The sequence below is a fragment of the Capricornis sumatraensis genome, chromosome 17, assembly GCF_032405125.1.
Source record: "Capricornis sumatraensis isolate serow.1 chromosome 17, serow.2, whole genome shotgun sequence".
Taxonomy (NCBI): domain Eukaryota; kingdom Metazoa; phylum Chordata; class Mammalia; order Artiodactyla; family Bovidae; genus Capricornis; species Capricornis sumatraensis.
The window spans coordinates 30,593,517-30,665,605 of NC_091085.1; positions in this window are offsets into that span (position 1 = coordinate 30,593,517).

The window sequence follows — 72,089 nt, forward strand, 5'->3', positions numbered from 1 at the left end:
ATGAGGAAGAATTCTATATTGCTAAGTCTGCCTTCCAGTGAGTCTGCTTCTGGGCTATGAACTTCACAGGTATTCTGTAGTATTGTTATTTTCATCTTCATGTATGGTGTAGGATTGCTAGAGGGGGCTAGAATTGAGTATTTCCTTTCTCTCACTTGGAAGGTTCAGTTCGGTTCAGTTCAGTTCAGTCGCTCAGTCGTGTCTGACTCTTGGCAAACCCATGAATCGCAGCACGCCAGGCCTGTCTGTCCATCACCAACTCCCAGAGTTCACTCAAACTCACGTCCATCCAGTCAGTGATGTCATCCAGCCATCTCATCCTCTGTCGTCCCTTTCTCCTCCTGCCCCCAATCCCTCCCAGCATCAGAGTCTTTTCCAATGAGTCAACTCTTCTCATGAGGTGGCCAAAGTACTGGAGTTTCAGCTTTAGCATCATTCCTTCCAAAGAAATCCCAGGACTGATCTCCTTTAGAATGGACTGGTTGGATCTCCTTGCAGTCCAAGGGACTCTCAAGAGTCTTTTCCAACACCACAGTTCAAAAGCATCAATTCTTTGGCACTCAGCTTTCTTCACAGTCCAACTTTCACATCCATACATGACCACTGGAAAAACCATAGCCTTGACTAGACGGACCTTAGTCGGCAAAATAATGTCTCTGCTTTTGAATATGCTATCTAGGTTGGTCATAATTTCCTTCCAAAGAGCAAGCATCTTTTAATTTCATGGGTGCAGTCACCATCTGCAGTGATTTTGGAGCCCCAAAAAACGAAGTCCGATACTGTTTCCACTGTTTCCCCATCTATAAGTTAGAGTGGACTAAAATTAACTACTTCTTTTCCATCAGGCCAGTTCAGATTTGATAAAATTACAGTAAGTTACAGTCTGTTAAAATAATATCTCCTGAAAGGAGATTTTGTTACGAAGAGCATAATATTCTGGTGAATTTCAAAATGGTTATTTTTCCCCTCCCTCTGCTGGAAGACCAAAGAAATTTTTCTCTGATGTTGACTATGAGAACTTGGTAGAGTTCATGGAGGAGATAATCATAAAAGTGAATCTCCCTGAAGCATGTATCCTTCAGACTTGCTCACAGTGAGCCTCCAGCTATTGATCAAGTACATTTCAGGGTTTCTTACCAGGGCATCGGTTCCAGTCAAAGTGGGATTCTGCTCTGGTAAATTGAATTTTCTCTATCTACCTTTTTGTCTAACCAAATTTGTTTGTCCTGGGACCTCATTTCTCTAGAAGATGTAAGAAGAATTGTTAGTTTTTCTTTTTCTTTCTTTCCTTATTTCTTTCTTTCTTTTTTTTTTTTTTATGTTTTTTAGCACTCTATGCTGCTTGTTATTAGCCTGGAGCTATTTCCCCTCAGCACTTTACATGCTGAAATAGAAACCAAACTCCTTGAGATCAGTTTGCCCCAAATTGTGTCCCATTCCTACTGAATGCCACTCACTATATCTATTCAGTCCATATCAAAATTCTAATTCTTCCTTTCTCGAACACAATATAATTTTCCACTCTCCCTTATCTTAGCACTTGCTGCCCTTTCTGTTGGATTTGTAACTGCCTTGGACTTCCCTGGTGGCTCAGACAATAATCATCTGTCTACAGCGTGAGAGACCTGAGTTCGATCCCTGGGTTGGGAAGATTCCCTGGAGAAGGAAATGGCAATCCACTCCAGTACTTCTTGCTTTGAAAATCCCATGTACAGAGGAGCTTGGTGCAGGCTACTATGCATGGAGTTGCAAAGAGTTGGGCACAACTGACAGACTTCACTTCACTATATTATTAATGCATTCTTAAAGACCTGGAGTTATGTTCCCTCCCTTGAAAAGTCCCCTGATTCCATTTTACTGAGACTCTTCCATTCATGTGCTCCCAGTAAACATAGTATAGATGTTTATATTTATTTGAAATTTATTTATTGTTTGTGCAAATATATTCCCACTTTCTTAGAATAATACTTTAAGGTTGAGTCAGTGTATTTCTTGTTAGTTGTTTGCTTTTTTAAAATTAAAAGTATATTGTATTTTACTGTGCCTGTTATAGGCACTCAATTAAGCCTTCTTAAAAATATCAACATTATGTTATCTTGTGCATACTTCCCGCAAATAGATAAAAATGAGAGTAAAAGCATTTAGGAAAATGAATCAATCATTATCTTGTAAGAGCGGTCCTGTTGTTTACTAAAAGGTTCTGCATATAAGATATGTCTCTTTGGGGACAGAAAGAATTCACATTAAGTTTTCTAAGTGTGACTATTCAGCTAAAATGACACTGTCCTTAACTGTGTACATACCAGAGTACAATTAATTGGCTTTGATCCATGAAGAATTTTTATTTTTTTTTCATTTTAAAGGTTTAAGAAAGAAAAGAATCCAACAGCTATGAAATTCACGAAATTGATTGCTAGATGGCTACCAACACAACTGATATGTTAAAAAACTTTAAAATATGTTCTTACTTTGAAACAAATTTGGAAGTATCCATGGTCTTTACATTATTAAAAATGAGTACAGTTTTTATCTAGAGGTTGTTTGGGGTTACAATTGATAATATTTCTTTTTAAAATTTATTTTTAATTGGAAGATAATTGCTTTACAATGGTGTGTTGGTTTCTGCTCTACAGTAAGGTGAATTAGCTATATGTCTACATATATACCCTCCCTCATGAGGCTCCCTCCCATCCACTCCCATCCCACCCCCCTCTCAATTGTCACAGCACCCAGCTGGGCTCCCTGTGTTATACAGTAACCTCTCACTAGCTATCTATTTTACATATGGTAGTATATATATGTTAATGCTTGTCTCTCCATTTGTCTCACCCTCTCCTTCCTTCACTGTGTGCCTAAGTCTGTTCTCTATGTCTGTGTCTCTATTCTTTCCATGCAAACAGTTTCATCACTACCAAAAAATTATAATCTTTGTGATGATTAATTTCTTACTAGGTGATTCTTCCCAAAATGATTACATTTGATGGATCATTTTATTTAATGATCATACCAATCTTCTGAAATAGACAACTATCATTGTCTCCATGTTACAGATGTTATATATGAGCATCAAGAGAGGTTAAGAACTTGCCTAAGACAATGCTTCTGCTATACTATAAACTATTAAAAAAAACTCTCTAAAAAAATAAATAAAAAGAAACTCTCTGATTAATAAGTGTTTATTCTTTATGAGGGGCTTCCCTGGTGGCTCAGATGGTAAAGAATCCACCTGCAATGTGGGAGACCTGGGTTCGATCCCTGGGTTGGGATGATCCCCTGAAGGAGGGAATAACAACCCACTCCAGTATTCTGGTCTGGAGAATCCCCATGGAGAGAGTAGTGTGGTGTGCTATGGTCCATGGGGTTGCAAAGAGTTGCAGCATATTCTTTACCAGACTGCATATTACCCGAACAACAAAATTTCAAAAGGCAATGGAAGTTAAAGAAATAGGTTATTGTTTTACCTGTGTAATTGTGTAAAGTATGTTTGGTTTGTATTACATGTGAAGTAAAATTTCCAAATTGCATTTTTACTTAGAAATTCTGAACATTTTAGTGGTAATAAGATAGGATTTGTAGTTCCATTTTTTTTCCTTTAAGATTTCACTCTCTCTTCTCCATCACATTTTCATTTTTGTCTATTGTAAGGTGAAGAAAACATTTATATTAGGAAATCTGAATCCTTTTATTTGTTTGAACAGATACTGTAAAACTGGCAAAAATTTTTCAGTGATTGCTGTGAGGCTGTGCATTTTCCACATTTCTAAGCTGATGCCATTTTTATATTTATGAAGTTAATTATTGACATTGTGGTAAGTAAAATAATGATCTCTCCAATATACATTATAATCTTCAGAATTTGGGAGCATGTTAGGATCCATGGCAAAGGAGTATTAAGATTACTGGTTAGTTAATCTTAAAATAGGAAGATTGTTCTCGATTATCTGGATAGAAATAATATCATCGCAAGAGCTCTTAAAAATGGCAGAAGGAAGTGGTGGGGAGAGAGGTTACTATGATAGAAGGGTACTGAAAGATGCAGCTTTGCTGGATTTCTGCATGGAAGCAGGAGGCTATAACCCAAGGAATGTGGGCATCCTCTAGAAGCTGGAAATAGTGAAACAAAACACAACAAAGGAACAGATGCTCTCCTAGAGCCACCAGAAGGGAGTGCAGAGTTGCTAAGACCTTCATTTGCCTATTGTGACCCTTGTCAGACACCTGACTTGAATTTATTATCTATAAGATAATACATTTGAAGTCTTTGAATCCTTTAAGTTTTCAGAAACTAGTTATAGTAGCAATAGAAAACTGGCAGTTATAATCTACTTGACTTAAAGTAAACACAGGGAAATACTTAGCTTTGTTATTTTACTTCCTATTTTAAAAAATGAGATGAATATCAATAAAGTGCCTTGAGCTAAGTTCCTGAGATGCTATTGCAGTTTGTAAACGTGTGTACTGTGCTAGTATACATTATATATGCAAGTATAGATCTAAAAATACAGTAGGGAATATATCAAATCTTACAGCAATAGGAGGAGTAGGTCACTAGAATGTGTCAGTAGGGGGTGCTCATGTATAGGGTACCACTGTGACTCCCACAAACATTATCTGACTGGGGGAAGGGCACACCAGAAGCACCAATTCTGAGAAATACATGTTTGAAGAAAAATTCAGAACCTATTACTGAAAATATGCCAAACAGAAGAATCATTATTCTTCAGTTATTCTTGTATATGTATTCCATATATGAATACATAATTCTTAAAGACTAATTTTAATTTATCAAGTTTATTTTTGCCATATTTTTTCCTCGGTAGTATTTAATGAAACGCTTACATTGTGATCATACCGACTTTGAAAGTAAAAGAAAACATTGTAGCTTGTTTGCTATAAATTTTGGGTACAATTCTGGATATTTATGGAATGATTGTACAGCACAGAAGTGTTTTATCAGAGTTACTAGAATTTGTTGTCAAGCAAACTTTCCATTTTGGTAACTGCTTCTATATTTCATGATCATGTAGTCATTTATGTAACATTTTTTAACTTTTCTTTTGGAATTTCAATAAGCAATAGTTCATGAATATTCCCCAAATATTAAGCTTACATTTTTCATTTATCTTGTTCTGTTGTATCACCTACCTGTTTCTTTAATATTCTTGTATTTTTATTTTCTCACAATAAAAGTTACTTTAGTTTATTATTCATAATGTTAATGGAAACTTTTTGCTTCAAAAATTGAATTTACTTACATGACATATAAAGTTTTGTCCTAATCTAGCATATTTAATCAATGAATTGAAGTTGTATAAAGCAGTTCTAAGAGACATACAAAGGTAAAGAGTTCTACCATAAATGAAACAAACAATCCTTCTGTGCTAGAAGCTTGCCTTGATGCCTGACACAACCTCTATATACTACATGAGTGAGGCGGCATAAACCACATCAAAGGTCCAAACCTAAGTTAGCCCCAGGGACCAAATGAATCAAATGATTTATTTGTCTTCTGTTCTTATCACAGATTTAAAGTTGCTCCAAAAGTCCCATACAGCAAGAAATACATTTCGTCCTTGTAACCAACTGTCTGAGATATACCTGTGGTTTAATAACTTGTTTTTTACTTCTTCCCACACTTCAGTTTGTCCATCTTGCCCTCTATCTAATCACTCTGTCTAGGACAAAGTTGTCTTTTTAAAACATGGTCCCAACTCTTAATAAAGTCATGTCCTTTAACTGTCACTCGCTCATATAGATTTAAGTAACCTACAACTACATGCTGTTTTTAATATTTTCATTATCCAAGAAAAAAATGGTAACCTATAGCTAGAAGGCTGATGTTAATAGCTTGCTGTTCTAGACAACCTTGCATTTGCTTGCTGCTGAAACCCCTCCTGCCAAAGAGAACAATTTTCTTGAACAGGCCCATCTAAGGTCAATCTTGCTTCTCTGTAAACTGAATCCCAAGGTCACTTTTATTAGAGAATCTTGCATTTATTTGATTGTGTTTATGTTTCTTTTTTAATATAAATTTATTTATTTTAATTGGAGGTTAATTAGTTTACAATACTGTATTGGTTTCGCCATACATCAATATGAATCCACCACAGGTGTACACATGTTCCTTATCCTGAAGCCCCTCCCTCCTTCCTGCCCATACCATCCCTCTGGGTCGTCCCAGTGCACCAGCCCCAAGCATCCAGTATCATGCATCGAACCTGGGCTGGCGATTCCTTTCATATATGATACTATACATGTTTCAATGCCATTCTCCCAATACAGTATACTAACACATATATATGGAATTTAGAAAGATGGTAATGATAACCCTGTATGTGTTTATGTTTCTTAAACAAAAGAGAGGACACAAGTATTATCTGTAGCCATTTAAAGTGGATTCTGTGGAGACTTTAAAAGCAGGATATTTATATATAGCACAGCTATTTGCAGAAAAGTGTATCAGCTCATTCAAACTCATCAGGGCATTGGCTAATGTTTAGATAAGCAGAAAAACAAATTAACACTCAGTCAAATCTAGTTTTATTATTGTCAAGCACTGGGAACTTGTTTTTAATGAGTTAATAATTCTTAAAATGTCTCCCAAGTACATACTAATAGGCTGCGTTTTTTTCATTTGTTCTGCTTATCACAAGTGTAGCTAACTTCATATTTGGTTCAATGATGGGATTCTTTCAGAGTGTTTTGACCTTTTAGTCAATTTGGAATGCTTTTTACTGCTTTGCCACAGTTAGGAAAGATTGATCAGTTACTATATAAGCCTTCTACATTCTAGAAAGCTCCTTTACACATCTGGGTCAAGACAGTTCACAAACAGCTGAACACAGATTTTTATTGGTTTAATATTGCAGGTGGTTATATCACTCTCATAAAAGAGCTTTTACTTTCTTTAATTTCAATGTAGAATCTGGCAACTGAACTGATAATCAATCACATTTGTTCTGTTGCTTTTTAAAAGCTTAAATGCCTCATAGTAAAAAGATGCTACTGAGCAGACACAGTGGGATTTCATAAGAGTTTTTATTAGACAGACCCTATGCTAGCTTAAAAAAAAATGATTTAATTTGCAGTGTGCATATACCACAGATATTACCTTTGCTGAAGAACCTATGGGGTATGAAATATCAATCTACATTTTTTAAAGATCCAATCATTTTTAATAGGTGTTGTGTCTGTGGGCCAATTCACAAGGGAGATAGGAAATGGAATGATGAAACAACAAGCAGGTGCAGCAAGTGAATTCATCTTTACTGGATATTTGAAATCATGAAATTCAAGTAGCATTTACTGTTCTCTTTTATTCTTACAGCTGCAAGATGTAATGGAAAGTGAACCTCACTGGGACCTGGGAGTCTTGGATTCTGTACATGGTTCTGTGCCTAAAGAGTTAGGAACTAAATTAGGTTCTCAAATACTAAGTGAGTGTAGATGAGATGATCACAATGAAAATGACTCCACTAATATAAAGGATTCAGCAGGAGTTTCGGGTTGCCCCCCAAATATCCTGAGGCAATCCTCTCTGTAATTGGTAAGATCTGACAATAGTATCTCTTTCTGAGGGATAGCATTAGTTTTTTAGTTGACAGGATATATGGCAGGCATTCAATAAATACTCACTTTTTTTATGTTTACATATTTTGTTGTTCGTTTTAATTGGTGGACTGTCAATTTAGATTGCCATCCTTGAATCTCTTCTCAAATATTTCCTGCTTCTTTTACTTTCTTATACAGTGGAGGATAAGAGGAGTGTAGGAGGTAGCCCTTAGCTGATCTGAGCAAGTTCATCATTATGATACTGAAAACTGATAATATTCACTTGGTATCTACTTTCTTCTGAGAACTGTCATTGAAACATTATTATTTTAAGCTTCAAAACAGCTCTGAGATGTAAACAATATATAGCTATAAAGGCGTTTAGAGGATCTAAGTAGATTCATTAAGTACACATAAGCGATGATCAGTGGAACCTGGATTCAAACAATTCTTTGTCCATTTACAATGTGCTTAAATGTAAGCACTTCAGTAATTAATCCTAAACTGGACCTGGCAAGATTTGCTTTCATTCTTCATATTTTAAGAAACCCAACAACATTAGTTCTCAATAAAATGGATTAAAATATTAAAGAATATATATTTTACTAAAAATTCAAAATATTAGCAAACAATTATAGCATATATTTACTATAGCTCTACTAAATGTACAAGCTAGTTTATGTATCCCCTAATTAAATCAATGTTCATATTTGTATCTTTAATCAAAATCTGAGTAAGATTTTGATCTCTCTCAGGCATATAGAGAAAGTAACTGCTAATAGGAACACTGACTGGTTTAATGACAGCTTCTCACATTAGCAATGTAAAGTCCTAAAGGACTTGAAAAGGTTGGGAAAAGATGACCCATGAGGATTTACATATATGACTGGTGACTCATACGTCAGAATGAAGTTAAGTATTTCTATCTCGAGGCCCTTCTTATTGAGATATATGCAGACACACAAAAGGCATTGTTAAAAAAAAATGAAAGCAGGCAAATAAACACAAAATCAATTAATGGAATCAATGGTCCATTAACTGCATTCTTTTTCACGTAGAAACATCATTTTAGAACACTTTGCAAGTAAGTATTTCTGAAGAATAAGGCTTTCAGACTAAAGGACAGAAAGCAATCAAGCTACATGGATAAGGCCAAACTATTAAGTCTTTTTCACCATTATGGAGAAATGAGCTAGAAGTAGAACTACAGACTAAGCAAAGCTAACTCCATAATTCTCAATACAGATGGTGTTTTAGAATCACCAGTGAGGCTGGGGTCCACTCCTAGATATGTTCCTTTGCCTGGTGTGGCCTCAGATCACCTAAAACTGTTATAACAATTGGTTGTTTCAAAGTGTTCAGGCAGAGTAGAGAACTATTTCTCTGGTAAACAACTTAAAGGAAAAAAAAAATAAAAGTCCTCCAAATTGTATTGACTTAAAGCAGCAATGATTTATTACTTCTTGCCAGTTCTTTGTGAAGTCAAAGAAGTTCTACCGGGTTGTTCTGTTATAGATGTCATTGACTGAGGTCCCCCAATCTGTTGACTTCCACAGGCAGAAGAGACTGGTCCAAATTTTCACTCATATAACCAGGCGTTTGGAATCTCTTCATGGCCTTTCCATTTTCACATAATGACTGATCATTTATGAGTGTAATCTTTGCTTCTCTATAGTATGAAGGTTGCCTTCCCTGGAGAGAAAAGAAATAAAAACTGTCAGTTTGCTTTAACACCTGGCCTTGAAATTTCCAAGACATCATGTCTGTCACATTGTATTGCTCAAAGTGAGTATCAAAGGCAAGGACTTTTGACTATACCTTTCCCCATGGGAAATGGTGAACCCTTTATATCCACCTCTAATCCACTGCAAGCTAACTCTCCCTTAGCTACCTATTCTGTGGCCTTCAGGGAAAAGTGTCTGTACAGTAGAGCAAGGTTTCAGGTAAGGACAAGAAGGAAAGTGAAAAAGAAAGAAGGAAACTTTTATGGCAATGCCGATATGCAGAGGTTGTAGAAGAGTGTATACGTTATATAATCAGGGTGTCAGAGAGGAATCTAGGGGAGAGCTTTAGAGAAAAGGTAAGAGAGAGTATAAAACCAGGGCAGAGAAAACCCAGAATGTCATTGAGGTGACCTGAATGTGAGTAGTGTGTGAAGAACAGGAAAACTGAGTTTAGGAAGCTTCAGTTTCCAAAAGTCTTCTCAGACTGAGGGTCTCCCTGGCAGTCATTATAACCATTCATCAAATAATTTCACTCTGTTGCCTTCTGGGTACTTGGCAGTTTTGAAGTTACCTACCCCATGGATCATGGTATCCGGTCCCATCACTTCATGGGAAATAGATGGGGAAACAGTGGAAACAGTGTCAGACTTTATTTTTTTGGGCTCCAAAATCACTGCAGATGGTGACTGCAGCCATGGAATTAAAAGACGCTTACTCCTTGGAAGAAAAGTTATGACCAACATAGACAGTATGTTCAAAAGCAGAGACATTACTTTGCCGACTAAAGTCCATCTAGTCAAGGCTATGGTTTTTCAGTAGTCATGTAAGGATGTGAGAGTTGGACTGTGAAGAAGGCTGAGTGCTGAAGAATTGATGCTTTTGAACTGTGGTGTTGGAGAAGACTCTTGAGTCCCTTGGCCTGCAAGGAGATCCAACCAGTCCATTCTGAAGGAGATCAACCCTGGGATTTCTTTGGAAGGAATGATGCTAAAGCTGAAACTCCAGTACTTTGGCCATCTCATGTGAAGAGTTGACTCTTTGGAAAAGACTTTGATGCTGGGAGGGACTGGGGGCAGGAGGAGAAAGGGACGACAGGGGATGAGATGGCTGGATGGCATCACTGACTGACTCGAGGGACATGAGTCTGAGTGAACTCCAGGAGTTGGTGATGGACAGGCAGTCCTGGCGTGCTGCAATTCATGGAGTCGCAAAGAGTTGGACACGACTGAGCGACTGAACTGAACTGAACCCCATGGATATTATGCATGATTTGCTTCAGGCAATGAAATGTTAGATGTGGAACGATGAGTCACTATATATCCTCTAATATGGATACTTAAATAACTAGGATTATCAAAGTCTCTCCTGTTGATAGCTTTGGTTTGAAGTCACTGACATTTTGGATATTTCTTTGGTTTGCTCTGCAGTATAATCTACCATCCAGGTGGTGCAATGTTGCCATGGATAGATAGGGAGTGCTCCTTTTCCTAATTTTTAAAATAATTTCATACTGGCACTAGAGATTTACTGTTTCTGGTGGTCTGTCAGTTTAGACAGAGGTGAGTTGAAGTAAGTTTATAGTGAGATTCATGGCATAGCACACAAATCAGCCTTCAAATGCTCTCTTAAAATGTCCTGGCACTTGAATCTTTTTGTTCATATTTTGTAATTTTATATCTTCTCTATTTATTGGTTTTTGGCCTGAATGGATGAGGCTCGCAGTGAATTATTTATTCAACTTCCCTGACCTAAAGTCACTAGCAAGGAAGGCTTTACTGCTGAAAGTGCCATGTTTATAAATGTGGCACATGGAGATGTGTTGCAAAAGGAAAACATGCAGAATTCCATATCAGATAAATGTAAGACTTTCTTTTTTTGTTTGTTTTTAGGGAAGTTAGTAGTACATTAGCACCTACTTTGGGCTTAGAGGTAAGGAATCTACATCTTCAACTGGTTACCTGAATATCAGAGTAAATAGACTAGGGTGGTGGGCTTAATGTTTTTATATAGGTAAAGTATCCATATTAATTTAGTTGTGTCTGTGAAATATTCATTGTGTTCAGATGCTTTTGCTGCTTTCATCTTGTTGATGCTTCAGATAGGGTTTCTAATTGGCTGTTTTTTCAGTAGTTATGGCAGTGTTGTGGTGGCTTATTAGAGCAAATTCTACCCTACACTTTTTCTTTTATTAATTAGATTTTTCAGTAGTTTTAGGTTCACAACAAAACTGAGAATAACATAGACCAAACTCTATATGCCCTGGTGGTGTGTAAGCATGCATGTGTGCACTTGGGTGTGCACGTATATGCCTAAATGCACACACGTGCACACACACACACACACACAGAGCCTCTATGAATATCAACATCCCCCACCAGAGTGGTGAGTTTGTTGTATTGATAAGCCTACATCAGCACATCATAGACACCCAAAACACATAGGTTATACTAGGGTTCACTCTGACTGTTACACATTCTATAGCTTTTAGACAAATGTATAATCACATGCTGTTGTTGTTGTCCAGTCACTCAGTTGTGTCCCACCCTTGGCAACCCCATGGGGTTGCCTACAGCATGCCAGGCTTCACTGTTCTTCACTGTCTCCCAGAGATTGCTCAAACTCATGTCCATTGAACCAGTCATGCCATCTCACCATTTCATCCTTTGTCGTCCCCTTCTCCTCTTGCCTTCAACTTTTCCCATCATCAGGGTATTTTCTAATGAGTCAGCTCTTCCCATCAGGTGACCAAAGTATTGAAGCTTCAGCTTCAGCATCGGTCCTTCCATTGATATTCAGGGCCAATTTCTTTTGCAAATGACTGGCTTGATCTCCTTGCAGTCCAAGGCACTTTCAAGAGTCTTCTCCAACACCACAGTTCAAAAGGATCAATTCCACGCTCAAACTTTCTTTATAGTCCAATTCTCATATCAGTATATGACTACTGGAAAAACCATAGCTTTCACTATATGGATCATTTTGGCAAAGTGATATCTCTGCTTTTTAATATACTGTTTAGGTTTGTCACAGCTTTTCTTCCAAGGGGCAAGTGTCTTAATTTCATGATTGAAGTCACCATCAGCAGTGATTTTGGAGGCCAAGAAAATAGTCTGTTACTGTTTTCATTATTTTCCCATCTATTTGCCATGAAGTGATGGGACTGGATACCATGATCTTAGTTTTCTGAATGTTGAGTTTCAAGCCATTTTTTTTTTACTCTCCTCTTTCACCTTCATAAGGAGACCCTTTAATTCTTCATTGCTTTGTGCCATTTAGGTGGTGTCATCTGTATATCTGAGGTTATTGATATTTCTCCCTGCGGTCTTGGTTCCACCTTCAGCTTCATCCAGTCTGGCATCTTGCATGATGTAATCTTCATATAAGCTAAATAAGCAGGATGATAATATACATCCTTGATGTACTCCTTTCCCAATTTTAAATCAGTCTATTGTTCCATGTCCGGTTCTAACTGTTGCTTCTTGACCTGCATACAGGTTTCTTAGGAGGCAAGTAAGATGGTCTGGTATTCCCATCTCTTGAATAATTTTCCACAGTTTGCTGTGATACACACAGTAAAAAGCTTTAGCATAGTCAATGAAGCAGATGTTCTTCTGGAATTCTCTTGCTTTTTCTATGATCCAACAGATGTTGTTAATTTGCTCTCTGCCTTTTCTACATCTGGCTTGTACATCTGGAAGTTCTTGGTTCACAAAATGGCATGCTATCACACTTATAGAATAGAATCACTATCCTAAAAATCTTCTACATCCTGCCTCTTCATGCTTCTTTTCTTCCTAACACCTGAAAATCACTAATTATTTTACTATCTACAGTTTTACCTTTTCTAGAATGCTATAGAATTAGCATCATATAGTACATAGACATTTCTGATGGCTTATTTCATTTAGTAATATATTTTGAAGGTCCTCCATATCTTTTCATGGCTTGATAACACATTTCTTTTTAAATTTAATAATTTTGTTCATTTTTAGCACCAAATAATACTCCACATTCTCTCCAGCATATATTGTTTATAGAGTTTTTGTTGATGGACATTCTGACTGATGTGAGGTGATACCTCATAGTAGTTTTGATTTGCATTTCTCTAATAATGAACAACAGGACTGGAAAAGGTCAGTTTTCATTTCAATCCCAAAGAAAGACAATGACAATGAATGCTCAAACTACCGCAAAATTGCACTTATCACACATGCTTCCAAAGTGATGATCAAATTCTCCAAGCCAGGCTTCAGCAGTATGTGAACTGTGCACTTCCAGAAGTTCAAGCTGGTTTTAGAAAAGGCAGAGGCACCAGAGACCAAATTGCCAACATTCAATGGATCATCAAAAAAGCAAGAGAGTTCCAGAAAAATATCCACTTCTCTTTTATTGACAAGGCCAAAGTCTTTGACTGTGTGGATCACAAAAAACTGTGGAAAATTCTTAAAGAGATGGGAGTACCAGACCACCTGATCTGCTTCCTGAGAAATTTATATTCAAGTCAAGAAGCAACAGTTAGAACTGGACATGGAACAACAGACTGGTTCCAAATAGGGAAAGAATACGTGTATTGTCACCCTGTTTATTTAACTTATATGCAGAGTACATCATGAGAAATGCTGGGCTGAATGAAACAAAAGCTGGAATCAAAATCACCAGGAGAAATATCAATAACCTCAGATATGCAGATGACACCACACTTATGGAAGAAAGCAAAGAAGAATTAAAGAGCATCTTGATGAAAGTGAAAAAAGAAGAGTGAAAAAGCTGGCTTAAAACTTAACATTCAGAAAACTAAGATTATGGCATCTTGTCCCATCACTTCATAGCAAATAGATCAGGAAACAGTGACAGACTTTATTTTGGGGGGCTCCAAAATCACTACAGATGGTGACTGCAGCCATGAAATTAAAAGACACTTGCTCCTTGGAAGAAAAGTTATGAACCAACCTATACAACATATTAAAAAGCAGAGACATTACTTTTCCAGCAAAGGTCCATCTAGTCGAAGCTATGGTGTTTCCAGTAGTCATGTATGGATGTGAGAGTTGGACTATGAAGAAAGCTGAGTGCCAAAGAATTGATGCTTTTGAACTGTGGTGTTGGAGAATTGTTGAGAGTCCCTTGGACAGCAAGGAGATACAACCAATCCATCCTAAAGAAAATCAGTCCTGAATATTCATTGGAAGGACTGATGCTGAAGCTGAAACTCCTGAAGCGAAGAACTGACTCATATGAAAAGACCCTGATGCTGGAAAAGATTGAAGGTGGGAGGAGAAGGGGAAGACAGAGGATGAGATGGTTGGATGGCATCATGGACTAAATGGGCATGAGTTTGAGTAAACTCTGGGGGTTGCTGATGGACAGGGATGCCTGGAATGCTGCAGTCCATGGAGTTGCAAAGAGTTGGAAATGACTGAGTGACTGAACTGAATTTAATATTCCATTGTCTGGATTTCTGACAGTTATTAATATGTAGTCTTTTCTCTACTGAAGAACATCTTTGTTGCATCCCAATTTTGGCAATTATGAATAAAACTTCTATAAATATCTGTGTGCAAGCTTTTTTGGTAGACCTAAATTTTCCACTCATTTGGGTAAATTCCAAGTATGATTGCCGAAAAATATGACAGTTTCTGTTGCTTCATATCCTTACCAACGTATAGTTCTTGTCATTTTGGCCATTATAATAGGTGTGTAGTGGTATCTCCTTGTTGTTTGAATTTGTATTTCCCTCATGATATCTATGTTGAACATCCTTTCATGTGCTTCTTTGCTGTCTACATAGCTTCTTCGATGAGGTGTCTATTCAAGTCTTTTGTCCATTTTTGAGAGTTTTTGTGTATATATTTGTTGTGTGTTCTTTCCATGTTTTGGATAAGAGCTATTTATGTCTTTTGGGAACATTTTCTCCCAATCTGTGGCCTGTTTTTTCATTCTCTGAGCAGTGTCTTTTGTAGAGCTGAAGCTTTTAATTTTCATAAAGTTCAACTAATTAATTATTTCTTTCATGAATCATGCCTTTGCTGTTGTATCTAGAATGTCATTATCATATCCAAAGTCACCCAGATTTTCTCCTATATTATTTCTAGGAGTTTATCATGTACATTTCTCTTCATTAGTCTGATGAATAAACAGAGCTACTTTTTATGACATTAAATTATTAATTAATGAAATGAATACAGAAAAATTGGGCATATGACCAAGCTCTGCCTGTTATTTCACTTACTTTCATTAAACAACTGTTTATTTGATGAGAGAAAAATATACACTTTTTCAGGTAATACCTTATTCCACTTTTTTTTTTTTTTCAGGAGAAATAAAAAGAAATCCTTATGAGCCTGAAGTGACAAGTAAAAATATATTGTCTAAAGTAAAATAATCAATGGGAATAAAATCAAATACATAAATATCCTGAATATATTTTTTTCTGTAAGGGTATGCAAAGGAAATAGCTGACATAAGTATAGAATTTTATTTATTTAATAGGATACCCCAAGTTAGACCCTCATTCTCTTTCCCCAGAGTAAGTGTTTATTGTTGGCCTCCTTTCTTTTGCCTGCTTGCTATGTAATTTAAGACCGATGCCTCCCTGTGGGAAATAAAACCTGATCAGAGAACAGGTTGCATTGCTTCCTAAAGGAATTATGCCTTAGTGAATGCTGATATCGGCTTTGTCATAATGGAAATGCATAATTAATGCCTTTGCTTCAACAGTTTTGGAAACAGAATCATCTGAAACTGATTCAAAAAGAAGGATTTAATATTGAGCTCTCTCTGCATCTAACCACTAATGCATTGGATTGTAGGGACCACAGCATACTAAAATGGCATGATTGGATTTGTGACACCTGGATTGGTTATAGTGGCTACTGTACTGAACAATGGAAATCTGCCATGTAAAATCACACAGAATAAAAAGTCAATTTCATACAGGTGAAGTTCTGTAAGTTGAGAAACATCAAGTTATTTTTAATTTTCCTCTTATAATGTTTTAAGTTTAATACATTTTGAAATTTCAGAGCTGCATTTGCTTATATGATAAAAGTTCTGACATGTATTTTCAGAATGTAGGCTGACCTCAATTTTTCCAATTAGCAATTTTTTTGTTGTTTTTGAATTCACAGTAGAGGCTGAACATCTGGTAATATGATTTGAATGTCCTCCATCTTCTCACCCCTGAGATTCAATACAACTATCTGCTATTTATATTTTGATTTAAATTTTTTTAATGCCTACTTTACTCTTCTACAATATGTACTAAGGGATTTGAAATAGATGAATCTAATACATCCTTCAAGATATAGTTCTCCCAACCCTGAAATGCTAGTGCTAAGTAGAGCAACCCTTTTCAAACGAAAGGAAAATGTGTAACTGAATGCCTTTGTTAATCAAGAATTATTTTAATTTATAGATAAATGAAATCTAATAAATGATAATTAAACTGAAAAAACTACTTTAGTAACTATAATAATCAGGGATGACAACTGGTTACAAAGGAAAAGTGAGTATGTTAGAAGGACATATCCACAATAAATAATTAGATATGTATTTTGTTAATCATTACAATTTGAGAATGGTACTTAAACCCTTTACCAGAATCTGGACCCATCAAGCATGGACAGTTTGTCTGACTTTGTAGCCTTGACCCACCACTTTTAGCTAGACAAATCTAAATCTTTTTCTTGAGACTTTTTTGATATAGACAATTTTTAAAATCTTTATTGAATTTGTTACAATATTGTTTCTGTTTTCTGTTTTGTTTTTTTGGCCAGAAGGTATGTGGACTCTTAGCTCCCTGACCTTGGATTGAATCCATACCCTCCGCATTGCAAGGTGAAGACTTAACCACTAGATCAACAAGGAAGTCTCCATCCTAGGTTATCTAAGTGTACTTTTTATAGCAGAGTACTGCCCTTGATTGGTATCAGATTGTGTGAGTTAACTGTAAAATATATGGAATTTTGTCAGCCAGTTGATATCACATCTGTAGCCCAAAATCAACTATGGTGGGAATGCTTTGTACTGTAGAAATTGGAAAACTCTACAAATAGAGCCTTCCCCTGCTGCAACATACTTGTTGTTAAACATTTAGCAGCATACAACTCTCTCTCTATTTTTTTTTTTAAATTTCTAAAGCAATAATAATAACTGTATCATTTTGTCACTGTATAACTGTATCAATAACCTCCAACATTTTACAACTTTAATTACATAAATTGATTTTGTACTGAGGTATAGTCGACCAATAATATGTATGAGTTTCAGGTGTACAACATAGTAATTCAATATTTTTGTAGATTATACTTCATTTAAAGTTATAAAAGACTAGCTATTAATATATTGGAAGTCACTCAATCAGAACAACAAAAAGAAAAGGGGACTAAAAACATGAGAATAGTTTCAGGGCCCTTTGAGACAACAGAAAGTATACCAACATTCATCTCATAGGAGTCCCAGAAGAGCGAGAAGCGGCAGTCCAAAATGTATACAATGAAATTATGACTGTGAAGTTCCCAAACCTGAAGAAGAAAACAGATATCCAGCTACAGGAAGAACAGAGTGTCCCAAACAAGATAATCCCAAGCAGACCTACACCAAGATATATCATAATGAAAGTGTCAAAAATTAAAAGATACATTATACAGCATAAATTGACATTTGGAAGTATAGTATAGTGACAGTCTTCCCAGGTGGTGCTGGTGATAAAGAAGTTACCTACCAGTGCAAGGAGATATAAGAGGCACAAGGTGGGTTTGATCTTTGGGTTGGGAAAATTTCCTGGTGAAGGTCATGGCAACCCACTCCAGTATTGTTCCCTGGAGAATCCCATGAGCAGAGGAGCCTGGCAGGCTGCAATTCATAGGGTCACAGAGAGTGGGCCACGACTGAAGCAACTTAGCACAAACAGATGCAGCACAGTGACAGATATACAGTATACCTTATATAAGCACTCTTATCTAGAAAACAAACTCAAAAAATTTGGATGCAACCTATAAGTACTTGTTGAGTACCTCATAATGAATGCAAGGCCCTCTTTTAGGCCCTTGGCTTAAATCTGCGACAGAACAAATCTATGTTCTTTCAGAGCTTCCATTCAAGCTGAGAAGTAGACATATAACACTTTATTACATAATCTAACCTAGAAATTTCAAAGGTGGTACCTATTATTAAAAAGAACGAGGCGGGGTGGCGGTCAGGACATGGAAACAACCTAGATGTCCATCAGCAGATGAATGGATAAGAAAGCTGTGGTACATACACACAATGGAATATTACTCAGCCATTAAAAATTGAGTGAGTCAATTCTAATGAGATGGATGAAACTGGAGCTGATTATACAGAGTGAAGTAAGCCACAAAGAAGAACACCAATACAGTATACTAACACATATATATGGAATTTAGAAAGATGGTAATGATAACCCTGTATGTGAGACAGCAAAAGAGACACAGATATATAGAACAGAATTTTGGACCTTGAGGGAGAGGGAGAGGGTGGGATGATTTGGGAGAATGGCACTGAAACATGTGTACTATCATGTAAGAAACGAATTGCCAGTCTATGTTCGATGCAGGATACAGGATGCTTGGGGCTGGTGTACTGGGATGACCCAGAGAGATGATATGGGGTGGGAGGTGGGAGGGCGTTTCAGGATGGGGAACTCATGTACACCTGTGGCTGATTCATGTCAATATATGGCAAAACCAATACAGTATTGTAAAGTAAAATAAAGTAAAAATAAAAATTTAAAAAATAAATAAATACATAAAAAGAACGAGAGGATAAGAAAATGAAAGAAACTAAATAGTGGGATCAGAGTAGATATAATGTGAGAACTATACAAATTAGCTGTGGAAAATATGCAAAGATGGTCACAAACTCCTTACTGAACTTTATCTAAAATTTGCTTTTCTAAAGCCTTTTAATAATTAAAATAATTATTAAACAGAATAATTCTGACTCTGTGTCTAATGCCTTAAACTAATCCCATTTCTGCCAGTCTGATCTCCACTTGGCCAATGGATTTTAACCCAATTTTTGGACAACCATCTTTGAAACATCCAGTCCTAAACCAGGGAGGGTTTGAATACAATATTAAATATTCTAAATAATATAAAGACATTAATTACCAGTGAATACTAGAGTTACATAGAAGGAAATGGCAAGCCACTCCAGTATTCTTGCCTGGAAAATCCCATGGACAGAGGAGCCTGGCAAGCTACAGTCCATGGGGTCGCAAAGAGTCGGGCACGACTAAGCGACTTCACTTCACTTCACTTCTTTGACCTGCCAGTAGGGAGCACCCATTGGCAATGAAACAAGTTTCCAGTAGCTAAATTAAATGCCTAGGGAATGCAGTGTAAATATGCTGTGAGACTTGTTGCTATCTCCCTTCTCATTAATATTCCCAGTTCACTGTTAGCTGCTATGCAACTGATTAAACAGCAGTAGTAGAAACTGTTATCATAGCTAAAAATTCGTAAGAAGGAATGCCCTTTCCTTCTAAGCCACAAAAAGATACCCATTTCATGTGTCTTACATTCAAATAATAGCTTCATTTTTTAATGTAGTGCAAGGCTGGGGAGGATGGATTTGCAAGAAGAAAGACTAAGCTAGAAGGAAGGAAACTGACAGGGAAATACTGTCCATAAAATTATTTTAGAATTTCTCTAGAGGAGTAAAGGGTATGTATTTTGAATGGGGCTACTAAGCCACACAAAGGACAGAATTCAGTCATTGTGTAAGACCTATTCGGATTTTACAGAAAGAGTAATAGGATGAAATCTTAAACATTTAAAAATTTATATAATTTCCTTCAATAGTGAGAGGAGCCTACCTGGTTACATACCCTGAGCCTATTCTTTGATTTAACTTCTCTACTTCAAAATAACAGAAATAAAAACTTAGACTTTAAAATCCTTCCTTTCTTATTAACATATTTAGTAGGTATTGCTTTTCTGTAATAGATTCTTATCTAAGCAAGTTCTACTTAAATGTTTTAAAAGAAAGATGCAGCATTTTATATAGTAAAATGTGCACATAAATAAAGCTTTGAATAAAATAAAATCATGTTGTCTCTGGTAGTAAAAATGGTCTCAGAAAATATGAGGAGATGTAACTTTGCTTCATGTATCTTATCAGATACGATTCACTGACCATAATTGTAACTTCTGAATATGGCTTGCATTGTTTTAGATCAGGACCCTTGTAGTAGAAGATTCAGTTCTATTGTTTTCTTTATTGTGCATGTGTTGGTGTTTTGCAGTTTTTTTGATATATTTGATTTGCATTTTACTTTCCAGAGCCCTATTAAGACCTCTGGAGAAATTAGAACAGTTAATTCAGTTAAGAGTAAATAATTTAATTCTAATATACACATACTGAATAAATATTTTCTGTATTAAAAATGTAAAATTAGATATTCTCCTAGCTTCTTTCCAAGGAATGATATGCCTAAGGATATAGATATCATGTTTTGGATACTGACTCAAGAGTTCTACAGGTACATCGATACATATGAAGTTCCTCAACTGCGTAAAGTAGGTCAAATAGTAAAGTAAGTGTGGGTTGTCTACTATTGTCATTAGCAGTGTTTTTATGGGCTGTATATTCAGTAAGCCACAGAAACATTCAAACTGAATGGCAAAAAGTCAACTAAGTTTTTTGATATATCTGCTAACTGTAAATACACCTTAGTGCCTATATTTGTTTAGACTCTTTTTATGACAACTTTTGTTTACTAATCTAACCTAAAGAGAATAAAAATGAGTCTCTCAAACACTTTAGCTCAGGCACACCACGTGCAATAATTCCTTTGAGATTATCTTAGTGCAGTAAACAGATTTCCCTATATTCACTTGCCTCACAAACAGCTATTTTTAATCATCTCCTTAGTTTTAAGGCACTGGGGGAATAATTTAATTTTAATTGCTTTGTTTTCAGGTCTGATGAGTGCAGATTTAAAGTCAGAACTCTTCATGCCTGTGTACATGAAGCCGTTCTGAAATGATGCACAACTCAGTGAGATGTAATGAAAAATAATTCTGGCCTCTTTACTTAAAATGTGAATGTGCTGAACAAATTTAAAATCATAGTTCAATAAGTCATAAAATATGAAAGTACTTTACCAGACATCAGTGATCTTAAGATATAGGTCCTATAAGCCAGTAGTGCATGTGTATGTGTGTGTGTGTGTATATATATATATATCTCAAAGCCATGGGATGATGAAAACACAAGAAGGAAGCATTATAGTACATTTATCATTTATGGTGCTTGTGAAGTTAAGACCTTTAGCTTTTTTATGATGGTTCCACTTGAGTGGTGTAGGAATAAATGTATCTCAGTGCTCCTTCGCCTTCACAGTTACACATAACACAGTAACAGGTTTTCCAGGGAGAGACACTTTTCATAGGGGCTGAAATAAAATATATGGGACATAATAACACTGTGCCTCTTACATAATGTTTCCTTAAACTATGCACAGTGTACAGGTGATCCTTTATATAATATATAAATAATCACTCCATATGCTTGCAGAGGTACAACTTATCTCATTAATATTTGTAGAAACTCTCCAGCTGACTTTACCAAATACATCAAAATAAAGTCAGGGAGCATTCAGTATGACTGCTGTATTTGGGAATTATTATGAGCTATTAGCAATGATTTAGAGGCCTTAAATGTGGTCAAAGAAGACATAGGAAACAAGTAAGCATTTTTCTTTGAGAACTCCTGCTAGAATTTCAATTGTTTTTCCATTTTGGATATATGCTGCTGATTCCTTCTGGTCTTCCCCAGCCAGTCCTTCCACAGAAGCCCCAGGGGTCAAAGGGAACCCTTGCACAGAATGCCTACCTCAGGTTGCTAAGGGCACTTTCCATTTCACAATTCCCCTAAGAAAGGGGGTCCCCACACTGTAGTTTATTAGGGAGTTTCTCCATAGAAGGTGCATCCTCATTACATTTACCATCTCTTGATATCTGTGTTATAATTTCCATCTGGTTCAAGAGAAATAGGTGTGTAAATATCATTCCTATTGTTGCTGTGGGAGTTGCAAAATAGATACTTCATTAATTATTTGAAATGTGTGCCTCATTTAAAGGTATAGATGAGAATAGAAAAACAAGATGTAATCTGGGGAAAATGACTTTTCATAAGCAGAGTCTTCTAAAAAGGACCAAAGATATTTTTATTCTGTTATAATTATGGGGTTCTGGGGGAAGGGAATCTCAGGATTTTAAACACATCATCAAGACATTATTAGGACACTGTCAGGAAACCAGGGAAATCCGGTTCAACTTACTGATCTTAATGATACAGCAGAAAAAAATTCCTTTATTTTACAAGTATGAATTTACATATTTTTTTTCTTATTTGTTTTCACAATTGTAGATAAACGTCTGTACCATAAAGCATTCGCGGTATGTTTTGATATCCTTAAGCTGTACTATGCACATGACCTTTTGTGAAAATATTTAACAATAAAATTTACTTTGGCTATTTTAAAGAATTTTAACTCATTAACCCTTTAGCTTTCTCTCCTCTTTCATTTACATGTAATGAGATCCATAAGGATTATATCCAAGAATATCATATGAATGCCATACACCATCCATAATGACAGTACATTCAACATAAGTCTCCTGATAATATTTACAAATTTTCTGTTATTTATTGGTAATAGACTTTTCTTGAGCTATCTGAAATTGGGAGTAATTTCAAGTAAATGTTTATTTATGATCACTTGAAATTTTTATATACTCAAAATGTTAAATCATAGGGTAGTAAATATATGATCTTTGACAAAAATGCTACCTAATGAAGTTTATTCCCTTAAAAGGATTCTACTTCAGAGAGTTGTTTCAGTAAAAAATGTGTGAAATTAGTTGACAGAAATGTATTCATGTAACTGACTTAGATCTTTTATAATGTCAATCCATCGTTCCATTTTATCTTTTGGTACATTTGATATATGCTTACAGTTTAACAGGTACTTAAGAATTATCCATGTTCCTGAAAGTGAACTAGAATATATTAAATATAAAACCTTGATACTAGGAAAGATTGAGGGCAAGAGGAGAAGAGGGTAACAGAAGATGAGATGATTGGATGTCATCACTGACTCAATGGACGTGTGTTTGAGCAAACTCTGGGAGATAGTGAAGGACAGAGAAGCCTGGCGTGCTGCAGTCAATGGGGTCACAAAGAAGTGGACACAACTTAGCAACTGAATTACAACAAGTGGGCAATGTTGAAAAAAACATGAAAGTATACCTCAGTGGTGGCTAACAGCTATTTGCTCTTAACGATTTATTAAACTGTATATGCATGTGTTGTGCACTTTCAGATATGTGTGTTTCATTTCATAGTAATAATGTCAAAATTTGATACAAGGATAATAATTTTTTTTTTTCAAACTTGTCCAGGTCATCCTCATATTTAACCCCTAATGTAATTGCATCCTATCTTGTCTAGCCATCCTGAGTCTGGCACACACTTTCCTTTTAATTTTCATCAATTCACTTTATAAATTTTGTTTTATTATTTTCTATACACCAGCATTGGAAATACATGCAGAAAGTGACAATTAACATTGATGTGGTCTTATCCTAATAAGCAGGACCACATTCTGGTATCTTTGTGACATGTCTAAATCTTATGGAAATAACTTTTAAAATTCTTTACTGATAATAGACTAAAGCCCTTTGTGGGAAACTGGCTAATAAAGAATTATTATGTTCTACATTATATTCAGATAATTTTAAAATCTTTCCAGAATTTTAACATGACAAATGTGAATATGAAATCATAGACATGATTTCTTTACACTATTATTCTTTTTTAAATTTCTGAACCATCTAAGCCTTTACCCAATGCTAAGATTTTTCCTTATTAGTTCAAATGCTAATGTGCCTTCCACCATGACATTTTTTGTTAGGCCAATCAGCCCATTGCCCTGGAGATTCCCCACTGGCTTCCTGACTATGTTCACTTTTTTTTTTTTTTTTTCATTTTGCTTCTAATCTCACTAAAATCCTCACAATATGTCAAGAAAAACTTACACCAAACAAGTTAAACAGGTAAGTAAGATTTTACTCAGAACAATGCCAATAAGGTTTAAAATAACTCCACTGAAACAAAAGGCAGGAGAGTTTTTAACACTAGAGTTAGCTACTAGAAAAGCATTCAAAGATGTTTTCTGGGAAGTTCATCAGTAAAATCATTTATATTTGCTAACTAGTGGTTGCCCAGCCTTCCAAAGAGACTGGGAAATATAACACTTTATTTATTTTCATTTATTTTCCTTTTTAAGGAAAATAAGTTATAGTTAATGTACAATAGTGAAGTAGTGAAGTATAGTTAATGTACAATGGTACATTAATTTCAAGTGTACAAAATAGTGATCCAGTATTTTTATAGATTGCACAACATACAAAGCTATTATAACATACTGACTGCATTCCCTATGAATTATTTATAATAATTTTGTTTGTTGCTCTTAATCTCCTGCACCTATTTTGCTTCTTCCCCAGCTCCCTCATTTCTGCTAATTACAAGTTTGTTTTCTGTATCTGTGAGTTTACTTCTATTTTGCTGTATTTGTTCGTTTGGTTTTAGATTTCACACATAAGTAAATATATAGTATTTGCTTTTCTCTATTTGACTTACTTCACTAAGTACATAGCTTCAGGCTCATCTACACTGTCACAAATGGGAAGATTTAATTATTTCTGTGAATGAGTAATATTCCTCTGTGTGTGTGTGTGTGTGTGTGTGTGTAAAATGCTGCTATGAACACTGGGTCACATATATCTTCAAATTAGAGTCTCTGTTTTTTCATATAAATACCTAGAGTGGAATTTTTGAATCATATGATAGTTTTCCTCTTAATTTTTTGAGATACTATCTTTCTTAATGATTATATTTCTAAAGGATGGCTGCTAGATTCTTGAGAAAGACATTCCTGGGTTATAAAACTGGCTAGAGGCTGGGAGGAGATTTGCATCTCAGAGCATCAGAGAAAATATTTAAAATTTCAAGTTTTCTATAGTAAATGCACTGAAGATCAGGGGTCTAAAATCCGGAAAATACTCATCAAAGTGTAGTCAAGCCAAGAGGAACCTTAAGGCAATTTCAGTCAGATCCCAAATGGTTTATATTATGATTGTAGAATCATCCTTTCCCAATGGTTAAGTATCACTTTTGTCCTCAACCCCAGCAACCCTCTGTCTGATTTTGAGAGTTAGAGAATGTTCAGATCAGAATTAAAATTTTTAAATATATTCTAATGAGGTGGATGAAACTGGAGCCTATTATACAGAGTGAAGTAAGCCAAAAAGAAAAACACAAATACAGTACACTAACGCATATATATGGAATTTAGAAAGATGGTAACGATAACCCTGTATGCGAGACAGCAAAAGAGACCCAGATGTATAGAACAGTCTTTTGGACTCTGTGGGAGAGGGAGAGGGTGGGATGATCTGGGAGAATGGTATTGAAACATGTATAATATCACATAAAAAATTTAAAATAAAGAAAAAAAATCAATGTGTCAAAGTCAATACCAATTGATGTATGTATAATTGACTCAGTTTGTCGTTAGTAGAAATTAACAAATTTTAAATAAATAATTGAAAATCAACTATTAAAAAATAAATTTAAAAAAGAGATATCATTTGATTATTCCTATTTGAAATAATCTTCTCACAGATAGTAATAATTATGAAGGAACTATTAACTACTCATTAATTCTACTTCTTGATTAAAAACTGAGTGTGGTATTCCTTTTACACTGTAGCATGACATTTGACAATAGAAAGTATGCTGCTGTTGCTGGGTTGCTTCAGTCGTGTCTGACTCTGTGCGACCCCATAGACGGCAGCCCACCAGGCTCCCCCTTCCCTAGGATTCTCCAGGCAAGAACACTGGAGTGGGTTGCCAGTTCCTTCATCAATACATGAAAGTGAAAAGTGAAAGTGAAGTCGCTCAGTCGTGTCCGATTCCTAGCGACCCCATGGACTGTAGCCTACCAGGCTCCTCCTTCCATGGGATTTTCCAGGCAAGAGCACTGGAGTGGGATGCCATTGCTTTCTCCGAATAGAAAGTATAATATGAATCAATTTTTTTTTCTTTTTCTGGGAAAAATAATTATTAAATATCATCTTTATGTCTGAAGATTTAAGTGAAATAAGTTTCAATCTACCTATATAGGTCATCAGAATTAGAATGTCAGTCAGAGGGTATTTTAAAAATAAAAGATTCAAAATCCAGTGAAGATGGAGCAAGATATCTAATAAAAGAAACATAGGTTATCAGAAAAAAAAAATGTGTCCACTGAATTTGGAAGGCAAGAAATTAGTACTTATTATACTGGGAAACTTGAAGCTAACTCTATATCTCCACAGCAACTAGGCCGGTAATGAACAAATAATACATATTGAATACCGGTTGATTTTCTTTCTCACTGGAATAATACAAGGCTAACTGAGTTAGTAAAGACAAATGTTCACATGTAATTATTTGGGGAAAAAAATCAGTTCCTATGATTGCAATATGGCACACAAATAGCTAACTATTATAAGTAGAAAGGGTTTCCCAGGTGGTGCTAGTGGTAAAGAATTCATCTGCCACTGCAGGAGACATAAGAGATAATGGTTCTATCCCTGGGTTGGGAAGAGTCCCTGGAGGAGCAAGTGGCAACCCACTCTTGTATTCTTGCCTGGAGAATTCCATGGACAGAGGAGCTTGGTGGGCTACAGTCCATAGGGTTGCAAAGAATGGAACCCAAATGAAGCAACTTAGCACCGAAGACACATGCACACACGTAGTGGAATATCACCTTAATGTTGCTCACACATTTGTATTAGGTATATATATATATTTATAATCATATAAGGTCAAGAAAATAAATTCTATGTTTTTGGTACTGTGTTAAGTAAATAATTCCCTTAAATCTTACAACAGAGAATCATAACATAAATTCATTGATGAGGTAACTGAGGTATTAAGGAGACTAACTTATTAGTTAGTGTCCTCAATACTTTGCAGACTAAGGTCCATCTAGTCAAGGCTATGATTTTTCCTGTGGTCATGTATGGATATGAGAGTTGGACTGTGAAGAAGGCTGAGCGCCAAAGAATTGATGTTTTTGAACTGTAGTGTTGGAGAAGACTCTTGAGAGTCCCTTGGACTGCAAGGAGATCCAACCAGTCCATTCTGAAGGAGATCAGTCCTGGGATTTCTTTGGAAGGAATGATGCTAAAGCTGAAACACCGGTACTTTGGCCACCTCATGCGAAGAGTTGACTCAATGGAAAAGACTCTCATGCTTGGAGGGATTGAGGGCAGGAGGAGAAGGGGACGACAGAGGATGGGATGGCTGGATGGCATCACTGATTCAATGGACATGAGTCTGAATGACCTCCAGGACTTGGTGATGGACAGGGAGGCCTGGCGTGCTGCGATTCATAGGATCGCAGAGTCGGAAATGACTGAGTGACTGAACTGAACTGAACTGAACTTATTAGTAGTCATAACACTAGTATATTTATATTAGTTATCAAAAGTTTAAATGAACTCAGGCTATGACACTGAATACATTGCTTTGAATTCCTGCATGTGGAACATTAATCTTAAGGATAGAACAAACCTGGATAGTGTTAAAATTTGACAGTGAAGCCTATCTCTTGTACAACAAGCATTTTATTCTTTATTTAAATTTTCTCTTGAACCTATAGCCAAAATACATTCAAATTATAAATTACTTTGCACTCCCTGTTCTGCTACCAAACTGTTCAGACCACAATCACCTCATACCTAGATGAGCATCTTTGTTTCTCCCCTGCTTCTAAGGTTGGCTACATTATTTGGGGGGCCTGTTGCAAAATGAAAATATTTTTTAAAAGGAGGGAGAAAGCTACTTCAGTTTCCCCAGATCAGCCAGCTCCCAGTTAATGATACAGTCGCAGCAAGGAATTCAGGCAATATCAGAAGAATGGCACACAAATTTATGATAAATAATACATTCTCATTGTTATAACATTAAGTTTCTGATGTGTGTCTATTTTTTATTATTTATTTATTTTTGGTTTTCCATATTTTTATTTTTTTAATTATTCATTTTTCAATTGGTGGAAAATGTGTGTTGGTTTCTGCTGTACAACAATGAAATCAGTCGTAAGTATATCTATCTATCTATCTATCTATCTATCTATCTATCTATATAAATCACTTCTGTCCCTCTCCTCTCTCTGCTCTCCCAATCCCACCTCTCTAGGTCATCACAGAGTGCCAGGCTAGGCCCCCTTTTATATAGCAACTTCCCACTAGCGATCCATTTTATACATGATAGTACACATATGTGAATGATAGTTTCTCAATCTGCTTCACCCTCACCTTCCCCTGCTGCACGCACAAGTCTATTTTCTAAACACCTCATCAGTGCCATTTTTCTAGATTTCTGATGTGTGCATTAATATATGATACTTGCTTTTCTCTTTCTGACTTACTTTACTCTGTATAAGAGGCTCTAGGTTCATCCACCTCACTACAGCTGACGCAAATCCATGCCTTGGATGTGTGTTTTTATGCACCAATTGACAAGAAAGAAAAATTGTGTTTTTTCGATTACAACAGGTTTTTTCCAAGAGAGACTTTTTAAAATACCTCTCATAAAAGAAATTTTCTTATAATATTTTTTTAATTTTTATTTTCCTACATTATATATTTTCTAATAAATTACAAATATTAAAAGAAAATTGGTAAGAAGAATTGTACAGTAACTGTGTAAAACCCAATGTTTTCTGTTTTGTCTTATTTCTACCACTCTGAAAAAAGTTTCAAAGCAACACTTATATGGCTCAGAATGTCTCCTTTCTTTTGATCTCCTCTAGCTGAGTCTATTGAGAACTGAAATTTGAATTCAATTATTTCATTATCTATGAGGATTGTCTCTGTCTGCTTCAGGGAAAAATTTTGAGATACAAAATTCTGAGCCTAAGAAGTTGTTTTCTCAAACGGCCTGTATCTCTTCTAAAGTAAACAACTTGATCTACATTCAGAAAGAAAACTTAACAAGGTTTTTAAAAAGTGTATTAATTGATTTTACTGCAAACATATTTTCCCTAATTTGAAAGAGAATCAGTTGGTGACTGTTATCATCAGCTGTAGGCAGAACTCCTTTTTGTTCTTTGATTTCCAAGATAATTGACAGCTGCTATAGAAAGTTGGATGAATCCTCCCTTAAAAATCACTTCAAATGCTAAAAGGAGGAGTTATTTGGGGAAAAAAGGTTATGACATTTCTTTCAAACAGACTGGAAAACAACAGTTAACTCTACTTGGAACATTTGCTACCATTTATTTCATTTTCACTTAAAAATAGTTCCTTAATATATTAGAAATATTTTTTCATTTACTAGTAGTGATAATGTTTATTATGCATAGTACGCTTACATTTGGCAGTAGTTTTCAATTTATAATTCATAAAGTACTGTGAACATAAACATAAAACTGATGAATATGTCCAAAAATACCTTCAGTAAGATGTGTGGCAAGAATACACGGAAGAACTGTACAAAAAAGATCCTCACGACTCAGATAATCATGATGATGTGATCACTAATCTAGAGACAGACATCTTGGAATGTGAAGTCAAGTGGGCCTTAGAAAGCATCAGTATGAACAAAGCTAGTGGAGGTGATAGAATTCCAGTTGAGCGGTTTCAAATTCTGAAAGATGATGCTGTGATAGTGCTGCACTCAATATGCCAGTAAATTTGGAAAACTCAGCAGTGGCCACAGGACTGGAAAAGGTCAGTTTTCATTCCAATTCCAAAGAAAGGCAATGCCAAAGAATACTCAAACTACCGCAAAATTGCTCTCATCTCACAAGCTAGTAAAGGAATGCTCAAACTTCTCCAAGCCAGGCTTCAGCAATACGTGAACCGTGAACTCCCTGATGTTCAAGCTGGTTTTCGAAAAGGCAGAGGAGCCAGAGATCACATTGCCAACATCTGCTGGATCATGGGAAAAGCAAGAGAGTTCCAGAAGAACATCTATTTCTGCTTTATTGACTATGCCAAAGCCTAGTCTGTGTGGATCACAATAAACCGTGGAAAATCCTGAAAGAGATGGGAATACCAGACCACCTAACCTGCCTCTTGAGAAACCTGTATGGAGGTCAGGAACCAACAGTTAGAACTGGACATGGAACAACAGACTGGTTCCAAATAGGAAAAGGAGTACATCAAGGCTGTATATTGTCACCCTGCTTATTTAACTTCTATGCAGAGTACATCATGAGAAACGCTGGACTGGAAGAAGCACAAGCTGGAATCAAGATTGCTGGGAGAAATATCAATAACCTTAGATAGGCAGATGACACCACCTTTATGGCAGAAAGTGAAGAGGAACTACAAAGCCTCTTGATAAAAGTGAAAGAGGAGAGCAAAAAAGTTGGCTTGAAGCTCAACATTCAGAAAATGAAGATCATGGCATCTGGTCCCATCACTTCATGGGAAATAGATGGGGAAACAGTGGAAACAGTGTCAGACTTTGATTTTTGGGCTCCAAAATCCCTGCAGATGGTGATTGCAGCCATGAAATTAAAAGACGCTTACTCCTTGGAAGAGGAGTTATGACCAACCTAGATAGCATATTCAAAAGCATAGACATTACTTTGCCAACTAAGGTCTGTATAGTCAAGGCTATGATTTTTCCTGTGGTCGTGTATGGATGTGAGAGTTGGACTGTGAAGAAGGCTGAGCGCCGAAGAATTGATGCTTTTGAACTGTGGTGTTGGAGAAGACTCTTGAGAGTCCCTTCGACTGCAGGGAGATCCAACCAGTCCATTCTGAAGGAGATCAACCCTGGGATTTCTTTGGAAGGAATGATGCTAAAGCTGAAACTCCAGCACTCTGGCCACCTCATGCGAAGAGTTGACTCATGGGAAAAGACTTTGATGCTGGGAGGGATTGGGGGCAGGAGGAGAAGGGGATGACCAAGGATGAGATGGCTGGATGGCATCACGAACTCGGTGGATGTGAGTCTGAGTGAACTCCGGGAGTTGGTGATGGACAGGGAGGCCTGGCGTGCTGCGATTCATGGGGTTGCAAAAAGTCGGACACGACTGAGCGACTGAACTGAACTGAACTGAACTGAAGATGTGTGTACTTTACCTTAGATAAAAGAAAGAATTTTAATTAAAAAATATAGGTAATAGGCATATAAAGATTGTTTACACATTACAGCAGACATTCTCTTACTTGCAAGATGAATGTTGTACTAAAAAGTGTAGGCTGATGTCAGAAAGGTGAGTTTGAGAGATGGCTTGGCTACTAACAAATTGTATAAGATGAACAAAATTACTTTTCTCTGGATAACAATTTTCTAATCTTTAAGTGAAGGTATATATAATGAGTTTCTTGGTGATCAAATTAACTGAAAGTTTGTTAGGAAGCTTTTAAAAATAAATTGAGGGCAAGAGAGTTTTCCTCACATAGCTTCTCTTTAAACAGGGAGTTACTATAGGCAGTCCTCTCCTAAACACAGTGAAGTGCAGGTGGCTGGAGCTATGGACACAAATGCCTTAGACAGGAAGTATTCTTTCTGTACTAAGAAAGCAGAAGTGGTACGTATAATGTCCAAGGTGGCTACTGAATGCTAAAAGAATTCACAGATGTCCTTGCAGATGTAGGCAGATGAAGTGTAAGAAGATCAAGCCATTAAGAGTAGTCTGTATCCTACTGTTCCATTTTATGATCTGTCCTCTGTACAGCTGAGAACCAATTGTGAGTCAATTGAAGTCTGGAGGATTCTAGATAATGATATTTTCTGGCTTTGCTTCCTCCTCTTCATAGTCCTTCACCTGCTTAAATCATGTATGGCAGGCAATTCATGTAATTTGGGTTAAACCTAAGGTACCTGTGCTGCTCCAGAAAGTGTTGGCTTGAGAGGAGAAATGGAGCCAGGGATAATTTTCAGTGTGTAAATGGAACTTGGTCAAGTTTCTGTGACTAATGAGAGAGGAAGGAATCATTGCTTCAAGTGAACAGATGCAAGTGCTTGCCGTGACAATTGGACTTTTGTAGGTGTTGGCTTGCATCATTCCTGCTGATAATACATTGGCACCTTTAGACTAATCCTGGGCAGTAAGATATGTCATAATGTGTTTTCTAATTTTCCACAGACTGAGGATTTTACACTTGGGTAACACAACCACCTGAGTGGGGTCATCTGCCAATACGGTGAACTCCAAATACTGTTGTTGAAACAAACCTTGATCTGTTGAAATTAAAGGGATAAAATATGGTCCAGAGTCTCCCATAAGACTGACAAACAGTAAAAATCGGAATATTCTTTATTTTTTTATAGGATAGTTTTAAAATTGATATTTTTCATGGCCCAGTTCACATATAATTAATGAATCTTAGTGACAGTACAATGATGGCTTATAACACTTATTTTTAGTACAAAAAAGAAAGTTACACATTAATACTTTTTATATTATTAAATAATGTGATATACCAATGCATATTCATAAAATTTAAATATTGAGTAATGTTATCATTGTCTTAATCTGCCCTTGAACACTAATGTTTAATTATGGAAGCATTACTAACTTTGTCAGAGGGCTAATTAGCACTTTTCTGTGAAGTCCTACTAGGACCCATATAGCCATTGCTCAGAGAGATAGAAGGAAATTTAAGTGAGAAAGGTATTTGATATTCAGATTTTAGTGCCTCCCCCGACTTTATGTCCTTAAATTCAGTACAGAGGAAACAGGGATATGGGCTTCTATACAGCTATGTTGTGTAATGTATTGCTGCTGCTGCTGCTAAGCCACTTCAGTCGTGTCCGACTCTGCAACCCCATAGACGGCAGCCCACCAGGCTCCCCCTTCCCTAGGATTCTCCAGGCAAGAACACTGGAGTGGGTTGCCAGTTCCTTCTCCAGTGCATGAAAGTGAAAAGTGAAAGTGAAGTTGCTCAGTCGTGTCCGACTCTTAGCGACCCCATGGACTGCAGCCTACTAAGCTCCTCCATCCATGGGATTTCCCAGGCAAGAGTAGTGGAGTGGGGTGCCATTGCCTTCTCCATAATGTATTGCAAGTAAGTTTAAATAATGAATGGAAGGAGCCTAAATCTAAGTGATATATATATACTCTGAATTTAAGCAAAAATACATGGAAATAAAATTGTAGTGCCTCCTCATTTTCAAAAATATGTAATAATATACTCTTTATGCATGTATATAACATTTTATATGTGATATTTTTATGTTCATGACTAAAGGTTGGAGAGAACCAAGAAAAAGTGTAAATAGATAATTTCTAGACAGTTTAAAATAACTATTCTTCTAAAACACTATGAAGAACACAGAACAATATGTACCAAAGTATACTTGAAAGTAATAAATCCTATTACCATAAATTTTGAAATATAGTATACTCTGTCAGTAATAGAGGCCTCATAGGATGAGCATGAAATGTGGCAGAGAGAGATTTATTCTCTTAGAATTTGATTAGTATCTTTTAGTAGTAATTTAAAATTGTAGGATTTATTTTTTCCTGCTGCTTTTTGTTTGCCTGTTTGTTTTTAACTGTGGATGTTTCTCTCTTCCTTACTCCCTTAAAAGAAATACAAGAGTTGCACCTTAAAGTTCTCAGCTATGTACACCTAGATCCAAACCTTTTTTCAAGTTTTAATAGGACAGTCTCAGTCGCGTGAGGGCAGCAAAGAGCAGAAAAAAGAAAAGATGTCTCTCTCCCTTGGACAGAGTAACTAGGGAGCTTTTTGAGGCAGGACAAAGTTTGACATGGGTCAACAGCTCAGAGCAGGGATAGGTGGGGCAATGGATCATGCCCAGGTTTACATCTCGTGAGAATTTTGTGCCACAAGCAAACTTTTCAGAAGAATGAAGTGAGTGACAACATACAGATTGAGAGAAGCATGAACGTTACTGGACACAGAGTTTTCAAGCATAAGAACCAAGACCAGATAAGCAAGACAAGTTTTACAAGGCACTGAGACACTGAATTTACTTCCAAGAGCTAGCTTAATGTATTTGTTGTTCTTCAGAGTCAATCAATTCTCACAGATAGTTAAGTCTAGCTATAGCAAAGTCCTGTGCAATCACAGGAAAGAAAAATGAATATCAAATAGTACCCCACCATCTTAGCTTTCAATACAGCGCCCCCTTACGGACAGCCACACACATTGCCTTTGAGAGTTTCAGACAGTATGAATTGTTCTCAGATCCACAGAAAACAGAAAGGAGAGGTACTTACTTAGCAGTCTAATATATATATATATGTATGTATGTATGTATGTATGTATGTATGTATGTATTCTTTGTTGTTCCTCTCTGGAGGAAACAGAAAGGAACAATTAGAAATTTTGTGTGGCACTAATGTTTGGTAATGTAGTATGTTTGCTAATGTTTGGTAGTGTTGATAGCTTTCACAGAGAAAACTAATAAATTGCCGAAGGTATATCTAGGGTTTTTTCAAGTGATTATTTTATATTTGTGAATAATAGTTATTCCTTTATGGGGATATGTTTTAATAACTTTAATATACCCAACTTTACTTTTTAAAGCAATTCTGACAACTGTGGGGTGATATCTCATTATGGTTTTGCTTAACATTTCCCCAATAATTAGTAACTTTGAGTATTTTTTCATATATCCATTGGCATTTATATAAGTCTTCTTTAGAGAAATGTCTATTCAAGTCTTTAGCCCAGTTTTAAATTGACCTATTAGTTTTCTCACTATTGAATATTGGGAAGTCCTTGCATATTTCATGATTAATTCCTTATTAGATGTATGTTTTACAAATATCTTCTCCTATTTTGTACTTTTTCTTTTCACTTTGTTTATCGCTTCTTTTGCTGTGAAGAAATCATTTTCTTTGATGCTGTTCTACTTGTTTATTTTGTTTTTTATTGCCAGTACTTTTGGTGTTAAATCCATAAAATCTTTGCCCAAACCAATTCAATGAAGTTTTCCCCTGTGTTTTGTTCTAGGAATTTTACAGTTCCATGCTATTTTGTTTACCAACATGTTCCCCTTCAGCTTTAATATGATTTCACACCACATTTATATATATTAACAAATAATCATGTGACTATGAACAAGTGTTCATATGTACAAAGAAAAATGAAAATAATGGTTTCTACGTATTTATTCTCTTTCTGTACATCAAGTAACCATGTAAATCTTTTTGCTATCCATTCTCTATTCTTCTTTCAGAGCATGAGTTCTATATACATATTTTCATTTACAGATTAGTAAACCCACTCCAGTATTCTTGTCTGGAGAATCCCATGGACAGAGGTGCTCGCAGGCTACAGTTCATGGAGTTGCAAGAGTCAGACATGACTTAGCGACCAAACCACAACCAAAAACCGAGATAGTAAGATGTTAAAAGCTTGATCCATGAAACCTGGAAGTTAGTGATGTAATCAAGGTTTTTATCTAACTCCTTCACATCAAAATCAAGGATAGTGAACCAATATAAGCAATATTTTAGATCAATATATTAGTGATTCATTCAGATTACTCAGAAATGAGAAAGCATACAATGCTGAGAAAGCAACAAACTGGAAAATTCTTAAAGAGATAGGAATACCAGACCATCTTACCTGTCTCCTGAGAAATCTTTATGCAGATCAAGAAGCAACAGTTAGAACTGGACATGGAAAAACAGACTGGTTACAAATTGGGAAAGGAGTACATCAAGGCTGTATATTGTCACCCTGCTTATATAACTTATATGCAGAGTACATCATGCGAAATGCTGGGCAGGATGAAGCACAGGCTTAAATCAAGATTGCCAGGAGAAATATAAAAAAATGTCAGATATGAAGATGACACCACCCTTATGGCAGAAAGCAAAGAAGAACTAAAGAGCCCCTTGATGAAAGTGAAAGAGGAGAGTGAAGAAGTTGGCTTAAAATTCAACATCCAGAAAACTAAGATCATGGCATCTGGTCCCATCACTTCATGGCAAATAAATGGGCAAACAATGGAAATAGTGAGAGACTTCATATTTTTGTGTTCCAAAATCACTGCAGATGGTGACTGCAGCCATGAAATTAAAAGATGCTTACTCCTTGAAAGGAAGTTATGACCAACCTAGAAAGCATATTAAAAAGCACAGACATTATTTTGCCAACAAAGGCCCGTCTGGTCAAGGCTATGGTTTTTCCAGTGTTCATGTATGGATGTGAGAGTTGGACTGCAAAGAAAGCTGAGCACCGAAGAATTGAAGGTTTTGAACTGTGGTGTTGGAGAAGACTCTTGAGAGTCCCTTGGACTGCAAGGAGATCCAACCAGTCCATTCTAAAGGAGGTCAGTCCTGAGTGTTCATTGGAAGGACTGATGCTGAAATTGAAACTTCAATACTTTGGCCACCTGATGCAAAGAACTGACTCATTAGAAAAGACCCCAATGTTGGGAAAGATTGAAGGCAGGAAAAGGGGATGACAGAGGATAAGATGGTCGGATGGCATCACCGACTCAATGGACATGGGTTTGGGTTGACTCCAGGAGTTATTGATGGACAGGGAGGCTTGATGTGCTACAGTCCATGGGGTCACAAAGAGTCGGACATGACTGAGTGACTGAGCTGAACTAAATTGTTATGTATACCTATGGCTGATTCATGTTGAGGTTTGACAGAAAATAGCAAAATTCTGTAGAATAATTATGCTTTAAGAAAAAAATGAATAAATTAAAAAAATAGAAATAAATCTTTAAAAAATGAAAAAAATAAAAGAGAATGCACAGAGAAATTGGGACTTGAGTGAGGTTTGAGGCTCCTCTGTCCATGGGATTTTCCAGGCAATAGTACTGGAGTGGATTTCCATTTCCTTCTCCAGGGGGTCTTCCCGACCCAGGGATCGAACCTGGGTCTCCTGCGTTGTAGACAGACGCTTAACCATCTGAGCCACCAGGGAAGTCCATGAATCTATTCATACACAGGCATTTGGAATCTCATAAACAATTTTGATTGGAGTAGGAAGAATATACTTAGGAGTTTGTAGATTTGAAAAGTGACAAAAGTACATTGCAAGAGCTAGAAACAATGGGTCTAAGAATAAAGCAGCATATTTGCAACACAGTGCTGCAGATAGATAGTACAATAAAGAAATAACACATTTTAAATGATTCTGCCATCTAGGCACATAAATCTAGTAGTGGCATATGGCATTGGCATGACTGTGAAAAAGAAGAGAAGTGGGCAAAAGTTTATTTACTGTTAAAACTGAAGGGTGGAAACATTTTTCCAAGTTATCCAGCACCTAGGCATGTCACATCCAGAGCTCAGGGAACTTTAGGAGACATTGATCATATTGGAAATAAATAAATAAATTAGACACTGGAAAGTTAGGCAAAGAGTATCTTCAAGCAACAAATCTCTAAGTAGGTGCTAAACACAGATCCAAGCATGTGGACATTGCATGTCATCACATATGAATAAAATCTCAGGAGCCCTGAAAGCTGTTCTTATCCAGGTTAAAGGCAAGAAATAAAGATCCAATCATGAAGATGGTTTTGGTGTGTCAGGATTAAATTTGTAAAACATACTATTATTCCAGAAGACCAGCTATATAAGAAAGCTATTTACCCAGGAAGTCAGGCAAACAAAGGCAGACGTGCAGCAAAAGCAGAGAGATAAAACGACATTGAAGGATTAAATGCAAAATGAGATGTACATATTCAATTTAAACAACGGAAAACTTCAGAGCAACAACAGAAACGTAGAAATGAATTCTAGGACAGAGGTAAGAAATGAAAATATAATTTAATTTTATATACATCTGATTATAAATAAAATAAATATATGTGGTTCTCTGCAATAGTTTACTGCAATATTTTATTCATTTAACAGAAAGACTGATAAAGCAGTCTGTCCCCTCAAGGGAAACTATTAGAGGTTAAAGGTGAGGTTCATATAAAAAATATATCATTATACCATTATGATAGTACTTAGCCAAGAGTTAGTAGAAAAAAATGATGTATTGAATGATTTAAAGCTCATGCAAGAGACAAACTGTCTGGGTTTACTTCTTAGCTTTGCCAATAGGGAAAATTATTACAAGTCTCTAATACCCCTATACTTATTCGATAACTATTACTATTAATAGTTGAGGTTGGGGAATTCAATAAAATGACATATGCAAAGTTCTAAGCATAAAGCCTAATACCTATCCCCACCAGCCAAAGACTACACAGAATAATATGAAAAGAGTTAATAGCTTACTGTAGAGCAGAGAAGGAATACTATGGATAGCTATGAAATATTTCAGTAAAAAGGATTTAGAAGAGACTTGTAAGGAAGTTTCGGTTTAGAGGGGGTTTAAAGGAGTGAGCCATGAAATTAAAAGATGCTTACTCCTTGGAAGAAAAGTGATGACCAACCTAGAGAGTATATTCAAAAGCAGAGACATTACTTTGCCGACTAAGGTCCATCTAGTCAAGGCTATGGTTTTTCCTGTGGTCACGTATGGATGTGAGAGTTGGACTGTGAAGAAGGCAGAGTGCCAAAGAATTGATGCTTTTGAACTGTGGTGTTGGAGAAGACTCTTGAGAGTCCCTTCGACTGCAAGGAGATCCAACCAGTCCACTCTGAAGGAGATTAGCCCTGGGATTTCTTTGGAAGGAATGATGCTGAAGCTGAAACTCCAGTACTTCGGCCACCTCATGCGAAGAGTTAACTCATTGGAAAAGACTCTGATGCTGGGAGGGATTGGGGAAAGAAGGAGAAGGGACGACAGAGGATGAGATGGCTGGATGGCATCACTGACTCGATGAACGTGAGTCTGAGTGAACTCCGGGAGTTGGTGATGGACAGGGAGGCCTGGTGTGCTGTGATTCATGTGGTCTCAAAGAGTCGGACACGACTGAGCGACTGAACTGAACTGAAAGGAGTGAGGATTTGTTCTACATTCTCTGCTCCCAAGGATGAGGTCAATCTCATGGTTAAATGTTTTAATTTTAAGTAGGGTTCAAGAAGAACTAAGCACAGCTGGGTTTCGTATAGGTAGCTCTATACATAGGTAAAGCATAGCTCAAGAAGCAGCGTGATACATGTTAGTCAGGAAAGGGGCATGAATTTTCCAATTTTATTGTATCCTTCACTTTGTCTTTAGACATGATTACTGAGTAGCTTTGCTTTTGTCTTAATGCATCAGAGTCACAGAGTGGCTTTACCAATTGTTCTGGATTTCTTATGGAAATGATGTTGAATATTGAGATAGATAGGCTTTTAAAATGGTTGTCAACTATCCACACCCCCTGGTATTCATGCCCTTAGGTTATTCCCTCCTTTTGATGTGAGCTGGACCTTTAACTTGCTTCAAATGAACATAAATATGGCAAAAGTGATGGGTTGTCATGTCCAAGATTGGATAGTACAGCTGTGATATCTATCTTGCCAGACCTCTTCTCTTGCCAGCACTCTTTTGCTCCTCTTTTGATTTCTTGGCTTGCTCTCTTTGAGGAAGCAAGTTGTCATGTTGGAGAGGCTCACTTAGCAAGGAACTGAAAATTTTTCCTGACCAACAGCTAGTGAGGAATTAAAGCTCTGTGTCCAAAAGCCCATGAGGAAATGAATCCTTCCCACAATCATGTGAGTAAGCTTGGAGATATACCCTTCCCAGTGGACCTTGAGATGACTACATCTCTGGCCAACATTTTGCCACCTGTGAGAGACTCTGAAGCAGAGGAACCAGGTAATCTGACCTGGGTTCCTGACCCACAGCAGATATGAGGTGATAAATGCTGTTGTTTCAAGCCACTAGGTTTTGGGAGTAATTGATTATTATACTGGAAAGAATTAATTCAACAGGCAACTCAAACCTGGCGCATTCTCAAGAAAGGCCTGTTTTTAGGACTAGCCCTTGGCCAGCCCCTGAGACATGAACCCTGAGCCTTTGGAATACTCTACCAGATAAGAATGTTTCTGCATGCCTGAGGCAGTAAGCCACACAGTACCTATTCAATCATATAGTTTATGCTAACAATGTGATTTAGGATAAGCATCTGATTTTGCTCTTTTAGATCTGGAGTCTAGGAAGCTAAGGTTATTTATTCAGTTGCTACATGCCTTGACTGAGTTTAATCTATATTTTTTCATCATATTTGTGAGTATGACAGCTTTCTGAGACCTGGGAGAACTTCCAGCAAATCATGGAGCCTGAAGGTGACCTTGGGACCACCAAAACAGTATCAGAGCAAAGTCTAGCTGGCTCCTACCAGTTTTCCTCACTTAAAATGATATCCAAGAGTGTAAAATAAATGCACAATAAATGTTAACATATTACTTTTTTGCAGGTCCTGAAGAATAAATTACCTTAAGATATCCTAAAGCAGAACCTCCCTACCCTAAGATAGTCTCAGCTGACTTCCTCCTACTCTTTTATCAGCAAAATGTAAATGCTGATTTTCAAGCTTGCCCAATATTCTTTTAGTTGCTATTAATAATTTATAAAGTATTTCAATACTTCTTCTATCATTTTCACCCTGTGAATAAGATTTCTGACTACAAAATTGATCACTAGAGCTGTTTCTTTACTAAATCCAGGGATTACAGTGATCTCTTTAATTTAAAAATTATTCACTGGTAACTCATTTTAAATTTGATTTTTAATGATGAATACTATAGTGTCATAGATTTGTTACAAAATCACTATTGTTTTCTGATCCTTTATTTACAAAACAAAATAAACAGTTGAAAGTTTGATCTTGACTTTAGAAATTAGATTTAATTAACATTCTATGCATTTATTTGAACTGATAAACAGTTATATTTTAAAGATGTTTTTGGATATATTTCACTAACCCTACTCTATCAGGCTTCCCTGGAGGCTCAGATGGTGAAGAAGCAGCCTGCAGTGAAGGAGACCTGGGATCAATCCCTAGGTCAGGAAGATCCCCTGGAAAAGGATCTGTCAACCCACCCTAGTATTCTTACCTGGAGAATTCCATGGACAGAGGAGTCTGGCAGGCTGCAGTCCATGGAGTCACAAAGGGTCAGACATGACTTAGTGACTAACAGACACATATACACTCTATTGATTAAAATTACCTTACCAAAAAAAAAAAAAGAAAATTACCTTACGATTGGGTTTTTCTAGTACTATCCTGACATATGGAATTAAAGACTATAAAATATTGCATACTAAAAATTTTTCATTTTTTAAAACCTCTTTAACACACTCTCTTTTACTAATTCCCTTGAAAGACATATTTAATTTACATGTATAACTATTACAATGAATTCAGCATTATCAGCATAAGTGAACCACATTACCTAGTATCTGAATAGAATCATCTCATTTGAAAATAATATTATAATTAAAAAAAAACAAAACTGTACATATTTCACAGAAAGAGGCTTGGGAAATACTAGTTAAAATACTTTTTAAACTCATAGTATTGTAAGAAAGGAAATAAACAGATTATTTTTCTTTCATTCATGATTTTAGTGTGTTCTTTTGTTTGTTAGGGTTTTTTAAAATATTTTCTTTAAAAAATTTTAGTTTCATCTAGTGCTTTCTGTCTCTCTGTCTTTCTCTTCCTGTGACTCTCTCTCTCAGTCTTACTCTCTTTCTCTCTGATTTTTGAAAATTTCTGTGTAATTTAGAAAACTCTACATCAATTTTGTTTTCTGAAAACTTCCAACATATTTGTTTGAAGCATATTGCAATTAAGATGGGCATTTGTACATATGATATTATGATACTAAAAACAATTAATAAATTTATTCATATTATAGAATTATAAACATGAAAATATAATTTAGTAAGGGAAACACAGCTCTAATTTTGAAACTTATAATATTAGTAATATATTACTATTTTAAACAAAGTAGAAAATAGTGTAATAGCACTGTGTATCTAAATAATAATGATTAAAAAGTTACCAGCAAGGGTACAATTTATCCTATGGTAAAAAAAAAAAATAAAATAAAATAACATTTCAGGAGTGCACATGCACATGTATATACACATATATGTACATACTTGTATATGTGTAAGTAAATATATACACAATAAATATAGACATAAACATATTTTTAAATTTAGAGATATACCAAAGATCCTTCTCATCCTTTTACGTGTACCTTCCCAGTTTTCCCAGCACCACTTATGAAAGAGACTATCTTTTTAAATTGTATATTCTTGCCTCCTTTTTCATAGATTAGGTAACCAAAAGCGCATGAGTTTCTCTCTCTGGGCTTTCTATCCTATACCACTGATCTACATTCCTGTTTTTGTGCCAGTACCATACTGTCTTGGTTATTGTAGCTTTGTAGTATAGTCTGAAGTTGGGTAGCCTGATTCCTTCAGCTCCATCTTTCTTTCTCAAGATTGCATTGGTTATTTGGAGTCTTTTGTGTTTCCATACAAACTGCAGACATTTTTTGTTCTAATTCTGTGAAAAATGCCATTGGCAGTTTGATAGAGATTGCACTGAATCTGTAGATTGCTTTGTGTAATATAGTCCCTTTCACCATTTTATTTCTTCCAGTCCAAGAACATGGGATCTCTCTCCTCTTGTTTGTGTCTACCTAACACCACACACACAAATAAACTCAAAATGGATTAAAGATATTAATGTAAAAAAGACACTATAAAGTTCTTAGAGGAAAATACTCTTTGCCATAAATTACAGCAAGACCTTTTCTGACCCACTTCCTGGAGTAATGACAATAAAAAATAAATAAACAAATGGGACTTAATTAAACTTAAAAACTTCTGCACAGCAAAGGAAATCACAAACAAGATGAAAAAACAACCATTAGAATAGACAAAATACCTGGGAATGAAGCAAATGATAAGGGATGAACCTCCAAAATATACAGAATTCATGAAACTCATTATTTAAAAAAAATAAAAATTAAATTTAAAAAAAAATGGGCAGAAGACCTAAATAAAATTTCTCCAAAGAAGACTTACAGATGACCAAAAAGCACATGAAAAGACATCCAACATCACTAATTATTAGAGAAATGAAAATCAAAACTATAATGAGGAATCACCTCACTCCTGTCAAAATGACCATCATCAAAAATCTACAAACAATAAATGTTGGAGTAGCTGTGGCAAAATCGAACCCTCTTGGACTGTTGGTGGGAATGTAAATTGATACAGCCACTATGGAGAACAGTATAAGTGTTAATCTCTCAGTTGTGTATGACACTTTGTGATCCCATGGACTGTATCCCACTAGGGTCCTCTGACCATGGGATTCTCCAGGCAAGAATACTGGAGTGGGTTGCCATTTCCTTCTAATCTTTTTATGGAGAACAGTATAGAGGTTCCTTAAAAAAATAAAATTAGATCTACCATATAATCTAGGAATCCTGCTACTGGGCATATACCCTGAGAAGATTACAATGCAAAAAGACAACAGTACCTGCAGGATATGGAATCAACCTAAATGTCCATAGACAGATGAATGGATAAAGAAAATGTGGCACATATATAAAGTAGAATATTATTCAGCCATAAAGGGAACAAAAATCGATCATTTGTAGAGATGTGTACGGACCTAGACTTCTCAGACAGAGTGAAGTAAGGCGGAAACAGAAAAAAATCATATATCCGTGCATATATGTGGAACCTAGACAAATGGCACAGATGAACCTATTTTCAGGGGAGGAATAGAGATACAGACATAAAGAACAGAAAAATGAACACTGTGGGGAAATGAGAGAGTGTGATGAATTGGGAGATTAGGATTAACATATATAAGAAGAGATGGCAAGAATACACGGAAGAACTGTACAAAAAAGATCTTCAAGACCCAGATAATCATGATGATGTGATCACTAATCTAGAGCCAGACATTTTGGAATGTGAAGTCAGGTGGGCCTTAGAAAGCATCACTACAAACAAAGGTAGTGGAGGTGATGGAATTCCAGTTGAGCTGTTTCAAATACTGAAAGATGATGCTGTGAAAATGCTGCACTCAATATGCCAGTAAATTTGGAAAACTCAGCAGTGGCCACAGGACTGGAAAAGGTCAGTTTTCATTCCAATTCCAAAGAAAGGCAATGCCAAAGAATGCTCAAACTACCACACAATTGCACTCATCTCACAAGCTAATAAAGTAATGCTCAAAATTCTCCAAGCCAGGCTTCAGCAATACGTGAACCATGAACTCCCTGATGTTCAAGCTGGTTTTAGAAAAGGCAGAGGAACCAGAGATCAAATTGCTAACATCCGCTGGATCATGGAAAAAGCAAGAGAGTTCCAGAAAAAAACATCAATCTCTGCTTTATTGACTATGGCAAAGCCTTTGACTGTGTGGATCACAATAAACTGTGGAAAATTCTGAAAGAGATGGGAATACCAGACCACCTAACCTGCCCCTTGAGAAATCTGTATGCAGGTCAGGAAGCAACAGTTAGAACTGGACATGGAACAACAGACTGGTTCCAAATAGGAAAAGGAGTACGTCAAGGTTGTATATTGTCACTCTACTTATTTAACTTCTATGCAGAGTACATAATGAGAAACGCTGGACTGGAAGAAGCACAAGTTGGAATCAAGATTGCCGGGAGAAATGTCAATCACCTCAGATATGCAGATGACACCACCCTTATGGCAGAAAGTAAAGAGGAACTAAAAAGCATCTTGATGAAAGTAAAAAGGAGAGTGAAAAAGTTGGCTTGAAGCTCAACATTCAGAAAATGAAGATCATGGCATCTGGTCCCATCACTTCATGGGAAATAGATGGGGAAACAGTGGAAACAGTGTAAGATTTTATTTTTGGGGGCTCCAAAATCCCTGCAGATGGTGACTGCAGCCATGAAATTAAAAGATGCTTACTCCTTGGAAGAAAAGTTATGACCAACATAGATAGTATATTCAAGAGTAGAGACATTACTTTGTCAACTAAGGTCCATCTAATCAAGGCTATGGTTTTCCCTGTGGTCATGTATGGATGTGAGAGTCGGACTGTGAAGAAGGCAGAGCACTGAAGAATTGATGCTTTTGAAGTGTGGTGTTGGAGAAGACTCTTGAGAGTCCCTTGGACTGCAAGGAGATCCAACCAGTCCATTCTGAAGGAGATCAGCCCTGGGATTTCTTTGGAAGGAATGATGCTAAAGCTGAAGCTTCAATACTTTGGCCACCTCATGAGAAGAGTTGACTCATTGGAGAAGACTCTGATGCTGGGAGGAATTGGGGGCAGGAGGAGAAGGGGACGACCAAGGATGAGATGGCTGGATGGCATCATGGACTTGATGTATATGAGTCTGAGTGAACTCCGGGAGATGGTGTTGGACAGGGAGGCCTGGCATGCTGCGATTCATGGGGTTGCAAAGAGTTGGACACGACTGAGCATTTGAAATGAACTGAACTGATATCGAGAAGGAAATGGCAACCCACTCCAGTATTCTTGCCTGGAGAATGCCATTAAAGGAGTAGCCTGGTATATATATATATATATATATATATATACACATATATATATATATATATATATATATATATATATATATATATATATATATATATATATATATATATATATATATATACACATACATACTGTACATGCTATAAGTCACTTTGTGTTTCCCTGGTGGCCCAGATGACAAAGTGTCTGCCTGCAATTCAGGAGATCCAGATTCAATTCCTGGGTTGGGAAGATACCCTAGAGAAGGAAATCACAACCCACTCCAGTACTCTTTCCTGGAAAATTCCATGGATGGATAAGCCTGGTAGATTACAGTCAATGGTGTTGCAAAGAGTCGGACAACACTGAGCGACTTCACTTAAGTCAATTGAGCTGTCTGATTCTTTGTGACCCCAGGGACTGGAGCCCTCCAGGCTTCTCTATTCATGGGATTATCCACGTAACGATAGTGGAGTGGATTGCAATGACCACTTCCAGGGAACTTCCAGACCCAGGGGTCAAACCCTCATTTCCTGTGATGGACTCCTGCATTGCAGGTGCATTCTTTACTGCTATCACACGTAAAATATAGATAGCTAGTGATAAGTTGCGGTATTGCACAGGGAGCCCAACTTGGTGCTTTATAATGACCTAGGTGGGTGGGATGGGGGAGTGGTGGGAGGAAAGTCCAAGAGAGAAAGGATCAGTTCAGTTCAGTTCTGTCACTCAGTTGTGTCCGACTCTCTGCGATCCCATGAATCGCAGCATGCCAGGACTCCCTGTCCATCACCAACTCCCAAAGTTCACTCAGACACACGTCCATCGAATCAGTGATGCCATCCAGACATCTCATCCTTGGTCGTCCCCTTCTCCTCCTGCCCCCAATCCCTCCCAGCATCAGAGTCTTTTCCAGTGAGTCAACTCTTCACATGAAGTGGCCAAATTATTGGAGTTTCAGCTTTAGCATCATTCCTTCCAAAGAAATCCCAAGGCTGATCTCCTTCAGAATGGACTGGTTGAATCTCCTTGGAGTCCAAGGGACTCTCAAGAGTCTTCTCCAACACCACAGTTCAAAAGCATCAATTCTTTGGCACTCAGCATTCTTCACAGAGAAGGGATATATGTGTACAAATGGCTGTTTCACTTAACTGTACAGCAGAAACTAACGCAGCATTGTAAAGCAGTGGTTCCCAAAATTTTGGTACCAGGAACCATTTTCATAGAAGACAGTTTTTCGACAGATGGGTTAGGAGGGGTAGTTTTGGAATGATTCAAGTGCATTACACTTTATTCTATCATTATTGTGCACTTTATTTCTATTATTATTACATCAGTTCTACATCAGATCATCAGCCATTAGATACCAGAGGCTTGGGACCTATGTTGTAAAGAAATTACACTCGAATAAAAAAAAAATTCTTACCAAAATCATTAAGTCTCCTGTATGGTATTTAGAGGTCACACAGTAGATTTAATAGCACAGGTGCCTTTTCACTTAACTCCCTAGCTCCCCCACAGTAAATCCAATTCTAAGTGGAAAAATATATATTTTCTTTACATTTTGATATTTAATAAATTCCTTTGTTTCTATCATTATGTGTTATATCACTACCAAAGACAGAGCAAACATTCTATTAATTTCATAAACATTCTTCCAAAATCAAATTAGCTAGAAACTAATGTAACAGGAAGACTGACTGCTTCATGGATTATTTATGAACCTTGTTCAAAATTATATGGTCATGGATACAACATTATGATATTGGAAGTGACAGTGTAGTTACCATAGTGACTAAAATGCTCAGGCGTGGACTATAAAATATAAAATCACAGGTAGCCTGAATTTCAGAGATGCAGGGGAGTATGGAACTTATAATGGATATAAATGAAATATATATCTCTGTTGACAATTCCAATAAATCGAAGTTTGCAATCTCCAGTGTAATAGTTATTTTTTTCTTTAAATTTAAGTATGTATAGTTCTTTTATATATGAACTGTATTTGTTACTAACCTATATACATGTGAAATAGTCTTTAATAATTCTTTCCTATCTTTGATACATGCGCTAATATCTTTAAAGAGAAGTTAAATTTTAAATAATTTATCACATATTTTTAAGCTGCCATGGAAACTGCCTAAAGATTTTCTAAGTAAAGTATATATCATACAACCAAGTTATTGGACCTTAAGCTTATTTCCATTTTCCCCTTTTAAATGTTAAACAACAAACAGATGAGAATTCTTATAAAACAAAACAATTAGTACCAAAATTTCCTTATAAAATTAATATTATAGAAAAATAAATATCTATAGAATCCAGATCTATTTCAGCTATTTTTATACAGACACAAATGTTTTACTTGGTACTTGAATGCTCACAGCACAAGGATATTTTCATACCTGGGCTTATAAAATGTCAAAAATAATCAGAGTTATGCTGTTGAGTTCATTTGTCAAAGAATCAGTCTTGATGTTAGGAAGGAAAAAAAAAAAAAAGAAAGGCTTGATATGCCAGTCAGGAAGCAACAGTTAGAACTGGACATGGAAAAACAGACTGGTTCCAAATAGGAAAAGGAGTACGTCAAGGCTGTATATTGTCACCCTGCTTATTTAACTTCTATGCAGAGTACATCATGAGAAATGCTGGACTGGAAGAAGCACAAGCTGGAATCAAGATTGCTGGGAGAAATATCAATAACCTCAGATATGCAGATGACACCACCCTTATGGCAGAAAGTGAAGAGGAACTAAAAAGCCTCTTGATGAAAGTGAAAGAGGAGAGTGAAAAAGTTGGCTTGAAGCTCAACATTCAGAAAATGAAGATCATGGCATCCGGTCCCATCACTTCATGGAAAATCGATGGGGAAACAGTGGAAACAGTGTCAGACTTCATTTGTGGGGCTCCAAAATCCCTGCAGATAGTGACTGCAGCCATGAATTTAAAAGACGTTTTTCTCCTTGGAAGAAGAGTTATGACCAACTGAGATAGCATATTGAAAAGCAGAGACATTACTTTGCCAACAAAGGTCCGTCTAATCAAGGCTATGGTTTTTCCAGTAGTCATGTATGGATGTGAGAGTTGGAGTGTGAAGAAAGCTGAGCACAGAAGAATTGATGCTTCTGAACTGTGATGTTAGAGAAGACTCTTGAGAGTCCCTTGGACTGCAAGGAGATTCAATCAGTCCATTCTGAAGGAGATCAGCCCTGGATATTCTTTGGAAGGAATGATGCTAAAGCTGAAACTTCACTACTTTGGCCACCTCATGCCAAGAGCTGACCCATTGGAAAAGGCTCTGATGCTGGGAGGGATTGGGGGCAGGAGGAGAAGGGGACGACAGAGGATGAGATGGCTGGATGACATCACTGATTCGATGGATGTGAGTCTGAGTGAACTCTGGGAGTTGGTGATGGACAGGCAGGCCTGGCGTGCTGTGATTAATGGGGTCTCAAAGAGTCGGACACGACTGAGCGACTGAACTGATCTGACCTGAACTGAACATTTTTAAAGGCCTTAGTTTCTCTTTTTTCATGTCCCTAATTGAAAATAAGTTCAGGCATATATTTATTATCTTCCTGATGAAAACTTCAGTTTACTATTTCAATTCAGTTCAGTCACTCAGTCGTGTCCGACTCTTTGCAACCCCATGAATCACAGCATGCCAGGCCTCCCTGTCCAACACCAACTCCTGGAGTTCACTCAGACTCATGTACATCGAGTCAGTGATGCCATCCAGCCATCTCATCCTCTGTCGTCCCCTTCTCCTCCTGCCCCCAATCCCTTCCAGCATCAGAGTCTTTTCCAATGAGTCAGCTCTTCGCATGAGGTGGCCAAAGTACTGGAGTTTCAGCTTTAGCATCATTCCTTCCAAAGAAATCCCAGGTTTGATCTCCTTCAGAATGGACTGGTTGGATCTCCTTGCAGTCCAAGGGACTCTCAAGAGTCTTCTCCAATGCCACAGTTCAAAAGCATCAATTCTTGGGTGCTCTGCCTTCTTCACAGTCCGACTCTCACATCCATACATGACCACAGGAAAAACCATAGCCTTGACTAGACAGACCTTAGTCGGCAAAGTAATGTCTCTGCTTTTGAATATACTATCTAGGTTGGTCATAACTTTTCTTCCAAGGAGTAAGCGTCTTTTAATTCCATGGTTTCAATAACCATCTGCAGTGATTTTGGAGCCCCCAAAAATAAAGTCTGACACTGTTTCCACTGTTTCCCCATCGATTTCCCATGAAGTGATGGGGCCGGATGCCATGATCTTCATTTTCTGAATGTTGAGCTTCAAGCCAACTTATTCACTCTCCTCTTTCACTTTCATCAAGAGGCTTTTTAGTTCCTCTTTACTTTCTGCCATAAGGGTGGTGTCATCTACATATCTGAGGTTATTGATATTTCTCCTGGCCATCTTGATTCCAGCTTGTGCTTCTTCCAGTCCAGCATTTCTCATGATGTACTCTGCATAGAAGTTAAATAAGCAGGGTGACAATATACAGCCTTGATGTACTCCTTTTCCTATTTGGAACCAGTCTGTTTTTCCATGTCCAGTTCTAACTGTTGCTTCCTTACCTGCATAAGACCCATGTAATCATTGGTAATAATGTTGAATTGTTTTCCAAAATTTTATTTACTTATTTATCATTGAGAAACTGTACAATGCATGAGTACAAGAAAGTATTAGTTGCTATGATAATATTACTTATACTCTATAATGCATTAAGCATTTTCTTCAACATTGTATAGGTAATAACATAGCATACATATACATATATATGTATATACATATATAGTGTGCGTATGCCTAAAACAATAGAAATATTATATAATTTCCTGTTAGATAGTGTAATGCTAACATCTTGAAGTTTAAAGTATTATCTGAGTAACATAATTGTTTTACAAATATAACTAATCCTCTCTAAGTAATATCTCAGCATTCAGAAAACTAAGATCATGGCATCTGGTCCCATAACTTCATGGGAAATCGATGGGGAAACAGTGGAAATAGTGTCAGACTTCATTTTGTGGGGCTCCAAGATCACCAAAGATGGTACTTGCAGTGATTAAATTAAAAGACGCTTACTCTTTGGAAGAAAAGTTATGACCAACCTAGATAGCATCTTCAAAAGCAGAGACATCACTTTGCCGACTAAGGTCCATCTAGTCAAGGCTATGGTTTTTCCAGTAGTCATGTATGGATGTGAGAGTTGGACTGTGAAGAAAGCTGAGCGACTAAGAATTGATGCTTTTGAACTGTTGTGTTGGAAAAGCCTCTTGAGAGTCCCTTGGACTGCAAGGAGATCCAACCAGTCCATTCTGAAGGAGATCAACCCTGGGATTTCTTTGGAAGAAATGATGCTAAAGCTGAAAGTCCAATAGTTTGGCCACCTCATGCAAAGAGTTGGCTCATTGGAAAAGACTCTGATGCTGGAAGGGATTGGGGGCAGGAGGAGAAGGGGACGACAGAGGATGAGATGGCTTGATGGCATCACCAACTCGATGGACATGAGTTTGACTTAACTCCAGGATGGACAGGGAGCCCTGGAGTGCTGCAATTCCTGGGGTTGCAAAGAGTCGGACACGACTGAGCGACTGAACTGAACTGAAGTTCTAAGTCTTTAAAATATTATTTGGTATCATCACTTGAATAGAATATAATGCTTTTATTTTAAACCAGATATTTTTTGTACCAAACCTCAAAGAAAAATTCCAATTCTACTTTTGCAAATCAAAGTTTCTTGCAATGTGAATAATGATTTTTTTATTCATAAATCTCTTAATCCAGTATAACCATTATTTCTTAATTTTCTTTTATGTAATACCAAAATTACTTTAAATATATAAATTCAGGTTGATATATGAGGTAATTAAGCCTAGTTCACCCTCAATATTTTATAACTTTGATAAACAGAAACTTAGAACACTTTTGCTTATGCAGGGCATTGTTTGGTGCTCTAGGTTGGAGAAATGAACAGAGTAAGGTCTCTGTCCTCAGATAACCCATTGTGGTAATTATTAGAGGAAATCTTAATATTAAAATAATGATGTTAATAATAATATTAGTAGATGTCCTCTTATTTAGTGTCTATTCTAGAGGACACATTATACTAAGTATTTGAGGCAACCTCATGAGGTAGTCATTATAGGCACAGAGTGTAAAATATGGAACATGAGGGTAAAGCTAGGCATCAGAACAATATGTTCTTCATTTTAGTGAAAAGTTCATGTTCTACAGTCAAACTTGTTCAAGTTTTTACTCTTCCATTCATAGCCTGTATGTTCTTGGATGAGTTAATCTCTCTGTGTCTCAGTTTTCTCAGCCAGTAAACAAAATAATAATAGTACTTACTACCTAGATTACATGTAAGGACAAAATGAGTGAAAAATTTAAACTACCTAGAACTTTTTAGACTTAGTATGTCTTCAACAAATATTTATAATTATATTTTTTAAACAATTGATAGATTCTGTTTTCTTTGTTACTGATAAAAATATGATTTAATCCACAGCCTATCTAGTTGTTGAAAATACTTGATATTTTTGTCTTATTTTATGATATTACTAGTATATTAATCTATTTTACTTAGGAAAACAGAGGTTACTCTATATAATCCAAAAATGAAAGTATCATTATTGGAATTAAGGATTTACACAATTGTTGAAAGATTATGCAAAGAAAAGTCAGAGAAGTACTCACTAAAGCTCAGAAACAACAGGGATGGTATACTGAAGCTCCAAGGAGCTCATAAGGATGCATCAGTGAGTTTCATGTCCACTCATGTATCTGGCAGCAACTGCCTGCAGAGAAGTCTGTAACTTTGCTGCCGCATTGAAATCCCAGGTGAAGGTGTCATTCAGAAAACTGAGAATTAAGGAGAAAAGTGTCCTAGTGTGCTCAGTTTTGTCTGATTCTTTGTGGCCTCATGGACTGTAGCCCACCAGACTCCTCTGTCCATGGAATTTTCTAGGCAAGAATACTGGAGTGTGTTGCCATTTCCTACTCTAGGAGGACTTCTTTACCCAAGGATTGAACCCACATCTGCATTGGCAGGCAGATTCTTTACCACTACCTGGGAAGCCCAAATGAAAAAATGGAGTGAAGCAAACATAAGTTTTGATATCACTAGAGGAACCCAGAGGAGGTTTCTGAAAGTGGTGACATTGATGTCAAGTTAACAACAGACAGTTAGGGCACCTACATCATCTATGCTGTGCCATGGGATCAATTTCCCCTTTTACAGAAGTAGAAGCAGAGACACAAAGATATCATTGACTTGCCTACATCCACCAGATATAGAGCCACAGAGTAGGATTTGACCTCAGCTCTGCCTGACAGTCACATCTGGGTCTTGTTTTAGCCACTGGGTATACACGTTCATGGAAATGCCAAGCCTAAACTGTAGTAGGAAAAAAAGAGTATCAAAAAAGTTCTTCAAAACTTTATTCACTTAAATTTCAATAGTATAGAAAATTGGTGTTGAACTCTTAAAATACCTTAATCACAGTACTTTTAAAATTGGGTGTTTTCTAATGGTAGGCAATTGAAAATGAAGGGTTCTTCAACCTTCAGATAATTCAAGTTTGTACAGAACAAAGGAGTGTTGTTACTAGAAAAGAAGAATTCAATCCTATATAATTTAAAACTGAGTATGTCCAACCCCTGCACATTAACATCTGAAAGCAGAACTTAAGGAGCCATATGATGTGATATTTACAACTAAAATATTAATGAAAGGCAATTGACCTTTAATAATTATATATAACATACTCTAGCTCAGTAACTGAAATAATGTACTGCAGATGAATGTAAAAGCTGGGTGTAAAATGCTTAGACCTCTGAAACTGTCTTTAAAACTAAATTACGAACTGAAAAGGCATCAGGCTGAACCACTTGTTTTATTCTGTCTTCAATATGCACATCCTCTTTGCATGCAGAGAACCTTTTCAGAAGGAATTTGTTCAAGAGGTCGTCAGTATGTAAATTCACTAATTAGATTACTGCAAACACTAATAACACATCCTGTTGTTGCTTTTAAAAAGACAGAATATTCTCCACAATGCATTGGCAATAATGTAAATATTTGCCTGATTGCAGAATAGAATTACTATTATGGGAACCAGCAATAACATGACTCCTGATAGTATAAGCATTTTGCATAGCCTCTTATCTTTTAAATGAGTCATGAACTCAGGGATGCCAAATTTTTTTCCATATACATGAGACATGATAACTGTGTGGAAAAACTGGAGATTTCAACTGAACAAATAAATATTTAAAATGCCAATTTTGGCTGAAATATCTTCAACAGAAATTTTTGAAGAACAATTTGTACTTGCTTTTTGCAGGCAGAACCACCACAGGAGATATTCACATATGTAAGCTCTAAATCACGTACACATTTTTAAATTCCTGCACAGTTCATTTACTAGTTTGCAAAACAGAAATATTTTCTTTCATTGTTCATCATTTTAACTAAATAAAGTGTTTTTAAACAGATTTCTCATTTAGTTAACATTTTAAAATGAAATATATCTGAAAAACATTATTATCAAGATTACAAAAAACAATATGTTAGGAAAAAGAGAGGGCCATAATATTGAATATTACTTTTAGGTAAAATACATAAACTTCTGAAGCCTCAGATTTCTCATTTATGTAATAATGAGAATGGGGTGCTTTCTAAGGGCCGTAAAATTCTATTTTCCTCTGGTAAATATAGTTTTCACCATTCTTGCCCTACTAGCAAGCCAATTTGCCATTGCATGTGAATGTCACATGCACAATATAATCAGTTTTCCCTCTTTTCAGAACAGAATTTCCTTTCAGGCTTACTCTCCTAAATTGTTGACAATTGCATTTATCTTGGCATTTCTGCTGAAATCATTACACACTTTTTCTTTTCTTTTTAACAATATTGCAGAACTTTAGGATCTTCTTAGAACGCTAGTTGTAGTCACGATTTAAGGGATCATTCAGCCCCAGTGTTTCTTTTGAGAAGCACTCTTGGCATTTGATGGGGATAATTCTTTAAGTGCACTTGTAACCTCCTCTCTGTGGTGCATTTGGTATCCATGGAGCCATGGTCTTAGACACCAGCAGTAGCCAAAGTCCTCTCTCTACAGGACATTGTTATAAAATCTTGCTCCATATTTCTACTTCCACTGTGCCATGTGTGTATAGTTGAGCAACAAAATAAGTTTATTAATCTCACATGAGAATGCAGTGTTACAGGAGCTTAACTATTTCTACCCCAATCAAAGATAGGTTTAAGTAGATTCTAGAAACAGAAACAAGGCAATCTTTTTTTTTAAATCACAATTCAGAATCCTTTCCAAAAATAAGAATGTTTCTTCATAGTTATAGTTTAATCATTCATTATTTTCTTCTTAAATTTATGACTGGAATAAAATATTTTTGTCCTCTTGGATATTTTTTTCAAAATCCAGAGTTGCTTTGCTTTATTTCTCCTAATATGTTTCTTTTCTATTCACTCTCCTGGATTGGAAATTTATATTTGCTTCAACTAGCACTTTGTTATCATCCTCTGATATTCAATGTAAACTTGTTCTTTGATATTCTTCTGATATTCAATGTAAAGTTGTGTTTATTCTATTTTCTGCAGTGTCCCTAATCTCCAGTTTTGACGTTATATTGAAATATTCTTGTTTTTGTTTTCTTTGCCAGTTTCTTCAAAACATTTTATGTGAAAGCTGTTTAAATTATTCTTTTCTTATCTTAGTCTTTTTCTTAAGTATTTTTATTCTATACCAAAGAACACCTCAAATTTCTATATAGAGTATAAGCTTGACTCTATTTGTTTTTGTGTTATTATTTTTCAAATACAGAGCTCTTAAGATATAAAATAATATCCCATCCATCCAAACTTGCCTACATGGAATGATAGGACAATATATAACAAAAAATATTTCTTCTGGAATCACTTTTTGTTTCCTTTGACCAAACAAATGTGTGATAATTAATTTGCATATGACTATGGTTTGGAGTAATAGTTGTTGTAGAAATCATTGTCATGCATTTATCTTACTTTTCTGGTTTTCTTTTTCCTGGACAAAACGACTTCATAAGAATTATTTCCCCAGTCAGAGATTTTGGGGAGTATTATGAGTAGTCTCGAATGCTGTGTGGGTGTATAACTCCAGGCAAATCAAAAGTGCCTGGGATCTGCTGCCGTTGTCAGTTAGTAGTATACATTTTAACTGAATCCCCAGCATAAGAGAAAGAAAAAGTATGTGCAAGCACAAGATTAGGTATAAGACAAACAAGTGGTAATTTGTTTTCAAATGTCTCAAAGAAGAACCCAGTGGGAAGTCCCCTGAACTCTCTACTGTCTAGTCTTACAAGTGAGTTATATCAATTGTTTGAGCTTATCCATTACTTGATTTCTGTATCTGAATCACCCACATTTACTTTCCTATTTTCCTATATTTTATCAGAGAATTGAGTTGGCTAAGTTTTATAAATAAGAAAAATTAACATTTGAGACTCTGTGAAGGTGAATTTCTCAAGATTTGAGTCTTAGGGGCTTCATACACAATTTTTGGAAAGGTTGTGTCAAATCAACCATTTTGCTTGTCATATCAAACCATCCGGATATGAGGTATTGATAGCAGAATGAACCAATATGTTTCCGGTTATATGCACTTAACCTCTCATCTCCCCTTTTAAAATATATAGGTTTCATAGGTGGTCCAGTGGTAAAGAATCCACCTGCCAATGCAGAAGATGCAAGAGATGTGAGTTCAATCCTTGAATCAGGAAGATTCCTTGGAAAAGAAAATAGCAACCAACTCCTGGGAAATTCCACAGACAGGAAAGCCTGGCAGGCTACAGTTCATGGGGTCACAAAGAGTTGGACATGACTGAGCGACTGAGCACATATATACTAAGTATATATGTATATACTGGATATATGTGATGCGTCTTTTTCTTTTGTCAGATAGCTTTAGGTTTCTTACTCATGTCATATTGATGAAAAATATTTTGAAGGGATCTTTCGCTTTGTTTTGTTTTTTAAGTTTCAAATATTGCAAAATATGAATAAATGGCATAGAATATTTTAAAGTAGAGGAAGAAGTCATTACAATATAGCAGGTTACTGGGACTAGGCACTGTAGCAAATGTAGATTTGTGTACAGCAGTATTTGCCTTCAAGCATCATCATCCATTGGGATAAAAAGGATTTAAAAAGTATGAAGAAACATGCTATTAATGTTTTGGGAATTCCAAGGACAAAAAAAATTCATACAACACTGAAAATCAGAAAATGTTCTTGTAGAATGCTAAATTTTAGAATCTTGATAATGATTAAGCTTATTAATTAATTATTAAATAAATATGTATTAATGTCTACAGTTCTTTAAGCCATATGCTAGAGTAGTAGCCAAAAAAAAAAAAAAGAGGAAGAAGAAGATATGCTGTCTACTGTGATTCAGAATAGAATTCATCTTGTTTAAAGATAAATGAAATTTCTTTTCTTTTTTATTTTTTTAATTTTGGTGACAGAATGCCAGCCTCCAGTTATGAGGTATTTTTCTCTATTTCATATGGTTTTGGATTCAATATATCATTGGGGAATCATGCAAGGAAATACAAGCATAACTCAGATAGTTGGAGCTGATGATCTCAGACCAACCAAACATGTCAGTAGGTTGTGTTTGTTTAGAAAAATCATCTGATGTCTCCAAGCATCACTTTTCCCTTGTAAGAATCCACCTGGTATGTATAAAAGATCTAATGAAATAATTTACATAAAACATTTAGCACTGCTTTGCACATTATAAGTAGTCATGTTTACTGATTTTTTTTTTTTTTTACTACTATAAAACGACTGATATCACATAGAAAGCTATGTCTGTTCAACTGAGATGATCTACTTTTTCATTGGTCTGGAATAATTTATTTATGATGTTTTCTAAAGACAGATGTGTGTATGGAATGGTATCAATGACTTATTTTCTAAATTGTTTTAGCATAATGGAAATATATGCATTGTATGTAGTAGTTGCTGCTGCTGCTGCAGTTAGGTCACTTCAGTCAGGTCAGACTCTTTGCAAACCTATGGACTACAGCCTGCCAGCCTCCTCTGTCCATGGAATTCTCTAGGCAAGAATACTGGAGTGGGCTGCCATGTCCTTCTCCAGGGGATCTTCCCATTCCAGGGACTGAACTCATCTTGTATGTCTCCTGCATTGGCAGGCGGGTTCTTTACCACTAGCGCTGCCTGGGAAGCTCCTATATGTAGTTGTGCCATTATGAAATTGTTAAGTTTTGTCAATTTATGTAAACTGAATAAAGATACATACATACACACATATATATGTATACACACAAATCAATACACTCTGTCAATTTTTTTGCAGAATGGCCATACATTGACTCAACTTGCTTTATTTGTGTTCTAGCTTTATGAACAATTGAGTTGACTCAATCTGTGAATGAAAAGCCTGGATCCTCAATTCTATGGCACTCATAACACAGTCTCAACCTGTTTTCATGTTACCTCTCTTTTAAACTAGAGGATGAATTATTCTGTACATTCCTATAATAAAGGCTGTCTCTGACTCACATGTTAAAAGTTGTATTCATTGATACAGTGTGACTTTACATTTTAATTTTAATCTCTCATTTGCTTTATTAATATCTTTCAAAGAACTATTGAAAATACACACAACAGTAACAAATAAATTAATACACTTGGATTTATTTCTTTTCCTTTTATGAAATGTTGGGCCATTCACTCATTGCATTATTTTTGTGACCCTAAAAACAAACAGAAAGAATCAGGATACACAAAAAAAGCACGGTTGAATGTAAAAATATTATTTGCTGTTTTGCTAAGTATTAGCAAGTAAAAAAAAAAAAGTAAACTTTCCCCCAATATACTCAAAGTTATTTAGGAACTTCCTGTAAAATTTAAATTCTAGCAAGGACTTTGGCATCTGTTTTGGAGGCCTATTATTTCTAGATACTTTAAACGATTCTGAACAAAACATAAAAACTAGATTTTCAAAATACATGGCCTTAGATGATATTTACCTGGCCTTTAGCAGTGAGATACCAGCCTAATGAGGCAGGAGCAAATGTTTGGCATGTGTGGAACCAATCTGTTTTTCAAACATTGTTAGCCTTGTCTGTTTAAATAAATGGTTTGTTTGAACCAAAATATTTTCATTCCACCCTGGGTAACAGTCAGATATGTGGGTGATGTTTTCTTAACAGGGGCATTTTTCAGTATAAACAAAAATCAATTGTTTCCCAAATAACAGAATTAAGATGAAGATGGCATTACAGATTAAACCCTGACATCCCTACATCTTAACCTACCATATTTCTAGTTTTCCTTGGTTTTCTCCAGGCTGAAACAGGAAGCCAAATCATACTCACCTCCATGACTATCCACTTACCACATATTGAAAATTTGTACACATTGCCTATTTACTATACTTCTCATATAAAACAAGGTGCCCATATTATAGTATTATCAATTTTCTGCATAACGATTGGAACTAGGAACAGGTCATAGTAACTCTACTATAGATGTCCAATCTGTTAGCTACATTAACAGCAACATAGCAATTCCAATATTTTATACTGGCTATTAATAATAGTAATATTATTAATTATAAATAAGATAGCCTACTTTCTACTCATTTATATGAGTGCATGTTTCCTTGGTTCTCTCTTTATATTTAATATACTAATATTTTTAGGGTTTTTTGTACTCATTTTTGGGCTTCTCAGGTGGTGCTAGTGATAAAGATCCACCTGCAAATGCAGAAGATGCAAGAGACATGGGTTTGATCAGGAAGATCCCCTGGAGTAGGAAATGGCACCCCACTCCAGTAATCTTGCCTGGTAAAACCATGGGCAGAGAATCCTGATGGACTATAGTTTATGCATTGGACACAACTGAGAGACTGGGCACACAAAGCACATACTCATTTTTATGTTAAATATAATAAAAGCTTATACAATGCCTATAAATTTATGAAGATTCTAAATGAACTGCTACCATAGCTACAAGCAGACATATCTGCTCTCACAAGAGTATACTTTTGGCATTTTTAAGTTTATTATTAAGTTTTCAAACCATTTCCCCCCTGCACATAATAAATTTTAAAAAGCAATTTAGAAATTACTCATAGAAAAGTGAATTGCCTAGCAATCCCATGAGTTAAAATTATGTCCTTGAGAAATCGTTTGAAATAAAACAGACTTCATTAAATGAGAAAAATAAATCCCTCTATTAACATAGCACCCAAACTCTAACAATACAAAGTAACAAATCTCTAGAGGCCTCAAATCATAGGATTCTAACCAAGGTTAATTTCTTTACTATTTTGAACACTGAGAAATTGTAGTCAAGAGGAAAGAATATATTAAGTTACTAAGTTATCAAAATACCAAGGGAGAATAACAGATTTAAGATTTTTACTATCCCTCCAATAAAGCCCTCTTGAGTTGGCAATAAATGACTAAGTTGAAGAAGAATACTTCATATATAGGTTTGAAATCTTTGAGGGTATAATAATTAAATCCCTACAGTCTTTTTCTTGAAGACAGAGAGTAGCCATTCATCCAAAGCTTTTAAGAATGTATTTTTTCTCATAGAGAAGTGATTCCTTTTATTGCTCTTTGAAGAGTGCATAATGGATGATAAATAATTTATTTCCAAATGGAAATGCATCTTCAAAAATTTCATATTAATCTAACTTTAATTTACTTCAAGTCAACAAATATTTATGACATATTTATACTATGCAAAATTCCATGCTAAAAATTCCTAAGGGTTATATAAAGATGAGTCAGACATATTCTTATTTGGAGGAGTAGATATAAGAGGGAATGTCTATCTCAGCTGGATCTTGAAGACACAGGATAATGTAAACAAGCAAAAATAAGTAGGAAACTTTTAGAAAGCAGTATAAGAAAAACAAGGAAAGACAGGAGGAGAGGAGACTTTTTAGATCAGTATAACAAACTGACATAAAATTAAAATCTGTTCATTTATTTTACACAGAGGATGAGTGCATTCTCATATATAGACACATTGTCCTCAGAATAGTCCAGTTATATAAAAAGAGCATGTGCCATGCGTGTGTGTGTGTATGTATACATGTGTATTATAGATAAGAAAACAGTGACCTTTTAACTCCACTATACTGATAGGTAACAAAATTAGTAATTAACCCTAGTCTTTGTTTAACAAAGCAGTTGTCTTTCCAGTACGCACAAGCTGGATTTAGAAAAGGCAGAGGAACCAAAGATCAAATTGCCAACATTTGTTAGATCATAGAAAAAGCAAGAGAATTCCAGAAAAACATCTATTTCTGCTTCATTGATTACGCTAAAGCCTTTGACTGTGTGGATCACAACAAACTGTGGAAAATTCCTAAGAGATGGGACTACCAGACCATATTACCTGCCTCCTGAGAAACCTGTATGCCCCTCAAGAAGCAACAGTTAGGGCTGGACATGGAACAATGGACTGGTTTCAAATTGGGAAACGAGTACCTCAAGGCTGTGTATTGTCACCCTGCTTATTTAACTTATATGCAGAGTACACCACATGAAATGCCAGGCTGAATGAAGCACAAGCCAGAATCAAGATTGCCAGGAGAAATATCAATAACCTCACATATGTAGATGACACAACTCTAATAGCAGAAATCAAAGGGGAGCTAAGGAGCTTCTTGATGAAAGTGAAAGAGGACAGTGAAAAAGTTGGCTTAAAACTCAACATTCAGAAAACTAAGATCATGGCATCTGGTCCCATCACTTCGTGGCAAATAGATCAGGAAATAATGGAAACAGTGACAGACTTTATTTTCTTGGGCACCGAAATCACTGCAGATGGTGACTGCAGCCATGAAATTAAAAGACGCTTGTTCCTTGGCAGAAAAGTTGTGACCAACTTAGACAGCATATTAAAAAGAAGAGACATTACTTTGCTGCCAGAAGTCCATATAGTTAAAGCTGTGGTTTTTCCAGTAGTCACGTATGGATGTGAGAGTTGGACCATAATAAAGGCTGAACACTGAAGAACTGATGGTTTTGAACTGTGATGTTGGAGAAGATTCTTGAGAGTCCCTTGGACTGCAAGGAGATCCAACCAATCCATCCAACCAAGGGAGTCAGCACTGAATATTCATTGAAAGGACTGAAGTTGAGGCTAAAGCTCCAACACTTTGGCCACCTGATTCGAAGAGCCACCTCATTAGAAAAGACCTTAATGCTGGGAAAGATTGAAAGCAGGAGGAGAAGGGGGCCACTGAGGATGAGACAGTCGGACGGCATCATCAATTCAATGGACATGAGTTTGAGCCAACTCCAGGAGATGGTGAAGTACAAGGAAACAGAGTCAGGCATGACTGAGTGACTGAACAACACAACTTCCCAGTATGCCATCTTTCAATTAATTTGGATTATATCGAAGGAGCACTATTCCCTATGCAAAATATAAACTAAGAAGCTTAATAATGCAGAGTTAGAAGAAATACCATGCTTCCCTGATAGCTCAGTTGGTAAAGAATCTGCCGGCAAGGCCGGTGATACTGGTTCAATTCCTGGGTCAGGAAGATGCACTGGAGAAGGGATGGTCTACCCACTTCAGTATTCTTGGGGTTTCCTTGTGGCTCAGCTGGTAAAGAATCTGCTTGCAATGCAGGAGAGACCTGGGTTTGATCCCTGGGTTGGGAAGATCCCCTGGAGAAGGAAAATGCTACCCACTCCAGTATTCTGCCCTGGGGAATTCAATGGACTGTATAGTCCATGGGGTCACAAAGAGTTGGACACAACTGAGTGACTTTTGGAAAAGGAATTGGCAACCCACTCCAATATTCTTGCCTGGAGAAGCCCATGGAGAGAGTAGCCTGGCAGGCTACAGTCCATGGGCTTGCAAAGTGTTATACACGACTTAGCGAAAAAAGCACCAAGTAAATTCTATGAAACTAATTATCCAATTAACAAATAACTAGAAAATTTCCCCTAGTTAGATTTCAGCTACATGCAGTTATATTGAACAAACCTGGGATAAAGGAGAAGGCAGGGCTTCCCTGGTGGCTCAGCAGTAAAGAATCCACCTGCCAAGGCAGGTAACACAGGTGTGATCCCTGAGTTGAGAAGATGCCCTGGAGAAGGAAAAGGCAACCTATTCCAGTATTCTTGCCTGGGAAATCTCATGGACAGAGGAGCCATGCAGGCCATAATCCATGGGGTTGCAAAGAGTCAGACACGACTCAGTGACTAAACAGTAAAGAAGAAGAAGGTAAACAGAAGTCAACTGCAAGCTCCTTGAGAAAACCTTCAACAGTGATGAGGAAGACTTCCAGAATACGGGGTCAGATTCAGTCATGGGGCTTAAATGAAGCAAGGGAGCTGTGATTTGGGTTTTTGAAGAAACAATCTTTCAAATTATTTCTATGTCCTGGTGAAGAAATTTTCAGTTAAAAAAAATTAGAAGAAACCGAGAAAATTGCATAAAACAACAATTCAATTTCTTTTAGACATGGTTTCAGGAGTTTGTTTCAGCAGTTACCCAAAGAACATTTATTGATGACATACTGGATATTAGAACCATAGCAAACAACTCAACAAAATCTTAGCAAACCCAAATATTTATCACAAAACTTGAATTCTTAAACTCTAAACATTTTTCACCATTAGTTTGTATTTCAAAATTTACTCCCCTTTTCTGTGTATATTTTAATGCAGTTATCCATTCTTCAAGTGATTCTTTCTAAATACTTTTTTCTTAAAAGATGAGTGTGTGTGTGTTTTAGGTTTCAGTGATTTAAAAATTCAGCAATTAGTCAAACTTAAACCATCCCTTCATATTATTCAAAGATAAGTTCAGTAAAGAAAACCAATATTTTGGAGAATCCATACTTTTTTTTAAACTATATATCTGTGGTTGGAGTGTACCCAATCCTCTTCAGGTAACTGATATGCTAAAAAGACTCACAAAACTCATAAAACCAGTATATCATGGTAATGGTTTGTTAATTACAAGATACACAATAAACTATCAAATGGATGAAGTTCATAGGACAGAGTCCAGGAGACACCAGGTGTTAGCTTCCCAGAGCCCTCTCTGAGTGTAGTTGTACAGACAGGATTTATTTCTCCCAGCTGTGATGTGTGCCAAATAGTGAAGCTCACCTGAATCTCGTTGTCTAGGGTTTTCATTGGGGTCCAGTGACATTGACATGGTTCCCTGCTGATCTTTATTCTGCAGCCCTTCCAGAGATCAAGCTGATAACACATAGCCCAAGCCTGCCACAATCAATCACATTGTTAGCAAGAACTCTTCTTGTTCCCCAAATTCCCCAGGTTAACAAAGATACTCTGAACAGAGAGGATTCTCTAAGGACTTAAATGTTGCCTCACAGGAATCAGGAAACAGACAAGTCTGTACTGTCCAGTGTGTGCACAACCTGAATTTGCTGAGTTGATCATTTCCTGCACAGTAGAGTTACCTTTTTTAAATTAAACCCCCCCAAAAAAAAACACATTCCTCCTTTAGATATTGGAAACACTAAAATTTAGGGGATATAAAAATATACACATGAAACAGAAAAGAGATTGAGGATAGTAAACAGCAAATTTTGTTTTTTAAAAAGTGTAATCTACTCTGATGATATTATTATCTCTCATTCATTTCTCAGGCTACAGATATCTGGCTTTTCTTCTCATTACACTAGAAACTCCCCTCTAATAACCCAGAAGGACATAGAAAACACTAGATAAAAGTCCAAATAATTTCTTAAACATTTGCTTCAGACATCTGCAGCACAGAACCACGCTGATCACAAAACGTGCCTTTTTTTTTTTTTTTTTGCACTTTTGACTATTTAAACAGGTGTGAAAAAAATCCAAACAGGTTTATAGAATGAGAGGTGTAATTCCTGTGACCACTTCTAACTTAAGAGATAATCACTCTTCATAGTTTCTTGAATGTCTTTCCAGAAAATTACCACACACACACACACATTCTTGTTTGATTCCATTACTTATAACAAGTAATATTAAATATATAAAGCATACTGATTGTTTTATATAATATCTAGTTGAGATTTTTTTTGTGAAATATAAAATTCTGGATTTTTACAACTACAGAGAGTATTGACATATTACTATAGTCTAATTTAGGATATGGTGCATGCCAAGTCATTTCAGGCAAGTTTGACTCTTTGTGACCCTGTGGACGGCTGCCTACCAGGTTCCTGTGTCCATGAATTCTCTAGGAAAGACTACTGGAGTGGGTTGCCTTGCCCTCCTCCAAGGGATCTTGCAGACACAGGGATTGAACCCACATCTCTATGTCTCCTACATCCACAGGTAGGCTCTTTACCACTAGTGCCACCTAGGAAGACCAATTTGAGATAGAGAAATTTATAAATTAGGATTTAGAAACATGCATATTTCTCAAGATATTAAGATAAAAATCTTATTGTTATTTTAATCTTCAGTTATAGTTGATAAAATTGAGTATAAGTTCAGTTCAGTATACATACCTGTATTAGCTAGTCATATTTTTATTTTATGTTCTCTATTTGTATTAACATCACTGGAACTTATTCTGTCATATTCATTGTGAATGCATGGTTCATTTTTGTGGTTTTTATTTTTAATCTAGTTTGGTGTATTTTGTCTGGTAAAAACAAATCTGGGGTGAAGGTTATCTGTCTTTTTCTCTATAGGTTTCGGGTTTTGTGTCCAAAAAGAATTTTCAAACAAGATTATAAATGGCATGTTTTTCTATTTTTTCAGCAAATTTTAATCTGTATCACTTTTATGTTTTGAAATATATTGACATTCACTTGTAGTTTAATGTTAATAATTCATCATAAATTTTCCATATATACTTGAAAATACAATGTAGTATCTGTTTTCTGGGGCCACAGTTTTTAATATGTATATAATAAATTGCCTCCATATTATTTGGGTCCTTAGTCTATGTCCATATTTCATCTTGTCTATTTGGTTTGTAAAGATTTAGTGACTAGTTAAAATTTTAACATCATTGTGTGATATACATGTTCCTTATCCATTCATCCATTAATAGAAGATTGTTTACCTGTCTTATCTATTATAAATATTCAGTTTTGGGGGGTTCTTTCAAATTTTCAGTTTGTTTTTTTCTATCTTTCTGCAAAATGAGATTGGGTCCTTGGTAAGAACTTCAATGAACGTATAGATAGCTTTGGGTAGTATAGTCATTTTAACAATGAAAAACTATTCAACCTTATTCAACCTTGAAAAACAAGAAAATCCTGCCATTTGTGACAACATAGATGGACCTTGAAGGCATGATGCCAAGTGAAATAAGTCAGACACGGAAAGACAAATACCGTGTGATCTCACATATATGGAATCTAAAAACATCAAGCTTAAAGAAACAAAGTGTAGAATGGTGGTTGCTAGGGGCTGGAGGATGAATGGGAAGATGTTGATCAAAGGGTACAGATGTTCAGTTATATGATGAACCTTTCTTACCATAACAACAAGAACAAAGTGGCTACTGTGTGAGGTGAAGTATGTGCTTACTAATATCGTGCTAAGCCTCCAGCAATATGTACATTTACATTATAACACTGTACACCTTAAGTTTAAATAATGTTGCATTTCAGTTATATATCAATAAAGAAGTGGAGGGGAAAAAATAAAGAAAATTTTCAACATCCGTATGATTTTGTTATCTTCTCCAATATAATTTCTATAGGTGGTGTTTGATAAATATTGATTCTGTCATTTGCTACACAAAATTCTGTCTTTTAAAACTAATTTATTCATTTATTGAATTCTCTTCTTCATTTTATATAGAAGTTTTGCCTTGCTTTCAAACTTCTATATTTTTATTTACAGTTTCTGATATGTCCTTTTTCTTTAAGACTATCACTTTTATATTTATTAATAACATGTTTGGAGTTAATTCTACCCTTGTTGTTCAGTTGCTCTCTGATGACCGACTATTTGTGACCTGATGGATCACAGTATGTCAGGCTTCCCTGTCCTTCATCATCTCCTGGAGTTTGCTCAAACTCATTTCCATTGAGTCAGTGATGCCATCAAAGCATCTCATCCTCTGTCTCCCCCTTCTCCTCTTGCCCTCAATCTTTCCCAGCATCAGGGTCTTTTCAGATGAGTCGGCTCTTCACATCACATGGCCAAAATATTGGAACGTCAGGTTTAGCATCAGTCAGGACTGATTTCCTTTAGGATTGACTGGTTTAAACTCCTTGTAGTTCATGGGACTCTCAAGAGTCTTCTCTAGCACCACAGTTGGAAAGCATCAATGCTTTGGTGTGCAGCCTTGTTTATGGTCCAACTCTCACATCCATACACGACTACTGGAAAAACCGTAGCTTTGACTATGTGGACCTTTGTCAGTTGAGTGATGGTTCTGCTTTTTAATAAGCTGTCTATGTTTGTCATAGCTTTTCTTCCAAGAAGTACTTTATGCTTTTTGCTTTACATGTGCCTTTGTTTTCTCTCTCTTACTGAAGCTTCTGAATGTGCATGCACCATCTGTGTGTGTTTGTTTTCCTGTTTAAAATTTCAATTTTTTCCTTTAAATTATTATGACTGGTGTTAACATCTTTAAGTAACACTTTAATTATCTTTAAGTAACACTCCTAAGCTTCTATTATTAGATTTAGAAGACTTAAATGGTTGCATGATTCTTATTTTCTTATTCTAAGCACTGACAATCAGCCATGAAAGAGCAGTGAATTTATCACCTAATTTATTATTTTCCCTTCCATTATTCTATTTTTGTTTTTTTTCTGTAATATTATTATTTATTACATTTCAAAATTTTAAACCATAATTGTTTTGAGAAGGACTCAGTTTCTGTGTTTACTGATTTCTCTCATGTAAAAGATAAACCTTCATACTTGACAATTAGTTTATTTGAGTATACTTAATCTTTTACCTTTTCTGAGTATTCTTTAGACATGTCTTCACAATCTACTCACCTTATGTGGACATCCAAGGCTAGGCTGATTCCCCTTGAACAAAAAAGGTTTAACTTGCAAAGTCAAGGTAATCCATGCCCCGTACATTCCAAACAAAATTTGGCTCTTGTCTGGGTCTTAGGAAATAAACCTCTGAGCCCTTGGAAATATGCTGTCTGATAGGCGTATCTGTACCTGAGGGCCTTCAACCATGCCACATGGACTATGTTAATAATATGATTTATGTTGGGAGCCTGGGACTATAGGTATCAGTTTGAATTTTGGAGGGATGGAAGTATAAAATCAGCCATGCCAATCATCATACTAATGTAATAACCCCTAATGACAGGCCTGGACACTGAGGTTTAGGTGAATGAGATTTGCTGGTTGGTAATATTCTATATATTGTGTCACACGTTTCCACACATTTGGTGTATGAAGGGGAGCAGTGAGTGCTATCTGCAAAACTCTAATAGCTGAGGAATACTGGAAGCTTTTCCTAATGTCTTCAGAATTGTGTCCTAGAAGATTCTTTCCTCTGCTGGTTTTAGTCAGTATTCTTTCACTGTAATAAAGCATAACCATGAATACCACAGCTTTTCTTAGTTTTATGGGTCCTACCAGTGAGTCACTGAACTTGACTGTGTTCTTGGAACCACCCCCTCCACCATACCCTCTTTATATTTACTTTGAAATTCTTGGCTTTGAGGGCAGGCATGGGTGTTTTTCCATTTTAGGAAACTGTTAATCTTATTATTTTGCTTTCAAATGTGTTTCTATTTCAACTCTTCTCTGTCTTCTTTTTATTTATTTGGCCATGTAAGGTCATAGTTGCAGCATGCGGGATCTTTAGGTGAAACATGCATGCTCTAGCTCCCTGACCAGGAATGCAGTCCAAGCTCCCTGCATTGGGAGCTTGGAGTCCCAACCACTGGACCACACAGGGAAGTCTCTCTTTATTTTTGAAGGATATCAATTAAGGTTGTGTTACCTTTGATTTGTTGGTCATCTATATTTATTTTCTCAGTCATTTGTAACCTAGGTTGATTTTCGTTCTTTTTTATTTGTGTGCTTTTTTCAGAAATATATTCCATGTTCCTATCTGTTTACAGCTGTGCTTGTTTTTCTTTTTGCCTGATCTACGTGCACATAATTTCTATTTTTATAATTTTCTCTTCCCTTATTTTCTGAACTCTTCTGCCAGCATTGTTATATTTACCTTTGTATATTTTGTTTGAATTTTTATTTCAGACAAACCATATTTTCATTGATTTCTCATACTGTTTACCCACAAATTTGTGAAACAGCTTTTCTGATATGTAATTGGGGAGGGGTGTATATCTTTTTTCCCCTCCACATTCCTTCCTCTTTGATGTTCCTTTCTTTTTTTTCAATATCTTTTCACAAATTCTATGCTGGTTCCTTTGTAATTTTTTTTTTTCCACTTTTGAAATACAGGGTTACTTTTTTGGGGCTGGCTATTTGTTGAAGCATGGTTTGAGTGAGACTAAAGACTCAGGTCAATAGGCCACATGGACTTTGGCCCATTTTCTCTGAAATCTTTCTCATGAATACTCTCCCTGAGGATAATTCTCTGCTCTGGTATTGGAGGAAATAAGTAGAGAAAGCCCTGAAGCCTTGTATGTTCCTGTCCCCTGCAGTGATTTAACATTTACTTCTGCTGATCTGATCAAGACTATCCTTAGCAGTGATTTCCACATGCTTTTTCTTTTCTGACTTGCCCTATTGAAGAGTAAGCCACATCTTACAAAGAAGCAGATCTTTGTGTTCTTTTTTAACCTCCTCTCCAATCTGTACTATTCTGGGATGTTCCCTAAGCTCTCTTATGTAAAGAGATCAGCAACAAATTTTGATTTTGTCTCTCAAGATGTATCTTGCTAATTGACCAAGGCCCATTTAGGAGAGCTCATCTACATTCTTTTTGGTAGTTTCCAAAGATGTTTGATACAACTAAGAGTTAACTACCTCACACATTTACTACATGTTAAAATAAAAGCAAATCTCAGAACAAGCATTGCCCTGTATATAAAAGACAACAAACACTTATTAGAGAGGAAACAGAAAATGTATCATAAAATCTATTTTAGGAGTCTGACAAAAATTCCAGTTCTCTGTCCTTTTAGGTATTTTGATTCACAACATCAAATGAAGACTCCATATAAAGCTGAGAATAATATTCTAGAGGCAAGATTATCCTTAAGATTTCCTTAACCATCAGGAAAATAGAAATCCTTCAGAATGAATTTTCTAGATACAAGAATTTTCAGTGAAGAAGTTTCTCACTTGCCTAGATTCTTAATACTATTAGAGAGTAATAACATTTTTAGCTTTTCCAAACCTGCTGAATTTTAAAATTGTGAACCCATTTCTAATATTCATCATGTTATTTGACAAAATTAATGTTTTTACTAATAAAAACAATTTTACTTCAAATTTGCTAATGAACAAATATTCAACTATTGATCTAATTATGGAAAATAGAAATACTTTAATACTACTTTTGAATCATGGACTTTTTGATGTAATAACAGCTAATCACCTTCATCATATACATATATATATTCTATTCAAGCAATTGATTGCCTCTAGAGTTGAAGCTTAAACTCATTACTACATACTTACTAACATACTGTTTATATCATTTTGCTGCAACGTTGAAATATTTAAAAATAGATTACAAGTGAGAAAAAAAATGCCCAATTTAGTTTTGGAAAAACTGGCTCAATTCCCAAGGTCAACTTTTCAGTGCACAAAGTACCATACGTCATCACTCTTGGTAATACTTTTTTTTTAAAATATGGTATGTATCTAGATATATACTAACAATATCAAGGACAAAAGTTGGGAGTTTTGAATTCTTAATTTTATCATATTTCAGAAAGAAGATGCAGGCAGAACTCTCTTTATCCCCTCATTTTTCAATCAAATATCCATATATTCTTTCTTAGAAATTTATTTTCTCTTCTGTGGTTTTCTTCCTCTGCTCAATTGTTTTTTGTGTGTGTGTGTTAATTTTTTTCTTAGTTTGATATAATTTCATAGTTACAGTAAATATGTAAGAATGATATCCAACCCAAGAGCATATATTCAGTTCCTCAGACTGAAAAAATAATAAATTATTTTTTATTACCCTACTATTTTTGAAGAGCACATGGCTCTTACTTTGGAAAAGACCCTTTTTCTGAGTTTGCCTGGAGTCCCCTAATCATTACAGGTTATACAATTTGACAGGAATACTACAGGATGTATTTTGCATCCTTCAAAGTACATGATAACTGTTTGACCTTGATCTGTCAACATCCAGGAAAGCCAGTGGTGTAGCTCCACTCGAGAATTAAAGCTTGAGAAACAGGAACACTTAAGCTGTTATTTCTGGACCAAGTCCAAAGACCTGAGAACCAGACTCCAATGGTATAAGTTCCTGTTCAAAGGCAGGAGAAGACTTACTCCAGCTCAAGCAATCAGGCAGAGAGAGTGAACTCTCCCTTACTCTGCCTTTTGTTCTATTCATTCCCTCAACAGATTACATAATATGTCTATTGTAGCCACGCATTCCAGGAAACAAACTCACTCAGAAGGACAATCCAGATAGCGGAGTGCAGTTTATTACAACATCGGGCCCAAGGCAGAGTCTCCTGTTAGCCAAGGACCCTGACCAGTTTTTGTGAAAACCTTATATACCCTAAGTGCATAAGGCCCTGAAACTAGTCTGAACAAAGGAAAAAGAAAGATACAATCAAAGTTAACCCGTGATTCATATATCTTAAGCCTAGGTAGTTAACAGTGGACAATTATCAATAGGCCTGTGGTCATACCCCAATAAGCATAATAGAATGTATGATTCTATTATATTACACAGATAGTTAGGGTATTCTTTTAGGCCATGGAGAGTCCTGGGGCTCTTCCTTCCAAGGGCCTGGTTTTCCAGTCGGTATGTCATTTCCATAGATATTGGGCATATAGCTCAAAGTCCATAGTCTGGCCCAAGATGGAGTCCTGTTTTCAGGATAGAGCCTGTTCTGTTTCCTCCTTCATGCCCACTGATATTGGAGCAGGCAATTTGTTATACTCAGTCTTCTGATTCAAATGTTAATCTCATCTGGAAACATCCCCACAGACAGAAATAACATTTAGCCAAACATCTGGACATCTCATGGTCCAGCCAAGCTGACACATAAATTTAATTATCACAATAAATTTTATCACTTGAGAGCCCAGAGATTTGGGGTATTTACTAGATTCTTTTCTGTACTCGCCTACCCCCTCCAACACCAAATGATTCACAAAGAGACATAATTAATCTTTCCCTTAAGATTTTCATATCTATCTTCTCTTTTTCATTATCTCTGTGATGATCCTAGAGAAAAACTTTGTAATTTTATATTTTACTGTAGA